General features: G+C 36.9%; 1 protein-coding gene and 1 long non-coding RNA gene across 3 annotated transcripts; one reads left to right on the forward strand and one right to left on the reverse strand.

Moving 5' to 3' along the window:
• Window positions 1-22,190: 22,190 nt before the first annotated feature.
• On the reverse strand, window positions 22,191-32,941 carry LOC144446641 (hematopoietically-expressed homeobox protein hhex-like). The gene is made up of 4 exons (XM_078136453.1): window positions 32,560-32,941; window positions 27,895-28,079; window positions 27,143-27,193; window positions 22,191-23,105 (listed from the first exon to the last, which is right to left on the reverse strand). The coding sequence occupies exons 1-4, from the start codon at window positions 32,939-32,941 to the stop codon at window positions 22,887-22,889; spliced, it is 837 nt and encodes a 278-aa protein (XP_077992579.1). The 3' UTR covers window positions 22,191-22,886.
• On the forward strand, window positions 28,845-58,544 carry LOC144446642 (uncharacterized). 2 transcript variants are annotated; one of them, XR_013481968.1, is made up of 4 exons: window positions 28,845-29,421; window positions 29,763-29,920; window positions 55,884-56,033; window positions 57,797-58,544. It is a non-coding gene; the product is annotated as an uncharacterized LOC144446642 (long non-coding RNA). The 2 variants fall into 2 exon arrangements; XR_013481969.1 differs by lacking the exons at window positions 28,845-29,421; window positions 29,763-29,920 and adding an exon at window positions 40,990-41,111.
• Window positions 58,545-72,089: the final 13,545 nt, after the last annotated feature.

A 72,089-nucleotide genomic window follows, 5' to 3' on the forward strand; every position in this document is an offset into this window, starting at 1 on the left:
TAATATAAAAGTTGCTCTATCCCCAACAGTCACTTATTTCGATAACGTGCAGTCAATATCAAAAAATGTATTTGTACTACAGAAGCCATATAATATCGACTTATTGAAGGATATTGACACAGAGTTTATGTTAATATCGTGTTTACATTTCAGATCATCCATATTTTGCAGCTCGATAAAACAAGAAGTCGATTTTATTAACTTAGTAGAATTGACTCTTATTGACTTTGTTGGTATGGACGCAAATCGTTAGTTCCTAACTGTGCGATATATTGTATTACCATTTGACTCAGAATCTTTGAAAATGATTACAGTTGTTGAGCAAATTGATATATTGATGTTAATTTGCTTCCGTGCTCACATTAATTTTCAATCTTGGAGTTTTCACATTGATAACGAAGGTTGTTATGTTGTTAGTGGTGGGTGTTTCTTGCCAAAAAGGGCAGGTGTTAGCTAGTATTATCATCATTATTATCGGGCTAATCTGTTAATACGTCTGCAAGCTACGTATTTTCTTCTTCACAGATTGAAAATGCTGACCCAAAAACTGTTCAAATAAAATAATGCAGTAGTTAGTTTTGAGGCTTGTTAGTGTGTTATCATTCGTCAGCAATGACTGTAGCTTTCTTTGAGTTCCTCTAAGAAACACTAACAAACTCAAAAAAGAAAATACAGTAAGATAAGGATATTTGGAAATACTGTTACGTAACTTGAAACCAAGACTATGGAATATTGTAAACAGCATCATTGCAAATTTGCCTAATTAGTCGTCCGGACGAGGACTTATGGATTGGGTTCCGTGTGTCCGTGCGTCCGTGTGTCCGTGCATCCGTCCGTCCGTGCGTCCGTCCGTCCGCAGCCGTTTCTTGGAAATGCCTGGACCGATTTTTTTCAAACTTGGTACAGGGGCAACATACTATGGCATACATATGCATGTCAATTTGTTTTATGATACAATCCAATATAGCCACCTGGCAGCCATTTTGTTTGCGAATTTTCCCTGTCCAAAGCCATAACATAACATGCGTGAACAGATCTCATTCAAAGTTGCTATTAGGACAGTGTTATATGACATACATGTGCATATTCATTGTTGTTGTGATACGATCCAATATGGCTGCCTGGCAGCCATTATCTTTGAGAATTTTCCATGTCCAAAGCCATAACTCAGACATGCTTGAACAGATCTCATTCAAACTTGGGATTAGCACTGTGTTCTGTGACATACATGTGCCTATCCATTTTCCATTTTTGTCGTGATACAATCCGATATGGCTGCCTGGCAGCCTTGTTGTTGGCGCAGTTTTCATGCCCAAAGCCATAACTGCGGACATGCTTGAACAGAGTAGTGATATCAAAAACAACCATATTAGGCCAAACAACATTAACCAGGTTTGAAAATGACAACATAAACTGCCAGTTCCTTAAAACCCAATCATAGCGGGGAGTATGTCATTTTCAATGACTTGTATTACCATTACTCGGATCGTACATGTGTATTAATTAAGTCTAACGTTTTTAAAGGCATACAGACTGATTGCGAACAACAATTCAAGGCTGTGAAGACTATCCCCATGTGCAGCTTAAAGACATTGGTGGTGTAAAAGATGGCATAGCACCTCGAGCTCCTAACAATGTAACGTTGAAAGTGTAGAGGATGTGGCGTATTCATTACTGTATCACGGCCAAATTCTAAATCAAACAGTCATTCTGAAGACTGCGAGATTCATGTACTTGAGGCAAAATCTAATCTGGAGTGATATGCTAGTCTCAGCTACCCAGAACCTCTAGCATGGATCACCTTCTAATCACTTCGGATTAGGCAAGTTCAGGTTGACTTTGCGAGTTTTCTATTATCATACATACGATATATTACGTTAATTGTTGGGACGCATAATGCAATTTTGCTGACAGTGTAGTAAAGATACGAGAGTTGCCTAAAAGTAGTCTGTATAGCAAAAAATAGTTAATTTGCAGTTACATGTACTGGTATGATTATTGTTAAAAATCTGACTAATTATTGTAGAAAGTGAATATTTATGATTATTGGTGGAACTTGACTGCAACTCTCTTAATGCACTATTAAGGGTTCGCAAATCGTCCCTATCGGAGGGGGGGGGGGGCATTTATAACACATGATGTATGGTGGCATCATATACGTAAGCATGTTGAAACACAGTAATCGCAATAAGAGTGATGCAAACCTTCAAATTCTTCACCAGCGTATTTGTTTATGCACATCTAATTTTGGCTTTATGTTAGTTTTGCTTTGCCTTGATTGCATGCATGCACGCACAAAAGGTTCGCTCATTAACGAACTTACTCAGTTTTGGCTATCGCATTTCACTTCTGTCATCGCGGCAGACACGAAGGTGATAACCTATTCAAAGTGATAGATTGGAGTTTACAGAACACCCTGTAAGTCAATTGACATGAGGCTTTTTCAACTTCTTTGCACCTTCAAACAATCTATGTGTGGTCGTCTGTGACAGACATACCAATTATTCGAACTGTCAGGGAAAAACTAGATTATTGCTAGCAATAAGATTTATTTTGAAGCGAGGGTAATGATGTCATGTATGAAGCATTCAGCGGTACAGTATTCAATCTACGAATGTCAATTCTACGACCTCTCAGATATTGTCTGAGGACCGGTATACACATATGCAATATGTCTTGAAACATCGAAGCTGATTCTGCTTTTCAAACCATTGAATAAATATACTTCGAAATTTTAATTTTTCAAATGATCAATGTAATCAAAATGTGTGAATATGGCTCTAAGAAGCTCTCATTTAAAGACTGCCTTTTCTTTTCAATTGAAGGTGAACGGAGGTGTCGAGGAATTGCCACGTTCCTATAATTAATATGTAGGAAGTGTGATTCACGTGCTGTAATTTTTGGAATATAATTACAAAACGAGACATCAATACAGATTTATCCATACGTTGTTGAAACTCAGATAAAAAGAGTAGATAAAGGCAATTTTCTCACAGATGTAGGTAAATATTATTTAAGAAACACGAAGTTGACTTTACTTCCGTATGCGTAGGGAATGTAAGTTCCGGTACTGCAGTAAATAATTATACCATTGTAAAGGCTAATTGAACTTTGCCATTCAACTGATTATAGTTACAGAAGAAGTGGTATTCAGTAGTATCCATAATGTGTAAAAAAAATCAAAAACTACCGTGTCATCAATTTTTTCCTTCAAAGCTCTGCTGTCCGGGTCCTATTCAAGTCCTATAATTGATCTGCATCGTATTTTCCAAAAAACTGTCAATTCATCATTCTTGTTCATCGTAACAGTTTACAGTTGCCTAGCAACCCTCGCCAATCATCATCTTTACGTAGTACAGTCCCATGTTCACACTACACTTCACAAATGAAAATATTTTTTAAAAAAATGAATATGGGAAAAGTCTGTCTCTGATTCATCATAGCTAATCAGACGAGAATATCCAACTAATATTTAAAACCATGTTGTGTGGTGTGCCATACGAGGAGTCGATATGTTACTAGTATAACTGTCACCAAGAACACCTTAGTTTTTAGTTTGTTTCCAAATATACTGCTGTGAGGTTTGTCGCTTGACATTTAGAATGCATTTTGTCTGTTCGATGACATATATAACAAGACAGGCTGATTTATTTGGTATTTCTGTCAGGTTAAGAATTACAAAGAGTTTGAACGGAAATGTCATCATTACAACTTTCGTTTCTTGACATTTAGGAAATTTAAAGATTACATGACACATGTCAGGATGGCTTGGGGTGTCACAAGCTTATAACCAGTACTGATAGCATACAACGTGACACTGATCACACACCGAGTAAGATATTGACTTTTATACTTAGAGATTTCGAAACATCTGTTTGATTTTTTTTCCAAGCTCAAACCTTCCGTATACCAGGTTTATACTCAGAACGACATATTTCAATTTCCACTAACTTAAGAAACACAGTGTGTTTGATAAAGCATTGTTGGTTACATTATTCTAAAAAAAGTTTATGTCCCTTAAGTAAACATTTGCCATAGCCAATATAGATGTCAAAACTGATACACCTCCAAGGTTTTATAATCTACAGTTTTGGCAAATAACATGGTTTTCTTATCTAGCATATCTACTCTAGGAGATCGATAACCATTCTCCGCGGAGTGCTGATCAAATCCATCAATGTAAAGCAAACAGAATAGACTTTGTCGGCATACACCCGAATAATTATAATCTAAGAACCTGTGTAGTTTTTTTTAGGTATGCAATAATGTTTTTTTAGTATTACACTGCAGCAGTGAAAATACCACTGACTAATCTATGAGTGTACACCAGTGTAAGTAATCACTGACATGTAATAATGGCTCTCATCGTAAACTTTTTGTTGATGGTGATTCAAATCTTGCCCAAGTACTTTAGCAATTCAGAAACAGGCGGGAGTGGTGACGCTTGCATCGACAACTTGTCGATTCCGAAGCAGCCATGTCAACAGTTCGCCCATCATGATTCCCCTGTCATTTTATTTTCTCTCTTTTCGACTAGTTACCCACTGAAAGCCTGAATACTTAGATTAGATACTGCAATTTACGCTAAAATTATGTTCAAGTCACTGTGGTTTCGTGTGCATGTATACTGTCCACTGGTTATACGAGTACTAATAAAAAAAAGAATAACATTTTTGCTCGCTATGCATTCTTTTCTGTACCACTTTGGTCTATATTTGTCGCAATGCAATCAAAGTTCAGATTGATTTCCCAGCAGGATATACAGTACAGCAAAATCATTTCTCGGGTGAAGGTCAAGTTTAAAAGGTAACGAATTCACTTGATCTCTTATTTTTCTGACAAAGCCGAAACCATGTGAAAATAAATCGATCGTTTTCAGAATTATAACTAGGCTGGATCAAACCCGAAATATAACCAGCATGCCTAGCAGTGCAAGTGAAATCTCTAAAACGTTCAACATGGCACGCATTCCTAGTATTATGAAATTGGTTTAATACACAGTTTGGTACCTTTTGTAGATCACATTACTTCAATTCGTCAAACATATTAAATTTTGTATCTTTTAAGAGTACAAAGTGTATGTTGTAGCAAATATAACAAAGGTACTCAGACGGCACGTGCACTGTACAACATTTTACCCACAACTCTCTCTGATTTGTAGTGTTGGACATCATCTCCTTGAAGTCAGACAAATCTCCCCAGTGTATAGGGTTTTGTAAAAAAATATTTTTTTCCATTTGGCAAACGTAGAATTGCCACTGATGAGTTTCTAACATCGGTTCTGGTATCAATGATTTATTGTAGAAGGAGAAGCAATTTTAGGAATTTGTCAGCAGATTTTCTTGATAGACATGCAGAATGATTTGCAACGAAACTAAGGAAAATATATGCACCTGTTATGACTTTGCCCATGATATAGATTTATTGAAATAGGTATGACAAAAGACATTTACATACTAAAACTCATCATACACACTGACTACCCAAGTTATTGACACTTTGACATTGAAAAGTGTTTTATTCACAGCACATGCTTAATTTAGTTGTTAGTACATTTTTATACAAAATTTAGAACTTTATTTTTGGTTCCTAAGCGTTCTTTTGCTACATATTAATTAAACTTAATTACTATGCTTAAAATGTTGAAAAGTATGGAACATTGAAGACGTTATTAAATAAGGAACCTCCAAGCATACCAATCAGAGAGAGTTGTGGGTAAGATATTGTATAGTGGATGGTGAGATATTGCTACAAGATATTTTTTAAAGCATTATACTTGTATTGCTGTGGAAAGCAAGACTGTAAACCATTTTGTTTCCTAATGATGAATATTCTACATGAAACAGATACTTACAAAGGTTCAGGTACGATGTGAAACTCTTTCCAACGTCGATGGTTTAAACATCGACCAATCACATCAATCAGCTCATTCAATTTCAGTGACATAGTACCCCCCCCCCCTTCACCAGTAATTTGAAATGTTACCATCCCGTCAGCTATAGACTTCGAAAAAACAAAAACAACAGGGTGCAGCGAGCATGTAATTGATCCATAGATCGATCGATTGGTCGATTGATTTTATTATTTGGTTGAATGATTGATCGATTGAATGATTAATTTTTGTGGAGAAAAAAAACTTATTTTGTGTGTGATATTGATCAATTGACTCATTGATTTTTGTGGTGATGGAAAACTTTTTTCCCCTTCTTTCCCTGGCTACATTTCTCTCTTTCAGCTGTATATAATTCTCTCTTTATTGGCTAAGTAAAGACATCGTGTCCATTGTTCTCCTCTTATCTAAATTAAAACACCCCTAATCTCATAATTTTGAAGGATAGATTACCACCCCAATTTGCTTTATCGCTTATCTACTGGGTCATTATCACACAGGACAAACACTCAACGATGTGTAAATAGAAGATCTATACTCGTTTATGCATGAATTAGTATGATAATCTCCCAGAAGAAAGAGATAAAGCAAAGTGTTAATGTAACTGGTCTTGTGGCAATTATAAGATTGTGGGTGTTTTAATCTAGATAAGAGGAGAAGAATGGACAGGATGTCTTTATTCAGTCAATAAATAAGGAATTACAGTGAGAAAACTAGCCAGGGAAGGAAGAAGAAAGTTATAAATTACCACAAAAATCAATGAGTAAATTGATCATTATCACACACACAATAAGTTTTATTTCACCACAAAAATTAATCATTAAATCGATCAATCATTCAACCAAATAATAAATCAATCGATCAATCAATCAATTACATGCTCGCTGCACCCTGTGCAAAAACCAACAGCGCTAGATATTCATTCATTCCGACAGCAATTTCTTTACTGAACCGTGTGATGATTAGTAACTTATTGTTTCATTGTTTTAATGTATCTGCCCATGGATGTATTAGTGAGACATCCACGATCTGCCTTTGTTTTGTCTCTTACTTTTTAACTGCATTTATTGTTCGCATTTTTGCGACCTTGTTTTAAATATTTTTTTCATTTATTGTTTTATTCTCTACTGTTACACAACGAATTGTCTATGTTGGGATAAGAAAGTTTGTTGAACTGTTGTACTGTATAGGAAAGATATGACAGATGGTGACAGTTTGGAGCAAAAAAATCAAATCTATATAATTGCATGTGGTAAGTCAAAATAACAATGGTATGATACCTTTAAATGGCACCTTCATGTCTATTCCAGCAGGCTAAAGGCAGCTTGAATGTAATTGCAACAAAAGTACATGTATCTTTTTTGTATATACCTGACGTCGTGTACGTACCCCGCAAGGAAAGTACTTGCCCCTTGGTACATTAGAAGTGTAATATATCCTGTTGTTTTAGCCTTAGTGACATTTTCTATGGCGTCGTAAAGTCGGATCATTGCTTTTGTGCATACATCCATGTGTCTTTGATTCGTAGGATTAAAATTAAAACGATCACACTGACGCATAAACTAAAGCATCCAAAGTTGTTTCCTTGTTTCGTTCAATGGTAATTGTGACTAATTTTCGAATATTGTGTTCGATGTCTATAGCGGCAGGTCCTTATGGAATATACTGAAACCAAGATAACCAAAGCCAAAATTTAACACTAAATGTAAAGATTCTATAAAACTCTATGCATGTTCTTGCATTTTACTTACCCAATGAAAGACAAAGTTGGTAATATACCTACAGTCGATTTTTTAAAAGGGTCTACATTATTTCAAGCAAACAAACAAACAAACAAACAAACAAACAGATGGTCAGATGGCCAGCCGGAAGGACGGACAGACAGACAGACAGACAGACAGACAGACGGACGGACGGACGGACGGACGGACGGACGGACGGACGGACGGACGGACGGACGGACGGACGGACGGACGGACGGACAGACAGACAGACAGACAGACAGACAGACAGACAGACAGACAGACAGACAGACAGACAGACAGACAGACAGACAGACAGACAGACAGACAGACAGACAGACAGACAGATGCAATCGCCCATTTTGGAGTAGTGATAGTTTTTTATTTAACGCATCATAGAGGTTTGTATGATGAGGAATATATATTTCAGTTCGTATGATTTTCACTCATTAAATTGAGATTATCATACAAAAGTTACAATTTTCATAGAGGCACTATTACGCAATGTTTCCTGATTCGTACAAAGACAAAGATAAAGACGTCTTGTTTGTTAGATCATCAAAGGATTAAATAAATACGCGATGTGCAAACATTTATGCTTTTAAAATGGAGTTTTCGTGGCTGAAGGTGATGATTACACGATTTCAAGTGATTAACTGACCAATCCATGCCAGCAAACAAAGTAGTCAAAGCACCGACTAGTAAGTACAAGGACGAAAGTGTCGAAGTATAACAATTTATTTATAAACTGGCCCAGGGATAAAGAGATAAAATTAAGTGCATCATCAAAACATTCGGTGCTTTCTATCAAAAGTTTGTTGAACGCGATTCTTTTCAATACCAACCATTAAACGCGTTTAGCTTTTAGCGTTTTTACCATCGTTAGCTCATGAGATGACACCAGGTGTACATTCACGGGCTTTGCGCATGACAGGACAAACCTGTAAGATTACCAGTGTGTCGCATTCTGTTATCTTTCTAAATGCTAGCATTCATGAACCAGTCACGGATCGAGTGATTGAGTCCATTAATTAGTGTCCTTGATACCTGTAATATCCATCCATAGGTTATATTACAACTGCAGAGTGAATAGCGGTAAATGCCAACCATAAAATACCGGCTTTGTCAGCTAAACGGATTCTAGTAATTTTGAAATAGACTGTGCAGTGTTTTGAACCGAAGTACTTCGTTTTGTTGCAAAGCTGGTCATCGACGGCACTTGATGATAGTTCTTTATATACCCCTAACAATGCAAAGACTTGTCCGCATTACTTAATGACGTCATTACTAAAACTTGTTCCTTTAAACAGGACAACAACTTTAAACAAATGACGAACTGTTAAAATTGAATGTTCATTTACGCTTTGTCTGACATTGTGTAAATTAGCACAACTGTTTTGAAGTATGAAGGGATAAAGAAGACGCCCTCTACATTTGTTGATAGAGCCTGAAGCTGTCTCTCATAATTAAAATTGAAGCAGATATGCAAATGTATGTCATTAATATTCATTGTACGCCAGTCTCAGTACTGCATAAACAGATTAGTTTGAAATTGTATCGGCTCCAAGTAACAAACCTGGCCGGTGATATGTCACTTGATTTCAAAAAAGTTTAATTAAATTCTGATCTAACCTTGACGTCGTATCTCCTAAGTATCAGTTATCATCAATTATGCTAATTAATATGTAAACAATGCCTATCATTATTCATAAGACGAATCAGTCATCAGGCTTTTATGGGTTTTTCAATTTCAGTGGATGACGTGGTAAAACCACATACATGTACCTCTTTACGGCACCGTCCTAGACGTGACAGAGTTTATGTTCTTTTCGTTTTGCTCTGGAAAATGAGTCAATGGGAGCCAAATAAATTATAATACCGAGTAAGATATGCCTGAAGAACTCCTTGAACTATAGCAACACTACGTACCTGACACCCCTGCCTACTGGCAAAACTGGTAACATGTCATATTAGTCATGTAGCATCGACGATATTATTGCTTGTTTTGACTGCTTTTGTTGAGAATCATCTTGATTTTCGGTATATGAGGCTTTATGAGGCACGCATACATACATACATACATACATACATACATACATACATACATACATACATACATACATACATAGATACATACATACATACATACATACATACATACATACATACATACATACATACATACATAGATACATACATACATACATACATACATACATACATACATACATACATACATACATACATACATACATACATACATACATACATAGATACATAGATACATACATACATACATACATACATAGATACATACATGCATACATAGATACATACATGCATACATACATACATACATACATACATACATACATACATACATACATACATACATACATACATACATACATACATACATACATACATACAAACATACATACATACATACATACATACATACATACATACATACATACATACATACATACATAGATACATACATACATACATACATACATACATACATAGATACATACATGCATACATAGATACATACATGCATACATACATACATACATACATACATACATACATACATACATACATACATACATACATACATACATACATACATACAAACATACATACATACATACATACATACATACATACATACATACATACATACATACATACATACATACATACATACATACATTCATGCAGGTTAGACTGGTCCATGAGCGCCACATATACAATACCATGTGTCACAATGGTACCAAATGTTACATTTAATAGAACGAACAAAAATAACATTATTAGTATGATTGTACTGTCTTTTTTTCATTTTAGGTTATTGTATACATCATGCTTAGGTGATGTAATGCCGTACTTTTTATGAATATATTCATGAATTTAATTTTAAGTTCTGTAGATTTGGATATAGTAATGACCCGATCGTGACTTCTCGGACTGATCAAATTAGGGATGTATTTAAAATCCTGATTCTGTTTACACTTACCTGCGTATCTTCCACAGTTTGAGTAATTTCACAGTGTACGAATTCCACCGCTTCTTCGAGTGAAGTTGAATGAAAGTGCTGACACAATCTTCATTTGGCCACCCCTCAATCTTCTTAGAAAACACTTGTAGAGTATAGATAACCTTACTGACCTAAATAACATTTGCCTATCAGTTACCCTAATCTCATGTTACCAGTGCTCATCATAGTCATTTGATAAATAGTGTTGTGTAGGTTATCTGAACATATGTGACACATTTATTGCAGTTTGCTGTCTGCAACATGAATATATACACAGTGGTATTTTAGTTGATGGCGCTAGAGCATTTTTTTGGTTTAAGACGTACTTTTTAGCTTTAAAGTGGCCATATGGATGAGGATTGCATATTTATTTTGGATTTTTAATTTATAAAACATTTTTATGATGGCTTTTACTTGAAAAATCAATGTGAAACAACAATGACAAAGTATGTTATTTTAACTGTGTTAAAGATTTGTTATTGTACATACAATTAATAACAAAGATTTTTACATATTTATTAATCTTTTGCAGTGTACTGAGCTACAAACAAGGACTTGGTCTATGTTGTTTCACATTGCAGTAGGAAGCCATGCCATGATAAAATAGTTTTATAAATTAAAAAATCCAAAATAAATACTCAATCCTCATCCATATGGCCACTTTAATATTTACAGATTCTTTGGAAAATACTGAACGGTTGTTTCAACTGACAAAACTCTCATTCGTAAATAATTCCTTCATTTTACAGTAAATTTCCTTTAAAGTTGTAATCAAATGATTATAATGCATGTTTAATGACGATTTCGAGTTGAACGCTTTGCTATGATACATTATGTATGTTTAGTAAGTTTTTTTTGTTTTTTTCGGACGCCTTTCATAGGAAATCAAAATAATGGAGTAAGGTGTTTAGTTTTGGATCGTTTTTCTTCTCCTTGAACAGACAGAAGAACTCGTAGGTCTGTTTTAGACATAATTGTATTGTAAAAATTAAATCAACGTTCGTTTCTGTAAAAACTTATTATCATTGTATACGTTATATACGGAACTTCAGCTGCCGTAACGGTTCTGCTTTATTACTATGGGACGAGATGTGTTGTCAGATGTCACGCAATCTCTATTATATACTGTGGTAGAAAACATGTGCTGTCATAAATTCAGCGTTTGCTACATACGTTATGAGTGAAATGTTTTTCTGTTGAGTATTTGTGAATTTAGCGAGGATCTCCGTGGACTGTCTTGATTGGTGTTTAAAAAAGAAATAATAAAATCTACTTATTTCGTGTATTGTCGTCTGTTTTCTATTTTATAGGCGCTCACACTAGGAACAAAAACCAAAAGCAAACGACTTAATATAGGAATGATAAAGAGGAAAATTAAAGCAATCGAGCCAAATTCCTCCGTAAATTTCTATCATATTGATGCCATTCAAAGTGAAAACGAAGTAACATATCAAAGCAGGTTTTACAGTATGAGGGCGTTATCACTCAGAAATGTTTATTGGTTTTCAAGTTTTGCCATCAGAACAAATGCCTATATGGGATTACCTGTTCGTATTCCTTCACAAATTGAATGAAAATGTTTCCCTGAGCTTCATCTGTCCGTATTTCTCTTGGTCCTGGATAGCACAAGTTTTTATTGTCTGTCTGTCTGTCTGTCTATCTGTCTGTCTGTCTGTCTGTCTGTCTGTCTGTCTGTCTGTCTGTCTGTCTGTCTGTCTGTCTGTCTGTCTGTCTGCTCGCGCGTGCGTGTGTGTTTTGTTTGTTTGTTTGTTTGTTTGTTGTTGTTGTTTTTAAATGAATTCAATTTCATCGCAATATAGTCTCATTCTGGAAAAAATCCAAATGACATTGATTCAGTCACACTTGAAAAAATTAATGTTTTACACTAAAGATATAATTTAAAAGAAAATCACAGCTCATTCACATGATTTCACCTTGTGATAGCGCCCCCTGGCGTACAAAGACAAATATGGACATCATTTGCAACAGAAATTTGTTTTCAACAACTCGCAGGTAACCAAGTGCAGAGTGTACAGATGTGTCAAGAGATGTCGGGACAGTGCTGACTGACTGACGCCGCGCTGTCGCAAGCTTACAAACAATGCTATATAACCTTTGGTAGATGGCGGATACGATAAGTCTTGCCCGCTACTCGAAGGGTTGAGATATCAACAAGCTAAAAAGTAACCAAGTACTCTCGGTATTGACAAAAAGACAGCAACTTCAAGATATTAACTTTAGCCGAGAGAGGTTTTTGACAAATAAGTAATGATGCCAAAGTTTGTAACATTTATTTTTTGAAACTTGGCGAAATCCCAGAGTGCTGTCTACATTGTTATGAGTATGCGAATAATACTGTTAGCATAACTGTGCAGACATTGTAGGAGTGCGTGTGTGTACGTGTGTGAGGGGGAACAAGTTATCCGATCAAATTATACATTCCTTCATATAAACTAAGACCACTATAAGAACCACTGAATTATACCAAACTGTCTAAATCAAACACAAAATCAGCTAACAGCTGTTTTCTTGCCATTTGATCAGGTAAATACAGAAGGAACCGGAAGAAGTATTCAAACCACCTCTTCAGAAATTACTACATTTTCAAAATATTTTCTCCTTTTACAATGTATATATTTATTACGTGATACTTGACATGTGTAATTCAATGCTCATGAGGTCTGCATTGAGTGACAGATTTACACATTTCCAGAAGTTGTGGGAGTAAAAAAATGGATGCAAATCCAAACAGCATATACGTACGTCAGGGTAACAGAGGAATTGACCTCCTGGCGCCGAGATTATCCCTAGCCTATACGTCAGTCGATGTGAAGACGAGATCAGATACTGACATCAGATACAACTTTGGTGTAGCCACAGTAAGCACAGAGGTTCATACGAATTAACAAGCACTAGACTGTAGAAGTGTCCTCTAATCAGCTACAGACTGCTTATACATGTTTGATTATTTGTCATAAATAATCCATAAACTAGCATTGTTGTTAGACTGTTCGCATCAACGCGACAGGTTGTCAAGAATTTTTTCGCTCGATCACATCGTACCATTCATCGTAAGTGATTCACAAAATGCAATGCCCCCACTCATCTCGTTAAATAGATTTTTAAATTTGTGAACTTATAGTAAACCCATGAATTCGACCCCACCCATGATAATGATCCAACCACATTCTTTCAATAGAACATAACTGCTAATTTTGTTGTAATACGCTGGTTCTAAACTTACCTGTCGGGCTTACATATGTCTATAGCGTATACATTTAAATAGTATCGAACTGGATCCCACGATGTCTCAAAATGGTACTGAAGTCTTTCCAAAGTGGCGAAAAAAAAACTTTTTAAAAAAGAATGCTAACATATCTGGCATATTCTCGATGAAACTATATGAATTCATACATGTATCATTATTGTTTACAGTTCCTTCAAAACGGCGTGTTATATTGGAAAGTTAAAAAGGTACAGTTGTCTGTCCCTAGCCCTTTTCGGCCAACATCAGAGCACAAGATCCACATACATGCTAATACATCAGACCACTTTTAGTGGTCTAATACACATTGAATCGTAACGAGAAATGTGCCTCGGAAATAAAGTGTTTAATCTTTTGCTGTTATTTTATTTAGGAAAGCTCCAACACCCAGTTTAAATCAAGAAACAAAATCATGGATCACCGCAGAAATATTTGAAATATAATTAACTCTATGGGAAAATGAAAGAAATTTACCGATTTCACTGAAGACTTTTCTAACTTGGTTCTTGAGAGTCACTTCGTGGTTTCACTTTGCGTTACTCGCAATTTCAAAGAAACACCAATTTAACTTTGAGGATTTTGCTATGTGTCTTCTTCTGGCGTTGTTAGTAACAGTTGGCGGCTTAGAAATACGAGTTTCCCTCATTTTTTTGTTCGCATTATAAATCATATCAGAATACCAAATTGAGTTTTGCCAATGGCAAGTGATGGTTGAATATGCTTCAATATAAGGAAGACGAAGTCGAATGTTACGGATACTTTATAGGTTGTAGCAAACCTTACCTCAAATGTGCGTATGAACTCAGATTTTTGCCCCTTTAATTTGGGATCATGGTTATTTTGAAAAGTGAGTAGACAATGGATAATGTATATAGAGGTGGTGATATTAAAGTTAACGTAGTATACCCTCGGACATAAACTGTTTAGACTTCATTACTTTAGATGTACAAAGAAAATCAAACCCATTTCTTAGTTCAAATCAATAAAAAAAAACAAGGAGTCACAATACAAAAATATTTATATGGAGGTCAAGATGATCAAAATTAAGCCATTTTAGAATCCAATTTGACCGCTATTAACTGTGTTAATGCCATAGGAAATTCTTTTTAAAAAATGACGATTTTCCTGAAACCAAGATGGCGGAGCCAATTATTTCAAAGGGATCAGGAATAATCTCTCATATGGCAAAGTTTGAAAACATATCTGAAACATTTATTTAGATCAAGTTTTGCGATATATTGTAGTTGTGTAATATTCCACGTCTTTTCTTCTCTGATGCATCTAGTAGGTTTATTTTGATGAATCTCATATTTTCCATTCGCAGTGCGATATTCTAAAACCTGTTGTTGAATTCGTAACACTGATATTTATCAGAGAACGCTATCTTTTGATTCAACCAAAACAACAGTAAGTCTTCGGTCCTTCCGTAGAATGATATGTTGACATAGTATATTTACAGAGGACATTATGCAATGTAAATTGTCTTGTACACTGAAACTTAAAGAAGTGACGAGAACTTGGACGCCAGTTTGCCGGCTTATTTTGACCTGCGGATTATTTTAAAACTTTAGAGCACTCGTCCATAATTCTTCACAAAATCATTTTTTTTTAAAGACATGAAAAATGATATAGCTATAAGCTCTTCATGAAGACAATGTTTATGTCATGTTCTTTTTAAAAACTTTGAAATAATTTAGATCCATCCCTGAAATTTGAATTGTAAACATGAATCTTCACGGAATAGGAATCGGGTGGGGCTAGTATGCTGACATACCCGAGTGCCCACTAGTGTTGCCATCATCATTGATAAAGTAAAAAAAATGGCTGAAACTTTAGTTATTAAAGACACTACAGTATTCCTCTGAGTTCAGTTAATTAAAAAAGTGAGTCTTTTGTTTGATATATTACCATGTATTATGCGAACTATCAAAAGTGATTTATTTCCGTTTCTGTGATCATCTTCGTTAAAATAGTTATGCCTGACTCAATTATTGCTTAGGATGATCACAAACACCATGTGACAGTCTTGCATAGAGCAGACAGCCCGAAGATTATGTGTTTGGATTAATTCAAACTAATATCTTAATACCTTATGTAGATAGTTTTACAAACTATGCCTTTAACCTTTGCGGTTGTTTTCGATTCCTGACAAATTAAAAAGAAACCACTTTTCACCTTTCGGGGTATATCTTGAAGAAAATTAAAACCTAACAACAACCAAAGTTTAATAGAATTTTACTTTGATGCGTATGCTATGAAAAACACAATCTTCCTGTTTTATTTATTTATTTATTTATTTATTTATTTATTTATTTATTTATTTATTTTATTTTATTTATTTATTATTTTATTTGTCTTTCATATACAGAGAAAAAATTCAGTGCAAAAGTACTGTTCTTCTAATGATCCAGTTTATCAATCAAAACTATGTCTTGTTGTTCAATTTTAACAAATAGTAAACCTAGGCCTTCTATTGATATCCGATACAATTTGTAGGTGATTAACATATCACGTTTATATCATTGTGATATGAAATGGACACAAAAATGAGAAAATATTAAGATATACATGTAGGTTAGTACTTGTTCAAGGTCTGGGAGAGATAGGGCAATGTCTAGGCAAGCCTTCAGTTGTTTCTAACATTCTTCAAAGTAGTATTTTTTCACACAACTTTAAACGAGGAAGCGGAAATCTGCTTACTTGGCGGTGATTTCCCGGTGATTTTCCATTAAATATCCACTGGAAATCCGGGAAACAGACTCTGATTCTAAAAAAACCCCATTAAATTGTGGCGCGTCACTCATCTTTTGAATCCAAATGGTGCCAGAAGTCCGCCAGATTTACCTTCGCTATCGCTACTTTAGATTCGACTTTTTTTTAAAGTTGTGTGGCAGATGCCAACAAACTGTTTGAAATGGATTTAACTCTTCTGGTGAGGATTTACCCACTGTTCAGAGTCACTCTGGAGCTAAAGTAAAGCTTTATTGTTTCGTCACGGTGTTAATTGACAGCGTGATTGAGTACTTTATGTTGTCAATTTCACTATCTTACAACACTAAGAGGGGGGCACGTCACTGCCATCACTTAACACTTCAAAATGGAGTGCAAAATCAATAGATAAAAATGGACTTCAGCTAAACTTTGTTAATGCTGAGGGTACTTGACTGACTTCAGTGTGTACAGCTTCCCGCTTAATTGCGACTTAATTCGCAGTGACAGAAAGATAGACAGGGCCGAAGACTAATCAAACGAAAATTGTCTCGGAATACAGAAGGCTTTTTTGGACTGCACAGTAAACAATTACTTGGGACGACCTATACTACTACATAGGAAGAGGGCAAAGAGAAGGCACCCATCACAACTAACACTGCAATTCGGCAAATGTCATGGAAATGATAAACGTATTGTTAATTTAGAGAATCTGATGCTTTACATTAATTTGTCTTGTAAATAAGTCAAAATTACATGACTTGTCTATTAATTTTGTGTTTCTCGATACTGAGATTAGATTTTCTATTATGATCATAGAATAAGACTTTCCCATCCACTGTTCCATATGCTTATCAGTTAATACCTAAAACCTCTGAGTTGTGTTTAGAAATACGAAAAACTTATGGGAGGATTTCGGCATTATATTGAAATGTGACGATGAGTAATTCACCTTCTGAATCCATCCTTGGGTATAGAAATCAAGACGTCCGTGTAAACACATATATGTTCAGAGACTATTTTTTACTTCGGACACCTTCAAAACGTCTTCTAAAACTCCTCAGGAAGTGTTCCGAACTTATTGCATTGTTTGGACCCCGTGGCCATTATACAGGGCCTTCTAATGTGACGTATAGATTGAAATGTTAATACCGGAAACCAGAGAATTTTCAGTTCCCACAAAAACCTATGGAATGAAGAGGGGGGGGGGGGGGTCTTTGTTTTGGCACTACCGCAAGGTGACTTAGTGATTTTAAAATGATGGCAAATACACTCTACAGACTTTGGTGCGCCTCTGACTGGGCGCCTACAGGTAAATACGGATGCAATACAGTGTAGATTGACACCTAATCAACCAATCTTCAGGTCCATATGAGGTACTTTTACCATGGGTTATAGTTTACTAGCAAAACGTGGTTGAGTTTGGATTATAAACCCGTTATTGATCATAAAAAATGAAACACAATCTTATGCATGAAGAAGACGAGGAAGAGGTTGGAGAAATGGTATGACACACACACACAAACAAACAAACACACACACAGAGACTCAGCTGTGGTTCTCAAATCGAACAGTAATGAGTAAGACAGATAGTCATGTGATGTGAACTTTCATTTCATAGCAAATCACATCAATACCGCACCTTTACTGTTTTACCTGATAGTTATAAAATCTACCAATATCTTAGTTTACATAGTATCATATAGCTGGTTGTGATTCACTGTAGCTATCGTTCAGTGACATCATTTTGATATACGAGGTCCCGGATGTCAGAAGTTCAGATAACACCAAACATCCCTAGTCATTGGCAAATTTGCAGTATTCTGCTTACCTGTGTTCCTCTCATCATAACATATTTGCAATAACAAAGTAAGTTAGTAATTTCATAGGCAACCCACAACCGGATATTATAGTGTTTTTAGGTACTGACGTAAAATTAAATCTTATTAAAGGGGCACAACCCACAACTTATATTAGGTTATTCTAACCACAGTTACGTATTGATTGAGACAGACATTGTCAGACAAACTAACGATTTGATGGCATAAATCATGTTTATAATAATCAAATTCTTAGTGAGAACCCGGAAGCTGATACAGTCACGTGATTCGAGATGTAATCTTAGGACAAAAGTAAGGCCCAAAAATATGAAATTCCACATTTTTGCTCATCACTTTCTGAACTTATGCAAACAGTTTTTGACGTTCCTTTAGAGTGACTGGAACTATTGCGTAGTACTGTTAATGTATGCATTTTTAAAATTATAATACTTCAGCTGAAACAACGTTTGCACCAGCATGAACATGGCCTCACTTTCACTGGTAAATTCTGGGTAACTACGAGTAATTTCAAGGTAAATTTGTACTGATTTGTGTGAATTGATTAACAAAGTTTTAAAAAGTGATATGACTTGAAGTACACTGACTGTGGTATTAATCCACCATAGTAGAATACAGCCAAAGTGTGAAGAAATGTCTTTTGACTTTTCTGTTAATTTTTTTGAGCGCCAAAATAAATGTTTACAGTACCACTTATTTGGTGGTATAAGACAACATCCCCACCACCATCACCACCGCCGCCACCTCCACCACCACCACCACCACCACCACCACCACCGCCGCCGCCGCCGCCGCCGCCGCCGCCATCACCACCACCACCACCACCACCACCACCAATCGTCATCCTGATTAGTCACTCTTGATTGGTTTGTGTTATTTTGTTTACTGTTACGGTAATTCGACGGCATCCATTTCCATAACATCTTAACCACCTAGTCCATCAAATTTGATTTACATAATGAAGTATGATATGCCCGCAAATGTTATCAGTACATTCCATCATTGTACTGGTGTCAATTAATATGTCACTGATATCACAAACTATACAGTGTTGAAATCATCTGTTTCTCACTGGATATAGGACATTGCATTGACACAGAGTCACGGTAAAACGTCTATGCTAGTGTACAGGGTAGAGTATACTGTCAATGTGTGTACTGGTCATTCCTTTCAGCTAAGATGGATGTTCAGTATGAGGAACGCAATGCCAAAACCTTCTTCATCCATTTACAATACGGCTCCCTACCACCAGATGAACCATCATCTAAGCATACAAATGTCATACGCATGGCATATGATTTTATGTAATGATTGTTACCATCCTGACAAGCTTAAGGTACTCAACATTACCCCCCCCCCCCCCACCTCCTTCAAAAGGTGTAAAACTTGTAGTGGTGGTGGTGTAATCAAAAATTGAGGAAATTCGTCGATGATAAATTTCAAACAATTAAACACTATTTTCCATACATCATGCAAGATGAACATGACAAACGTCACTCAAGCCAATCACACACAATAGGTGACTAATGATTTGGCTAAAAGTGCCCAATTTGTGTCAAATTTCTGTCAAAAAACGCGAATATATCTCCTCCTCGACGCATATCAGGCAATCCAACCCAAATAGCGTATACATTGCGTCACTGAATGAGTTGCTCGTAAATTATGTTCTTGCCAAAGTTCAAGAGAGGCAGGGGTGACGACGCCCTTCGTTGGCCATAGCAAACCTCCACCGGTTAGATACTTTACCCGCCATTGATATGCAACGTCTGTGTCAGTGAAGGTCGAGCCATTGGAGTTATTAATGGCTCATTATAGGCCAAGGGTTATCTCTCGACTCAATCCGTTACTACCAATAAGGCTTGTTCGTATGCCATATTGTGAATACAACTCATATATTTTGTCAAGTGAAATACCTGCCTCACCCCCTGACACGGACTTACTGGACATGGTGGCGCCGAAAGCAACAACACAAGCCGATTTTAACTAATTGATAACCCAGTTATCTTTTGTCAAACATTTGTGGCTGTCATTATCAAACAGGTAGGCTGTCACTGACGAGTTTTTGATGGATATTGACTGGTGTGTCATTCACGATTGCTGTACTGTAACACCGGACTTTCTTCGATAAGACCATAGTAACTGTAGAGGTGTCGCCAAATGGGAAATACAGGTTTTTACGCTCGCGGATATTGCAACAGACATTGTTGCTATGGACTGGTTTAATACCCAGCTCGCACTGTATGGTAGTTGTTTGCTGTTTATTACAAGTCTCTATAACTTGCACTTGTGCGTTCAAACACCTCCTTGTGACACAATAGAAGTCAGTTTACCTGAAACATGACGTCGTCTGATTTGACAAAAATCATACTAACATTGCTACATTTCATCGTCTGGTGCTACACAAATGTTACCAACTGTTGCTACATTTCATACTCTGGCGCCACAAACATATTACCAACATTGCTATATTATCTATGTGACTTGCGCTATCTTTAGGTGACCCCACACCCTTAAAAAGATTAAAATGTATCAACTGAACCCTTTTTACTAAGCCAGACTAAAATATGTAGCAATTTAAAATTTCTGTGGAGCCAGACAATAAAATGTAGCAATGTTAGTAAGATTTTTGAGCCGTATGACGTTGCTACCTGTTTCGGGTTAACTAACTTATCTTGTATCAGTAAAGTCAAAAGACAATAACTCAGATATTGTTGTGTACTAGGTATACGCGGCGGTCTATTTGCAGGGTTCCAAAAATTGAAGTGATGGTTTGTCAAAAAGAGTGTGAATAACAATGTTATCTTAGTCATGGATGTATTTGTGACATCCATGTCTTAGCGAAGCAAATATGCACTGATAAACATATTGAACGTTAGAACTAGATACTATTTTTTGAAAGTCCAGTTCTGATTAGGATTGAGGTGTGAGGTGTGAAAACGCAGTTGTCTGACAGAGTCAGAGTTGTTAAAATCTGGTCCAGGAACAAACAAAATGACCCTAAGTAATACTTATGACTCTTCTGATAAGATACCAGTAAAAACAAGAACCTGTAATTGAAGCCTTGGCCTTTACAATAAACTTGCGAACCGATGTAGAAATACACTTGGAAGATTTTACATGTATTATGGAGACCGTTCTCTTCAAGTTAACACCCCTTTCTGCAGTCCAGTCTGTACTGTTGTTATCTTGATAATGTGTCAATATTTCCATCATATTGCTATGAATACATGTAGAACCTGGATGAAGTATGATAACTCAGTGAATTTCACTAGCAAACTGTATACAGTTTCAGCCCAAATATTGTACCCATCGATGTTTTCAGTGACATAACTGTTTTCCCTTTATCAAGTCCTCCAACGACACAATTGTTTTGCTCTAATTAATTACGTCACCAAATTATTCTTGCAATGGTGTAATTCTTTTGCGATAAATATGTATAGAACTTTGAAATTATTCACCAATTCTTCCGACGACATAATTGTTTTGCGTGAAATAATTATATCACCTTCAAATAATTCACCACTTCTTCCAATGACGTATTTATTTTGCGCTAAATAATTACATCTTTGAACCATTCATCCAGTGCTTTGTATGTAGAATATAAGACATGCAGAAAAATATCGTTTATTTGTATTTCGTTTATTGATATTGGAAATAGTTGAAAACAATCCTTGTGATCATTTTACAGCGTGTGTAACGAAAATTGCACAATATGAATATCCACGATTAATTATTTTAGTATTTAAAAAAAAAACTATTCTAAATTCTGGTCACTTGAAATAAAACATCTATCAAATATTCAATATGTACAAAAAAACAAAATCCACCACTCTCGAATAGTGAGACCTATCTGTGAGTTCGCTTCATAAAAAATCCCCAATAAATACATCAGTAGTGGGGGATATGCACCGTAGAATAAAAATGCAAAATGTGTGAAGGTCGTCTGCGTCACAATTTGTTACTGTAGTGTGGATTTTCTTGTACATTTTGTAAACAAATCATATACACTTTGAGTGGGGAAGATGCCAAACCTTGTTGGTGGATTTTAAGTACTTCATTTTAGTCGAATTCGTAGTTTCACTACATCTGGGAATGTACTCGTAAGAGTCGTAGTTCTTTTCTTCAAAACTCGTGTGGCAGTAGTGCAACGCCCCCATACTGTCCGTATGTTCAGGGTATCACTGAGTCGTCGTCATCGCAGACAACGCGAAAAGACTAAACAGTTATCCGACCCAGCTCTACCAACCAACCAAGTTTATTTTAAAATCTACGACGTCCGTCGTAACGTTTCCTTCAGACCGCCACTTATGGTCCGTGGTTTTTTGGGTCTATGTACAGTACGATCCTTTACAACTGGATCATCTTGCTCGTCTTTCTTATAAATCTATATTTCACGGTGTCAATCATGTGTCAATTTTCTCCCGTTTCCATGGATACTTGACATTTGAGCACTGTTGCTAAGAGACGTGTTTGATTCGACGTCTATTAAGTCTCTTTCGTCATCACTTGAATCTTCACTTTGATCACTTCGTATGTCCACGACATTGTCGTTAGTAGAGTCTTTGCTGGCCGTGCTGTCCCGCTCTTTACCGTCATCTGATTTCCCGTTTGGTAATTCCTGCACAGAAAACAAAATGAATCTATAGTTAAGAATCGTCCAAAACTTGACTACAGAATGACTACAGAAGTTAGGGTGTTCGTCATATTGTTGTCAAGGAAATCGTCAAACTATTAGTTTCTTATTAATTATTATTTATCACAGCAGCAGTCATGGATTCTAAAATGGCTTAGTTCTGAGATAATTTTGACCCATTTTTCAAAAATTCTGTATAATGACCCTTGGTAGTTTTTTTTAAACTTTAACTGAGAGTGGGGTTTTATGTATTACAAAATTACAGTAAGGAGTTTAAAGACTTGAATTTGTGAGACACACAGTCACTACATCAATTCAAAACAGTGCAACACAACGTCTGTTTAGTTTTCGTACCTGGAAGTAAATTTTTTTTGCGCTAGAAAGAAAATATTAAAATCATAGAAGCCCAATACAAAGGATTATTCGATGATAGGTATAAGACAGTCAAATAGTAAAAAGAAACTTTATACAACGGAAAGCCAGTACACAACGGAAAGCCACTACACAACGGAAGGCCACTATATATATATATAAATTAGTAAGACCATATCAAACTAAATATTCAGAAAAAGTTAACGATCGGCTGGTTTTGTGTACTTTTTATATATAATTATTTCATGCGATGGGTTAAAAAAAATCAATACATTTTATCAAATTAGAATTGCGACAGTTTTATGAATAGATTGCTTGGATGTCAAACGTTGAATTGTGTATCTGTGAGTGTGTATGTTTGTAGGTGTGTATAGGATGTGTCTATACATGTGTGTATGTGTATATGTACGTGCGTGTGTGATGTTCAGTACCCAGAGAAATCAAAGTTTATCAATTCGGCCGACATATCCTCATGAACAAATCAGAACGTGTGTCAGAATTAGATGTAGCCTGAATATTGTATTAATAAATCACTGTTATTTGTCATAAATTATTAGTGGAGCAGACTGACGGAAACTAGAAAATGTGATAGTCATTGCCCGACAATTAAAAAGGCCTTTCAATTATTAATATTCAGTGATTTTTATGAACCCTGTTAAACAAGTACTAAACTTAAGTGACAATCTCGTCACAACATTACTGCATTGATTTGTGATTTTTCTAATACCTTGATTCGGCAAAGAGGTGTAAAAAGTAACTTATTTTCAAATTTGAATTGATTTTTCACCTATCAGTACATTCAATTAGTTGACATATTTGACCCGCCAAATTTTGCGGGTTTTTTTATTGTAAGACAAAACATGACACATAAGGCTATTGTAAATCGGTCTGTTTGCATTTCGTGGAAAAGTAACATCGGTTTTCCATGTGTTATTGTTGCTTTAATGAATTTATCAACTTTGTTGTATAAAATGGTGGTTGAACTTGAATTTAATGCGATCTAATATGCGGGAGATCGATTGTAAGTTTTCTTGACAGGAAGAGCCTAAAAATTATACATTTTCGCGGGATTTCGAACATGTATGTACAGCATGTGGGTATACACTAAATGTAATATCAAATACAAAGTTTACAAGAGGAAAATACAACATACGTCACAAAGATAGGTAAATCATGAAAATTTCGATTTCGCATTAGTTAATAATAATAACATCCATGATAGTAAAATAAAACATTAAAACATTGCTCGAGACCTAAGAAGAGCCAGTGTGGGTAAATATTACAGATAAAGCCCTAAACTATTCCGCATTGTAGGGAATATCACAAATGCAACCACTGAAGTGGCCACCCAGACTTTATAATAATAGAACAATCAAATCAAATCGCTAAAGAACAGGGGTTCTTTTTTTAAAATGAAAAACGAAAAAGTTACTGCTATGCGTGTGCAAACCTGCGTCGAGTACTCGTTCCTGCTTTATTGTTAAATTGATATTCCCTATACTTTAATATGCTATTTTTCAAGTATTACCTGAGTGCATATCGGTACACGATTGGGGTATTTATTACCGGCATCGTGATTTGGGATCGCAAGCCTGGCAATATTCATAAATACTTCATTTAAACCTTTTAAAGGCTTCCTCAATATTTTACACACAAAATTACTCCGGTAGTAAATTACTGTTTTATGGGCATATGTGAGAATTTCAGCTATGAGTTTAACTAAAACAGTTGTCACTTTACGATCCTGTGAATATGAACCGAATATTTCTTGATGAAATCGAAGGCAGGCGCGTCAGATTGTTAGCCCCACTAAACTGACATGCTCGCTACTGTGAGCCCGTCTCAAGTAGACACTCGTTTTGAAGAGCTCCCAAAATTTTCGCTAGCTTTTTCATCTACTTGTCTTGTATGACTGTCGTCAAAATTTGAGAGTTTTTTGTGTTGTGAGTACACAAATAGTCGCTCCGATCGAGCGAATATGTTTCGCTTCACGGCTACATTGGTCATTAATTTTCAACAAACTTTTTTTTTCGGTTCGTGATTAAATTTATGACGAGATTGAACAGCAAATAACATTCGAATTCATAATCATTCCACAAGGGTTATTAAAGTCTGGAACTCGAAGTGTGTGACATTACCGAGTTGTCGTAAATTGGAATGTTTGAGAGACCTTTCTCATAAACGTGTGTTTACACACAAGCTCTCCATAGTTAGTGCATGTAACATTTATATAAGCAATAAAAAACCGCAAAAAATATGAAAATGCGATAGTTTTAAAGAAAAGAGCTTGCATTGGAGAACCAAAACTTTGACACGTTCGCTATAATGAAGAGTAATTAATAAGCTAACAGTTAGACGATAAGTTAGTGAACTGTGGGGCAACCATAGCAGGAGTCAAACCCGTGAAGCCAAACGTCGACTCGTCAAAGCGAATTTAGTGACACTAAAGGCGACACGGTGACTGGTTTACTGATTCGTCATAACTCTTTTTGGGTTCCGACAACTTTGGTCTATGTAACGGCCACTTGAAAATGTCTACATTCCTCCAATCAAAGCAGTTGTACTCAATAAACTACATAATACAGACTATGGCAAGTAGAACGAAGCATCGCTGTTGTTATGAGTATATGTGTTATTAGTTGACAAAGCATTCGCTATTTGAAATAATTGAGGCTCTTTTAACACGGCGTTTATGATCAATAATTTATCAGAGCTGGCGCCACCAGGTGCGATAAGTAAGATAGCGTAGTCTTCGTACATACAAACACAAACTCTGTACAGTGTTGTTGGAACTGTTTTGACGTACTCTACACCACATGATGTACATAGCCACGGTGTATGAGTCAGTCTCATTTCTAGAACTAAATCTTATCCCAACAAAGCAATGTATTCGGAATATCATTTTTCGATCGTAAAACTAAAATGTATGGATGCTGAAAAACTACAACGGATTCGAGAAAATGTTGGTAGGGTAATTTCGCTGTGTTTTTTAAACGAAATCAGGCGAACCAACAACGAAAAAGTGACAAAGATAGTCTGAGTTCAAAGCTAAAGACAACCCTCACTCGTGTGTGTCTGCACTGGTTTTGTCACACCACTGTGTTGACATGGGAAAATATATTTGTTTGTCGCACCTTATGATGCCATATGGTATCGGATTCCTGAATGTCAAACTTAAATAAATTGCGAATTATTTCGTAATTCGAAAATGCACTGATCCGAGTCGTATGGGGGTGTATGACTGTGAAGGGGGTTCCGAAGACTAAAACACACGTTCCAATTTCTAAGGTAGATTGGGGAGGTATTCCTTTAGCAGACTGCAATGTTACATAAGTTGTTCCCTAATGCCAGCAAACTGTCATGTTATTCGTGATTGGCATTGATAATAATCGAACGATGACACAATATTGGGGTTATCTACATATGTTTCATGGAATAATTGAGGGTAATTAATGTCAGAATAATATCAAATATGTCAACAATACGACTACTTTGAGTGATGTAGTTGCCAATATATTGCCACGTCATGATAAGTCTGACAGACAAACAGACAGACGGACTGACAGACAGACAGACTGACTGACAGGACAGTATGGTGACACTGATTTGGTGGAGTAGTCTAACTAACAAACAATCAGGCGAGTCCTTACCTGTTTGAGACGACGCCATTTTGCTCGCCTGTTTTGGAACCATGTTTTGACCTACGGGGATAAAACAACATGTGTGAAAGACCAACTCTGAGGTTTATCAATTATACTAACATCAGACATATAATATATATATAACTATTGCGCTCTGCCACTGCGGTATAGAGCACTGTCTTAGCAGATTGATACTCACCGAGTTATATATATATATATATATATATATATATATATATATATATATATATATATATATATATATATATATATATATATATATATATATATATATATATATATATATATATATATATATATATATATATATATATATATATATATATATATATATATATATATATATATATATATATATATATATATAATTAGGATGCGAATTCTCGTGTAAAAAACTTGGTTTTGACTGAGGGATCTGATTCATGACTCGATATTTCGTGGGACGAAAGCATGCATATTTTAATCATTGCAGGTAGATACACAATATCAACGGATGAAAATTGTAGCGAAAATAGTCTAGTAGTATAAATTATGGCCGATGAATATAGTGTCAGCAATTTGGTATTAAAGTGCCTGATACAATGGAAAAAGAACCACACTATATTTACAGCAATGAATAAACCCCAGTCCTTCCCAAATCCCTGTCTATCCCTGTCCTATAGTGCATGTTGGGGTGCATGTGCTAACCCCATTTGTCCAAACTATCACACAGACACACACTGTTCTTAAGTCAAACTAACCTGTCTTTCTGTAAGCTGTAGTGACTTCGCAAGTTTCTTCCTCTCAGGTGGCGAAAGATATTTTTGACTTTCAAATTTCTTTTCTAGTTCAACAGTTTGGTCGTTTGAAAACCGGACTTGACCTCCCTTGCGTTTATGAAGCGGACGTTGAAGGAACGGGTTCCATATCATAGGTTTGCCAGTTACTACAGGCGGAAAACAGATAAGTCGAAAATAAGATATTGAAGAACTCTAGTTTCCTTCATGTTGACACTGTATCCTTCAGTAGTCACATTTTATGATTGACATCCGGTAGTTGATATTCGTCTAGTAATAATAGCGTGAATATGGGCATATGATTGCAACAAATGTTGGCCAGGAGGATCAACTCCATTGATGTAATTTTTGTTCGAGTTCTGGGACTTCCAGAATAACGTAACGTTAATTCAATTTGCAATGAGAAGAGTTTAATTCGAGAAAAGTTATTTTTTATCAAAATCGATTAATTTCTTGTGAATAGTGTCTATTTATAAGTGTTGTCTTGAAATATGGAGAAGGGTCCCAATTCATTCTAACCAAAGTCAGTTTGTGTTTGAAAACTTTCGAATTCCACAAATCTATACGTCTGCCATGTTACCATTCTGTAGTGTTCAACAATGTTTGGCATTGGAAAACACTTGGGGCTAGTACACTCGATATTCTGTTCCGAGCAATTGAATTCAAAACTTTGTGCACTAACGTGTGGACTCCTTATCCAATACAACGTATGCACCTATTAATTTCACGTGTGATAACATTCCTTAGACTGTGTGGTTTAAGACATTTTCTGAGTAGCCTACTAGTGTACACCGCAAACCAGGAACATTCTTTCTAAAAGGGGTGAAATCATCTCGAAACCATCTCGCGGTAACCTCTGTTCCAGAATACGTGTTTTCATTGTGGATTTGGCGTTCTTAAATCAAACGATAGCTAACTATGTATTTCCACACACGGTCGTTCTGTTAGTGTCTGATTTACTCTCTGATAAAGGAAGAGCAACAAGTTACTAGAGTGTATACGATAGACGCTTTACTCCTCCGAAGAAATAACGCTTCCATTTAGAACATTCAGAAACAGCTGAGGGCAGTGAAATAATGTACATCGCAGTGTTTGTATTATTAATCAAATATTGTCGGTATGGAAGAGCTAATCAAATGGAAAACGAATACAGGGACTTGTTAAAAATCTACTAAGTAAAGATTATACAGGTTAGCTTGGTTTTTGTTTGCAAAATACTACTCGTCTGGATGCTATGGTTTTGACAGTTGAATATGTGGTATTGGGTTTCATTTGTATGCAAAGTGTTAGATATGGCCTACTCGCGACAAGGGAAACTTTCAAGAGGAATTCAAATAAATTATGATAGATTTAATATTGAATTTTCAGCGAATTCCATTCAGTTTTACGCCCAGTTGTCGCGTTGTTGTATTTGCGCTTTTTAGCAATTGACGCCTGCCTTCTCGTCGCTGTGTTTGAACTGCAGCTTAAAAGGAAAAGAAACAATACTAGGTGAGTAGGTATTGGCTCTGTAGCCGTCCATTACGCTAACCGGATTATTGTATAAAGGTCTGCCTTTTCAATAAGACACAGGAACTTGTCCAGAACCAGCTAAATTGCGTACAACAGCATTGCGCTATAACCGGTGACGATGTTAATTGACATGCCTGATATGCACAGGCTTTTTCGTATTGCTTGCTTTGTGTTTATTATGGTGTGGCGTGAAATCGTTCTTTTGTTGGTTGTCAAAAGGGTGAAACTCCCCCTAATCGTCACAGACTAATTCGCCGAAACGCTTTCATTGTAACTATTGTGTGTTAATTAACGGTAGTTCACTTTGATTTCCTCCGAAGTGATCGGGGTCAGAAAGTATGATTTATTTCATACGAAGTGTGTAGGATATCGACATGGCCGTGTCATGTTTGTACATTTCAACATTGATTTCTGTGAGTTTCTACTATAGTCGGATGCTGGGATCAAGCCGAATAGGTGCATCATGATCGAGCTGTGAGTAAGTTTGAGATTTCGATGACTCATTTATCTATGCCTGTAAAGGGGTGCGTGTGTAGTTGTTTCAAGTTAACACAAATATCGACGCCTTGCATGGTTTCAATTATTACATTTTATATGACGTTTCTTCGCAACAAAACATTCGAACAACCGACATCTTCCAGTTCTCGCGGTTAGTAGTATAAATGTAACGAAGCACTAATGACTGGAATCTGTATAAAACGTGGTAGCTTTATCATTAACCCCCCACCCCCCCCCCCCCCCACACACACACACAGAACCATACGTACATATATTGTGTCGACCGCCGGTAAAGCTACCGTTGTTTGATATATTCCTAAATTGAGTAAATGGGCGTAATGTTTTCTTTTAGTAATGAGCCCATCTGTCTATATTCTACCAGTATCATCATCGCAAACCACGGTCTCTTTTACGGCACTGTCCGAAACGCGCCGTCCGTTATTTCGCAGTATGGCGGAAGAAATAGCAGCTCTGGTTTGCGTGAATGATCAGTAATTGTTAAGTCGTCATTCATAGTTCCTCGCCAACGTAGTCTAGCTGAATCATTATTGTTTTGCAAAGTTTTGTTTTGAAAGGTAAACTGATCGAGAGTGTCTAAACATACAGACGTGTAACCATTACGATGTTAGGTTTTAAAATACCTGCCATATACTCCGTTACAAATGTACTCATAGAAACAACAGGCCAATGATCCGTCTTAAAAAAGACCTCTCTCTCTCTCCACCGCCCATGGTCTTACAAAGCCTGTGTGTAAAATCATTCATACATCAACGATCGAGCACAAGCACTTATAAAGCATAACCGAACTCTGTCTCTCAATGAAAACGTTTGAACATAGTTTGAATGAGGGATACTTTTTCTTATTATACTTTCCTAGTGTGTCATATCGGTAAGCATGGAGTTGAATCACGTTTTGAGTCCAGCAGTACAAATGTGTGGTCTGCAATTACTTTGCATTTCTAGCTTTAAATCCTACTGTTCGACCAGGTTATTGCACCGTCTAAGTGATCTGACTACGTGTATTTATATAACCAAAAACGCATACTTCCTTCGGTCGATTTTATTTTTCGCTAAGAAAAGTTCCATGATTAGCCGTCGATAAAGTCAAAATGAATCAGATTAAAGAGAATTTGTGTGATCCAGAATACATACTAGTATTGTTCCGCTCTCACAAAAACAGATGCTCTCTTAGGATGGAAAATGCTCTACTGTATTACCGCTAGGAGGCCACGGAGTCGTTGTTTCACGAAGCCGGTAAGTTAATAGTTTGTGTAACTTTAAAAAAAATATATGTGTATTTCATATTGCTACTGAAACGAAACAAACATATATTGTCATGAATTGAAATTATGTAAACGCGTGTTGTTAATTAGGTAACTACAAGCGTAAACTATATTCATCTATGCACCACGCGCCACTATTATGACCGGGAATTGTCCCGACAACTGCCTTATCTATCTGTGAACAGAGTTCCGCTAAAGTGAATGTTACCAACACGCAAACAATAGAACAGGAAGTGATTCGATCACAAGTTAGTGAAGTAATGGGAAAGCTAAGAAATATATAGCTTTCACTCCCAAGAACGTTAGCCGGACTTCCTAACAACTGGACAACCATCAGTCATTTCCCACCTCTATTACTATTTTTGCTCGTTTCCTTTTGTTGTGCATTTCGTTGATAAGCCCATGTGTTTATCACTTGTTGCCTACCCATAATGTCCCTATTATCAACAAATTAAACCGCTATCATCAGCGAATAATCGCAGGCATATCGCACCGAGACAGGAAGCAAACAAGCGACTTGTGATTATCTCTCCAAACACTCGTTTTATTTCAATTTTCTCTAAACTAATATACTGTTGAGTTGCAAACATTAAAAATAGATTGTCTTCGAGTATTTCTCTGACATACATTTTAAAGACCGCGGTTAGTCGGTTTTTTTCCGTCGGGTACATATCAACCATCGTTGGAGCCACCTTAATGCGCTTATCAGTCTAATGGGCTAAGAAAAGCATATTAGAACAATGATTTGTGATAAGGACGGTAGTTCGTGTCCACAGCAACCAAAAACTGCAGCATCGTCTTTTGCTTCGACCATGGATCTATTACATGTGAAGATACCCATAAACCTATCATTTGACTAGCTTCAAATTCTGCCGGTAGCTTTAGTTTTCCGTCGCCGGACAACGGTCGCCTGATTGTCTAACAGATGTGTGAACTCGTGAAATTTGATGTCATGTATAGCGCATTCATGGTGGAAATATGAACGATTGTATTAATATTTGTCGCTGTCCGTTGCGAAACTACGCGTACGGTGTCGCTTTCGACTATGATAAATGAGTAACTGTGCAATACTGCCATATACAATGAGCGATACAAAGTCAATTGCGGACATATCGGCGATAGGGGGCTCCTGATAGCCTAGCAATGGGATAGCGATGTAAGCACACTCAAAGAATGTTCAAGTGAGTTTCACGTGAAAATCATAAAGATCACGTAAATGTGTTAAAGAATGGTCTTGATTTATCAATACAACCAGTGGCTCTGGTAAACATTGTACGTTCCATTGGTAGTGAACGGGTAAACAACAACTTCAACAAGTGGTTTAGAGGTACATTACCTAAAGCTTCGTGTCGATCCAATAAACTTGGCGAGTAGTCCGGCCTCGGGTAGTACAACGGTGAACTGAAAGCACTCCCCGTATATGTCAGATGAGGTGTGGGAGCCAGTGCAGCAGCGACCTGCAACGAGTGATGGTCATAAAGTCCTGTTCTGTATGATGTTGCGAGACCAGGTGTTGGTATGGTTGGTGTTGGTCTTGCTGGCGATAACGTTGTATGATTGTGATGTCCAAGTATATTATCGATAAAGAACGGTGTTGGATGATGCAGCGGTGCTGGCTGGACCGCTTGCATGGGTTGAAGTGCGGAGGGTGCGTATATGGGCATGCTTAGTCCGCTGAGTCCACTAGTTTGAATGGAAGGATACTGCATAGCAGACATCTGAAAGAAAGAGAGAGAGTGGGCTCAGTTCTCGGCGCTTCACTCACTAATTGCACACACACACAAATAGATCCAAGTTACACTACTCAACGATCTTCAGTCTGAACTAGTAGCTGCTCATCATTCCATCTACATGAGGTAGGCGGAACTGAACAAATCCAGCTATTTGCATACGATTGATTAATCAATCATTGAAGGCTTACGTCGCTCAGTGATTGGCCCTGAGGCTTGGGACAGCAGTCACAATATTTTATCAACAAATACACGGGAACCCCTCCCCCTTTAACACGTGTTAGTGAATTGTTAAATGCAAACAAAGGTTTCAATCATGATGGATTACACGCAATTGAGAGAGCTGATCACAAAACTGTTATCACCCCTGCTAAAAATTTATTTATTGGACGTGAAAGCTTTGACTTTTGTCAGCAAGGTTGCATTTTTTTCAACCCACGACAAGCTGGTTATTTAACTGAACATATTGCATTTTAACGGAATCAAATAGTTGCCTTCTATCGCATGAAATGGGAGAACATTTCCCCGGCAGATAGGGAGGGTGACAATTTAAATTCACAATGAAAGAGGCTTATAGTTCGTTCATCAAGGTTTAATGTGTGTACCTAACTTTTTATACTTTTCAAACTAAGAATATGCTCTTAGTACTGATTATGGCAATATAAGATACTGTTCAGTTGGCCAATAGTCTTAGCAGTTCGGTTGAAACCACATTTATTTAGCGATTATTCAACTAACGGCGCCAGTCCTCTTCACCACTATAAGCCGCTCTGTACTGTCTCTGTTTATTTAGCTTGCGTTACCACACTATTCTTCGGCAGAACATCGTCTACGGCGATAGTGAATCTTTTGCAGCTTTTTCAAAAGACCGAAGTGCTAACCGTGGAAAAAAATGAAGAAAGAAAATGTGGCCGAACAATACTGTAAACCACGCTTTCTTAGCTTACACGTGCATCAAACCACACACACTCTTCTCGGAACGCAATGATCGGAGAACACCTATAAAACGCCGTAAAGAAGTAACCGTTATAGGTGACGTTTGCAGACTTTGCGTTCAAGCATTTAGCATAGCATGTAGGACTTACCTCCGAGCATTGAGAAGAATAATGATCGCATATAAAATGATCGCATATATTCAGCGTTATTATTAGGTTGTATATTGGTTCCTCTGACAGGTATGATTAAACATGAAAGTATACTTCCATGGAATAAACTAATACATTCATTATACCGTGTTTGCCGTGCACTTGCGTGATTCATATGAAGTTATGACAGTTAGAAAGAAAACATTGTACAATTGTTCGCGTCACGCTAGAGTACTACATCACGACAAAAAGACCCCTATTCTAATCCTGAAAGGACGTCTTCTCGATCTGGCGCCGGAGGGTAGTGTCTCTGTTCTCCTCAGTTTACTCAGTCATCTCTCTATTATCTTAACACATTGTGGCTAATTATTGAGGTGTGTAGTGTTAGAGCTCTAGTGGCATTTCTCAGGTGTGTGAAAATAGCCCTCGAGAGTGGAAATAGTCAACAAAAGACGCGGTGGTCTTTACCGGACCAAACAAGTGTACCTTTGAAAATTAGATATGGGTAATTAAAGGAAAACAATGGGTCCTGCTAGGAAAATTGGCAGGTGGATGTCAAACGGTTTTGTACAATACAGGTGACTGTAACGTGTTGTAGCAACGTCAAAACCAACACCGTAGGCGCCTGTGACAGTGCTTTTTTCTGTTTACACAAGGACAGAGAATTTTAGATATAATGACAGTACACAGAGGACGTTATAGCGATTGCCTATCTCCCATCAAAACAGAAAAAAATGCCCTTCCTTACGTTGTGATAGGAATTACGGTTACATGTATTCGTTGGTGAAATTCAATTCCAATATTTTCAACTAGACATTGAAATGACCGTGACATTACATTTCCTTGCATAAACTAATACCTGAGTCATAAAGCTGTTCAATGTGCTATCATTATCACACCTTGCAAGTTGATCAAGTAACATATATTACTAACTGACGAGATATTGTCTTCATGTTGACGTCCAGTTGGAGAGCGTGATGACCATCTTAAAGACTAGTATGATCCGTTATAAACAGATTAAAGCATCCTACGCTTTGTGCGATTGTACCGATTTTGACACTTTCCTAGCGCAGTACGGCTTGATCCATGAATGTCACTTATAAATCCATACTTCATCACTATTCTATGGAACCATGTCAATTTTAATGAAAATGTCCAATATTTGTGAGATAATGTAAGACATTGAACTTGAAATGACGTCATGTTGCGTGCGCGTACGATGACCCAAATCACCCTAAGGTGAGATGATGCGACTATATTCCATTTCTTCCTTATTGTGATTCCTGAAAACTAACGCGATGTCATATTTTGAAAACCTCGACATACTGTCAGTGGAAGATCACAAAATATTTTATGTTACTAACTGCAAGATATAAGCTTGAAAATTGATAATTTCAATTCCTCAATTCTTGAATCTGAAATTTTAAGAATTTTTTTTACTGTCATATCATTTCACGACCCATGGAGACTCAGTGGATAGCTTTCGATTGTTGTAGTCGATATACAAATAAGCTATACAGTATAAATGCACACCTTTCTTATTGTTTTCATTTGAAGGTGTTGAATGATTGAAGGACAGTAACAGTCGTTACGCTCCAAGCATAATAACTGGAGATTAAAAAAATAGGAAATCCTTATGTCTCCCTATATCAAATAACTATAATCCGTCTAACACGGGTTTTGCACATTAATTACTCACAATATTGTAGCCCCCATGTCGAAAGCAGAAAATCTAACATGCAAATTCAAATGATTCTTAGAGGTATCATTGACGTTGTTCTTGATGGCTTAAATAGGTAAAAGCATAGACAGTGTCTATGGTAAAAGTTTGTTGTGAGAAATCAGGAGTAAACAAATTTATTCAATAATAATAATAATAATAATAATAATAATAATTTATTTCTTATAAAAAGAGCGCACTACACTGCGTCTCAGTGCGCTTTCCATAACAATACAATAGGTTTCCATCATCATTGTTTAGTACCCGTTCTTTGGTTATTTGCTGGGTTTTTTACCAGTTTGGTTATTTGCTTTTGCTGCATGTTGTTGTTGTTGATGGTGATTTGAAAACAGACTAGCCTGTCTACCACGCTGATCTGTGTCTACGATACTAGCTTTCACTTACAGTTCAGTTTAGTCGAGTGACATAGATCAGAGACGTAGACAAAAGCTACAAATGTGACTATTTCACATCTATATTCGAATAATCCAAGCTTCTCATTTCGTAATACCGATCGTGAAAATGCCGCCGTTGATGACATGAGTTGCTCACACCCACCATTACTGTCATCTTACCGAATCTGTCGAATGATAAATAGCGAAACTAAAGCGGATTTATTGGGTATCTGGTCTTTTAGATAAACTCAGCACTGTATTGGATAGTTTTAGTACTTTCAATATATACACTGACATGATACTAAGCAGTGCATTTGCTTCGATCGTTACATCTCAGAGGTTATATGTATATCTTGTTTGAGATACTGATTTATACCGAAAGTCGAAGTTTACTTAACTCTATCTAGCAGTAAAAAAATGAATGCAGAGAGTTGGCGCAACTTTGTGTTTTACCTCATAAATGCAAGGTATGCCATACCATCGCATTTTCTAGTTTACCGATGACACTTTGTGTGGTAGACATCGGAATGTATACATAAAGAAAAACTACCGTCTATTTCAACAGATCTAGATGTCTACTCTGTAACTGTAAAGCTGGTATCAAGTCTTGGTGATGACTGTAGTACATTGTACAATATAACTACTTCTATGGTAGTAGCTATACGTTGCAATTCTAACAATATCCATTATTCGCTTCTTCACTACACAAAGTATCCAAACAAGGTACAGGCATGCATATTGTTGCTTTCATAGTTTTTTTTCTGGGACGCATTTTTTGTCCAAATTAAGTTAAAGTTAGTATTGTAGTAGGTAGTACAGAGACTTGGCTATTTGACGCAACATACAGGTTTACAGTTCTGGCTAGCGACATCAAGTCAGATAGTCAAGTCTCTCTTGGCTACCCAAGTATCCTAACAAATTAACGCTGGCCTTGAAGTCTCAAGAATAATACAGTAAATATATCCATACACTTTCAAATCTCAAGGTTAATTATAGTTCTAATATCGACGGTGCTTCCAACCATCTTGCGGCTGGAGCTTCTAAAATCAATGAAAGTGATCGGACTCAAAGTGGCGTAGGAAAATAGAGTGACTGGCAGAAAAGGCGAAATTTCTTTAGAATACGATAATACTGTATTATCGTTACATAGCAATCGCCGTCGCTGTATTTCTTTCTATTGTAAAACTAAAACACTTTCATATATCTCTAAAAACAACTGTGCACCAGTATTGTTTTTAACCGGTATATGTATAAAAATGATATGCAAATTCCGCTAAGTCCATTATAGACCAAATCTTGAGATTGGTATTTTATAAAATCTGCACGCTTGTGACAATGGCCACGCAACAAAGAAAGTATTCTTCGAATGCAGTTCTTTGCATTTCGCTCAGCGCGGTCTATATTCGTGACAACGCTTAAACTGGGACCGACAGAAAAAAAATTGTGGCTTCCAGTCAGTGATCGAAATAAAAACCTGCATCTTATCTTCGAGGTTACAGACAACAGGTATTTCCTGTTCCCGTTGAGCCTTGAGGTTTAACAGCGACATATACTTGAAACTTTCCCTGAAAAATGACCTTGGTCTGAAGTGGACTAGTGGTATCAATTCCAGTCGTAGACGTGTTCGATCATGAATCTCGACCAGTGAACTTTATCGATTATACCGGCATCGCCAGCTTCCCCTTTGTGACGTGACTTAGGTTTCCCACAACTTCCACATTAGTACTGACTGTATATGATATAGTTGTACACGAATGAAGATGGAAGTGTGAACAACCACGTGCTAACTCAAAAAATTGACACAATGAGGTCTTTTTTATTGACGTTCCATGGCATTCCATCATCTCTCTGTATCCAAGTCAACTTACCTTCACTATCGATTTTGGATCAAGCAATTCTTATTATAGTAATTAACGACTTCTTATAATTCTAAGACTTATACTCCAATCCAATATTTTACATACTTTTCATATCATAAAAAAACAGTTGCTAGTTTATCATGAATTGTATATTGGCTGATTTACTTTCTTTATATAAACTTTAGAAATTTTCACCAGACATCTCTTCACATGCATTAGTTTATGAATTTGAGTTTTGCTATCAATTACTAGCGTTCAATGTAAATGTTTGTATTATTTTTTTGAAGTGTGAACAAAACAAATTAATATCGCAATAACTCAGCCTGTAAATGTGCACATTGCCTTCATTACATGCAATCTTTCTTGTCTAGTCTGGGCCTTCACGACTCGTCTACGCATATGCGTTGGATAACAGACAAGTAAAACTTGTCAGTGGTTGGATCAATATGTAAAATGTTTTCGTTTTGCCTGTTGCTCTCGAAAGCTTTTCATGCTCACAAAATTGCACATTGTCCCTTGTAGTCAAAGTCATTCTACCTCAGACCATTTTATTAGTAGTCCGAGATTCTACATAACTTGAGTGGTCCGGATAATTTTTGTTGTCATGAGTATATGCAGCGCCATACAGTGTCCAAATGACCAAATATCACTTAGCTGTCAAGTGGGTGATTGAATAAATATCTGAGCTGATGTGACCTTTGAACCTCCCTATCATTTTGCCCCATAACTGTTACAGGAAACTATCGGAACAGCAGCGGCGAGCAAGTTACTTCTAATTTAAATGCTAACGACTCCTTCACCTTGGATTTTTAAACTTCACCTTGGAATTTGAAGATGAGGTCTAAAACCTAACACAAATATTCAATGAACCGAAAATTTTACTCTAGGTTGCGTCAGGTTTTGTCAACGATGCTGTTCTTACAAAAAGCTGTCTGTGTGTGCCTTATTTCAAAGCAATCGTTGTCAGCATAAAATTGTTCAATTGGCGACGATATACCAAATTCATATTAATTTTAAGAAACTCTTTATCCCCCCCCCCCCCAACACGTTTTTTTGTTGTTGACTTTGTAGTGTCGGACATTTTTCTTATGTACATTGGTGACATAGAGACTCGATATTTAAAGTCACGAACCGGGGGTTCAGATGAATTTGTTTATGTTTAAAAATATATCAACAAAAGGTGTAAACAGTCATTGTTTTTTACTGCAAAATTGTGAATGTCAACTTTTGATTCCAATAAGAAAATGCATATCACGTGACTTTTGCACGCCTTGATCCCGCGTTGATAACATACTATCAGATCATGACGTCACGTGTAAAACTTGGTGACCTTTGAGAGCCTAAAAACGAGCTGAAAAAAAATGGCGACAACTGGATATAGGAGTTATCCATGGTATTTTAATACGTACTTATATCGCAATTTATCCTTGCTTAGGGTTATTGTTTATGTCTAGTTTGTTTACATGCATTTGTTTGTTTACTTAGATATGTTTCACTTCAAAGGGACCAATATCGGAGTTATTTGTTTTTTGAATAAATGCTTCGAAAATGATGATTGACGATATTTTTATCATTTAATGAGCCCGTATAGCCGCTAAAGACTGACCGGTGATTCTAGTCAATGCCGGGTATAATTTTGTGATGATGGATGTGGGATATAGATTTTATTATCCTTTAAATATTCGATCACAACGCTGAAGTAGCAATTAAAACCTTCTTGCCAGATAATTCGACTACGCGAACTTTTGCATATATCTAAACTATAGACCATACACGAAGTGTATGGGGTGGGGTCCTACGTCTAAACCTGCTATTGTCGGTATTGAAATCGCCCACATTTGTCTGGTTATTATCTGACGTGGAACTTTCGCTAGGCCGATCTTGTGTTTCTCCTGTCGATCAACCCAAACAATTGTCACGATCGGTCTCTTGTACACAGCTAGCTATTATCAGGTGGTGTACATGATCATTATATTAAAATGTAACGTTTCTCACTTGTCGAACTCATTCACTGCCAGTTAAAATTCATTCATGTAAAAATTGGTGATTTACACAACTGAATATTTACAAATATTGTAAAATCAAATAACAGTGGACAATACTGCATCAACTACAAAAACATATAGCGCCAAGACGTTTTCACAACTATCAAATACAAGTCCAGTCATGTATTGGTCACGTGTAAATATGTCACGATTCCAAGTCGCCAATTGTCGCCTTCGTCAATCGCGTCATTTCCTAACTTCGCAAACTGATTTCTTTTAATTAGTTCATATCGCGAAGACGTCGATGTAAATTTGAAGTGTGTACAAATGTCTGTATCAGGCGATGAATTTAAACATAGTTGCCACGTCCGTGGTAGGTAACTAAGAAAGAATGGAGCCAGGAGTCTGATAGGAAGCATTATAGAGACACAACGTGCATACAGGCGCACCCATCGAGTCTAAAGACTTCTACTGTTAAAACAGAGATGGGATTAGTATAGATTGGTAGTGGACGGGAAAACTTGGTGTTGGGTCACTTCACTTGAAAGAACCCGGTCAAAAGGAACTATTTTTGCAGACAACGAATTATTAGCATGAAGGCAACTGGTTGTGAATAGTTTTGGCCAAAGTTGTTCGTCAGAAACAAAATGGAGCTGCTGAATACTAATAAGGTGGTTTACAGAAAGCTCGCGTTTTGCCGTAGCTTTGATCAGAATGTCACTCTAGGCGACTCTTCGACGTCGTTGCTATCAAAGCTGATGGGATTTACTGCAATCTGCCCACCTCCTGTAGGAAGTTATTTGGGCTTAGCGGTTTCAAAGTCGCCGTCAAGTAGATGTGCAAAAATAACCAGAGATGGAGTTATTGATCAACGGCCATTGCGTTCCTTTCCACACCCTTTCGCTGAAGTGATGAGATATATACTACAATGCCTAAAATAGGCATATCCTTCAAACCCTTCCTTCAATAAGTCCTTTCTTTACACTGCTAATCCGTGGACGCGATGTCGATTGTGACGAAAAAGGTCAACAAGTGAGTTGTCATGAGGTTTAAAATCCGCCAATCTAAACACGGACTTGGGAAAAATGGAGAACAGAGAGGGGAGCGTCATCAGGTTGGTATTATAAATCAGTGTAGACTTTAGCTTAACTAGTTTCACTCTAAAGAAGACATGAGCCGTTAATTGTTACTTTTGGGAAGAAGGCCAACATAACTTGCCGCCAATTTGATTGGCAGATGACGCATAATTCACCGTACCAATAGATCTCGCTAGTAAAGTAACTTGGACGCCTTACATTACATTGCAACTAACTTTGTGCATCAGAATTCACTTTTTGCCTTCAAGTTGTCGCAAACCTTTTCGCAAGCGGATAGGTTACTAAACCTGAGTCATCAGACAAGCCCCGTGTAAACAAAGTCAGTTTTTAGACGCCAAAAACTACTACTTAAAAAGTTTATCCACTGCAAGTAGCGAACAAAATTCACATCCAGTATGGTTCCATACGGGTGATAATTCGAGTAGGTTATGCCATCACTGGGACCTGTGTTTAGTTCTATTGGCCAGGTTCTATGCATGGAACAAAGGTCAATTTGAAAAGTGTTTTTAAAATTTCATCATACACAAGTATCACCTTGTAAAAACTCTCTTAGTCATGTTAGTAAAATGGCAATTTGTGACCAGCTTCGTTTTTCGTAGAAATTTACTAGTCAAATGTAAATTTACGGTACGGTAAAAACAATATATATGTGCAACAATTCGAAAAATTCTGTATTCGTTATGGGCAATTTCAAAAGCAAAGTTCTGGGTGCTACAGAGTCATTAGTAGACTCAGAGCCCCAATTCGTTCATGCTATGACTGTGAACAAATTTCAACATACTTACAACTCGTCTTCTAGTTATGACTTGTTACACGGAGTACACGACGTCATCTTTTATTACTATCGAAAATATTTCGAAAGTTATCGAAATAAATATCGATATCATCGAACATACTTTGAAAGTACTTTTTGAGTTACAGTTTTTGCAAAGTCCTGACTCAGTCATTAGTAGTCGACCAACGAATTTACGAGTGAAGTCTTTTTTTAGAGACATGTAATTGGCGATTCTGCAGAATCAAATTTAGCGAATGTCATGTGTTTCATGTTCTCGATTAAATATTTAGCAGTGGTGTAAATTAAACCAAAATTGACGGTGTATGTAGTAGTTAAGTGAAAAATCTAGGTTTTCCTTTTAAGGTGTTTAAGAAAATCGGAAAGGAATAACGCCTAAACTTGACTGTGACTTATAAACTAAATACTATAATCAGCCGTCGTTCTTGTCTTGTGAGTCACTCGTCCATTTGTCATTGTCACCAAATCAATAACTCTAAACGGCAGTTACGAAGTATTCATACCAAATCCCAAGTCACTTAGTTGTTCGTTTCATGACAAGTTTTCAATTCAAATTTTTCATGAATAGCGACTTGTTGATTTCCTTCATGGCTATGACTGGTTCTATAAATATGAATGAAACTGTCTCTGTTTTTTCTAACTATAAAGTCAAGAACTGTAGAATTCTAACAAACTGATCAAAATATATATTATTTTTTTCAAAACTTTGGGGAAATGGACAATCAAGTGTTTTGGAGGTTTGCTGTTACATCAGCGATTTCATCCTCTGCAGTTTTCGTCTTTTGTAACTTCAGTGCAATCAAATCTTGTCCACTGCATATTATTGCCAATTTGATGTGCTGGTTTGCAGAAATAAAAATGAGAAATTGGGCTGGATACAACCATTGCCATTTTGAAATTGAAATAGATCATCATTCTAACATGGGAATTTAATATTATACTGCATGGGTTCAGATGAGATGATCTGATGCTAGAGTCGCAGGTTGAAATAATGGTAAAACGTGGAAAGTCTAAAAGCAATCGAATTTGACTATTGCTGCGAAGTTGAAGACACGAATTAATCAATACTGTATGAATTATCTGCCAGTGGTTTTAGGATAAAGCACTTGTATTTGTTCCTTTTATATCGAATTTATACATCATTCAAAATCTAGCGAAATTACGCAGTTCGGGGTATGGTACGGCAGAAATGAGATTGCTGCAAAAGTCAATGTGACATCAAAATGAATTTTGTTTGTAACGCTGTACATAGATAAATGTTGTTCTCCTTCGGTGTTTTGACCGTTCAGGCAAAAATTGTAAATAGATAAAGGGAAATTAGCCATTCGAAATGAACTTAGTTTCAATAGCTAAATGCCTTTCTATATTATTCCCTGAGCATGCATGTGTAAGAAATCTGCTTTGGAAAGAAGAATTTTCTGTCGGTCGGACGTCGGAAGCCATTGAAGTTCGGTTTACCGGATGGAAAGAGGTCATAGAGAAAATGAACGAGTTCGCCATCTTAATTTGTTAACTGATTTCCGAACAGGTTAAAAACGGCACGAGCGCTCTTTTCAAAGACTTTATCGACTGAAACTTACAGAGGCATGAAATGTGCGCTAAAGAAGCATGAAATCAACAGTCGTTGCATGAAATGTACACTAGATTGGCAACATACACGGTACAAACTTAGACAGATAGAATGATACTGACGGTACAAATCACAACGTTGAGTTGCGTTCCATCTTTTGTCTCGCTGACTCCTAAAAAGAGCATTAAAACAATATTTGATGAATGGAGTCGTGTCGCTTGACGAAATGCTTTGATACTTACATACGTGCAGGAGACCGTGAAACGTTACTAAACGTCCACTTAAAACATTAGATGCTCTATTACGTCGAGTTAAAACCAACCGTCATGTTACTATCTGATGGATATACCTAGAGGCTGGGGTGATCTAGACGACAATGAATAGTGAAATGTGGTTCTCTGGGTCATAATAGGATTGTATAATGATAATCAATTAATAAAAAACACGAAAATATTGTTTTCTCAATTGAAATTGGAACGTCATAGTGTTCAAACTAAAAGAGGCTGTGAACTCGATTTCAGCTGAGGCAATGCTTAGTCTGAAACTTGTAAGATTTTGTAATGATTTGCTAAGTCAAAGTCTCTCCCGCAGTGTCTCTAGTCCTCCCCCTTTTCTCTCTCTCTCTCTCTCTCTCTCTCTCTCTCTCTCTCTCTCTCTCTCTCTCTCTCTCTCTCTCTCTCTCTCTCTCTCTCTCTCTCTCTCTCTCTCTCTCTCTCTCTCTCTCTCTCTCTCTCTCTCTCTCTCTCTCTCTCTCTCTCAAGACTGATTTACAAGCAAGACACCAGTATTATTGGCAGTTGTTAACGGTTATAGTAATAGTGTTATAATTGAAAATTAAGTACACGTCTGCTCCTGGCAACTGAGAACATTCACAGGCATCAAATTTAACAACAGTCAATGCAATAGCTGGTAACCTATTCCATACAATCCTCCCGTGTGAGGATATTTGGCTTAAAGTCACCAGGGGAAAGGCAAAAACCAGAAATCCCCACACGACCGGATCCTAGGCTAGTGTTCGCCATGTCGCCATGCTTTATTCAAGAGTTGTAATGCTTTAGAAGTTGCTACTGGCAAAAGCAGTTCAAGTGCATACCACCATATATATATATATATATAGCGAGAGAGAGAGAGAGAATTATAGACTTATAGACTTATAGACTGAATCCAAAGAATAAAGGATGTTGTAAGTCATTACTCGGAGTTTCATGTTTCTCAGAGATCATCAGACACCGAGCACAGTGAAACACTTACATGAGTGTGTGTGTGTGTGTGTGTGTGTGTGTGTGTGTGTGTGTGTGTGTGTGTGTGTGTGTGCGTGTGTGTGTGTATGTATGTATGTATATATATATATATGTATATATATATATATATATATATATATATATATATATATATATATATATATATATATATATATATATATATATATATATATATATATATTGGTATGTATTAGTATATAAAATCTATGACAAACTATTATTCATTGTAGGGTTGGCCACATTCAAATTCCACGTACTTCGGAACGACTTTTTATGCGTTTATGATGTTTGCATTTGATAGATGAATCACCAATTAAAATGTTAAAATCACACATTTCGTATTCTTGCCTGAAACAAAATTTTCTGAGTTTGAAGTAGAAAAGTGAACGTACACGTAACCGATGTTGTATTTCTTGACGATGCTGTCAGCGTGATATTTATATGCTTGCGGCAAATGCCGTATGATATATATTGCAGGTTGCATGGTTCATGACAAAAATACAGTAAACAGTCACGTAAACCGTTCTCATGATCGTTCCTCTGTTATTGTAATTTTGTCGACGTCAAAAGGGACCATTTTTTTAACCTCAAATAATTACACCGAGCTATTACAGTGACACAGAATAAACCAGAATGACAGAGTTTAGAAATCTTAAAGTTAAGGGTTACGAAATGTTGTGAGAAATTTTCTAATCACGCAGAAAGCGTTGCCAATTTTGATTTGATAGAATAGTGATCACGCATTTATTCAAAAGGAAGTGTTTCTCCTAAAGCGTGTGCAGGTGTCGAAATCCTATAATTGGTATGACAATTTATATCAAGTGGCCATCATTAGAGTCTCGTACGTGTTTTTCCTGACGTTAACAACGCTTTAGGTTGGTGATTTCGTCATTGTTCAAACCAGTGCCGTAAAAGTCAATTGAAATTAGATACAACACCATCCATTCAGAAGTTTCATGAGACGCACGCGATATTCGAAAGAGGGTTCTTGTACTTGGCGCTACAATTAACTCTAGGGTGAAGGGCTGAAAATTGAAATATGTCCCCCGTCAATATCCATAACTGAGATGTCGAGTCGTTGTTAATGAAACATACCGGATGACCCTAAGTTGAATGTGAGTACATTTCAAGAGTTGTTGCTCATTTCTAAACTCTATGATATTGTATTGTTAACGAATAGGATGCCAAATAATTTGAAATCAGAGCAAATCATTTCATGCTTATAAATTGACAGTTTTATACACTTGTCTTCAAAATGATGTATACGTTTATTCTTAAGTCACCTTTCTAAACAACAGTAGAGTGTGGAGTAAAACTCCTCTGGCGCCATATTGTTAATATCATGATAACTTTCACACTTGTATATGTGTCCGGCGTAAGCGCGGATTACAACTTTATCCCCTTTAAATAATTAGACATTGTTCATTCTTGTTCAAATTTTATGAAGAAAATTAACGCCAACAACTTCTAGATGCGTAGAGAACGAAGAACTGAAGTGTGAAGATTCCCCTACGTAACGTTCGATTCTTATTTTCACGCTACATTCACACGTCCAAATCTATACGCTCCTAAAATCGAGGTTGAATCGACGTATCATCGTAAAGTTGTTTATGTATGAATACTGGATGAACACCCTAATATAGGGTAGTTAAACATTTGTAATTCGTTATTATTATGCCTTCATAAATGTTGTATATAATTTGTATACGGTAAAGTACAAACATTTTCAAAATGGCGACTTCAAAAAGAAAAAAAAAACACGAATGGTACAACGAATACAGACAACTACGGAGTGCCGAACGCTTTGCTCAATACTTGAGAATGATGTGAAGTAATTTCACGTTTAAAAATTGGAATGTTCCGCTGCACGCAAAGATGTTTGTTGTCTCTCAAAATCCATATAATTTGTCCCAATTAGTGCTAAGTATACAGGTATAGAAAGAGTAGTGCCGTCTCGAATCGCTAGTCTTTTCAAAGACAGCAATTATCGGGGTACAGGTTACCTCTAGAGCAGAGTCGAAACCATGGAACTGGCTACAAAGAAAAAACTAGAGTAATTACAATAGAGACTGTCCTAGTATCTATCAGTGACTGGGGAAAAAGGGATACTCTAACTTAAGACTCTTGACACCTTGTTACGAAGTCAACCATTTTGTTTGTACCAGAAGATGTGTCTTAAATTGGTGATTTGGGTCATGACAATGCATAAAAACGATTTTGTCAATTGGACAAATTCACCAAGCGTAAAATATTAATTGCTAGACAGGCAGAAGTTTGTGAGGGTGCTTGTGTTTGTGGTTTCTATTCTGTGCTGTCGCTGCTATTAGTTTTCTGTAAATACGTTCCAATTAGTATGTATCTGAGACTGAATAAGAACGATTGGGTGGCGACGGTCCGCCGACCTGTCCACGTGTTCTTTCTTTGCCGTATCGAAAAGTACGTACTTTCTCGCTTCTTTAACTAGTTTGGAGTTTGTAACGCACGTTCGTTTTATATCTGGACTGGTGTCGTTGCATAAATTAGCGAGCATTAGACACAGTTATGGGAGACATGATTTTTCTTTCGAAAATCATACGGGGAATTCATCAACTCACGTCGTAGTCCGTCTGCGATCATCAACATTTTGGTTAGACCAATTTATTCTGTGTATACGTAAACACTTTCATTTCTAGTTTAAATTCGTACAAAAATAACATGTTTTCACAAATTTGACAAAATTTTCGTTTTTATTCGTTCAAACTCTCAAAAAGTTTAAACCAAATTCAATATGGCGCCCGAAGCTATAACACGTGGCGATAAGCAAACAAACAGACCCGAGGCGTTTTAAGTCGAAACAAAATTATTATCAGCTAGTTTTGCTCTTTTCGCTTTTTTTAGTCGAGCTGCAGCCGTTTGAGGCAAGGAAACTAGTAGCTGAAATTGATTGCTTCATTTTTGTTTCTAAATTCGCCAACTTCTTAATTTCGTTGATTCCGAAATAATTTTATGGTCTTGATTGCTCTCTTAATTTTCTATTTGTTGTTGGACTGTGCTGATAAAATATACCATTTCTATCGAAATTAGCAACGCTGTAAGTGCTACCTAATTGTCTTCGTATATGAATTTATAATTTCACAATTTGCAAAGTGGGCAACGTGAAGATGTACAAATCGGATTACACGTCAAATTTCTGGAAGCCATATTGAACAACGTGATTGAAACGTGGTGTTCTTGGCTTCAATTTGGTCTTACAATAGGTTATTTTTATAGAAATATGTTCTTTTCAATACACTATAAATGAAAGTTTGTTTTCAGATTGACTTTACTTTATGAAAAAAAAGAACAAGACTATATTGTTATATACATTCTCAATATTTTGCCCTACATGTCACTATCATGGTAATGTATATATATCACACAATTAACAAACTTTACTTTGTCATGTCCATTTCAGACATTCTTAGTACTAGTAGAAGAGAAAACCAAGTGACTGGGAAATTTAGCTTTGTATGCGATTTCCTCATATATACGTAACAACTAGTATTATAGAAGAGAACTCCCGCGCAAAAGATTAATGATTGACTGTTACAATCTAGACATGTGCCATGGTAGGCTTCAAGACGATCCATAATGCTAACTTGTAAGACACGTGGCTAGGTGTTCCCAATACTTACAACAAAACTGATCTCATCTCAATAATATACCGCAGTAATATAAAACACGAATGAAGTGAACAAGTGCTCTTTGACAACAAAAAAGTTTGTTTTATTCCTTTACATAAAAAATAAATGGTCGTTGTAAAAACGAGTGAACGATATACTGGGTTATGGCCAGAGTGGCGCCAAAACCTCCCAAAAAGTAAACAATTGGGCGCAGAATATCGGCAGTCAAGCAATCACAGACCCTTACATGATTATTCCCAAATTGTTTAGGATAAAAGATATTTGTTCGGTAGTTGTTATTTAAATCTCACCGTCTGCATGGATGTTTATTTAGTATGAGAAATTGAATCTTTTTGCATGTTTTTTCGGATTGTCTGCTAATATACCCAGGATAGTAACACAGGTCATTAAATACGAATTACAACATCTTTGTCTCTTTGTCTCCTTGTCTTGTTGAGAGATGTTGCAGATGAAACCATCTCTCAAGTACTACTATAAATAAGGTAATGTACATAAATGATATTAATATTTTGAATGCTAAGTCTACATAAATATTCAATGACTATCAAAATTCCAATCTACTTCAGTGTTCCCTTTTTTTTTAAGATTTCAAAATTATTGTTCTACCAAGCCTGAAAAATAAAACAATTTGAATGAAGAAAAAAACAATTAAAAAAAGTATATTGAATTACAGGAAAATATTCACTACGTTTACTGCAAGGAAAAACACAAAGATTAACTTGAAATCGCTTGCATGACACTTTTAGATATTTGACGATGCCATGTGCTTCAAATGGCGGGAAAATAGCCTCGCCATATTCTTGGTCACAAATCTGATAATCTACAAGCTATTTTTTTTTTAATGCAATAAAATATTTCTGATAATTTATCAGTACATGTTTATCAAAATCGGGTTGCATTATTATTAGATACGTACCTTTTTTCCTTTTTAGCGTTTTACTTTTAAAACGTGTACACCAGCAGCTGGGAGACCGTAGAAGAGAAATCTCAGTGAGTCGTGACTGAAGATGTCAATTTTATGCTCAAAAGGTGCAAAGTATAGATGAGATACATATAAAAAAACCATCTGATAAACAAGTCCTTCAGCGACTTCCTGTGACCGATAGCTTCGAGCCTCCCAATTGGGTTTTCCGTAAACTTCACCAGCCAATAGGATGGCCTGTTTTGTTGTAGGGCAAATTGGATCTTGTCGCTGTGGTACTAGAACTTAGAGGTCGCTCCAAAGATCTGGTTATTGAGTTCTAATCTGTTATGGCGCCATGTTTTACTTCGATTCAATACGGTCATGTTTCAGTGGTCGTCTATGGTTTGATGTCTATTTAACTCGTTTGTCGTGTAAAAGGGATGCTTGTCAGTAACCATCACTTCTTATTCCGACATCACTTTCGCTGACTATTAAAAAATATATTATTTTGATGTTTGTTGTTGTTACGTATATACCAAGTCGAATAATGACACTGGCTATCCCCCGCACCTACTTTACCCCTAATAACAACAACACGGCACGCTAAATTGGACCATTTCTGGTTCAATTTGAGACATGTTCCGTACTATTAGACATACTTCTGATCATAGCAATCATTGGTCGGAAACCGCCGTCTTGCGGCTTGCTTTCATCAATTAAAGCAACAAACGTAAATACTCAGCCGCCGTCTCCGTCTCTCTGTTTTCTTTTCTTGAGTTTTTCTCCATTTTACTCTTCATATCCTATCACTTTTAGGCCCAAATAAGTTAAGAGAGTCTGTTAATTTTATATAAGGAAGCCTCCGTGGCGGCAACTTTTCGGCTGCCTTTTGTCTCTCGTCTTCTGAATAACACTACTATTTCCTACGACGAATCTAACCGTTATGTAAACACTGTATGATTTTAGGACTAATTTGGAGATAGTTATCACCGCGTGACCAAAAACGTATGCGTGCGTGTTCGGCATTTATATATATTTTAAGAGTATCTAAGATACTACTTCGGAGACGAGTGGACCAGGTGCAGTCATTAAGACCGGTGAAATTTTCTAAAATGTACGTGTCTACCACGTCCGAAAACCATTTAGCTATACTCGGAACTCGGCAAGTAACATCGTCAATTGTGCTGCGATAGACAAATGGGCTACATTGCCGAATTTGAGTGGCACTCCACTTCGACGAGCGTACCTCTTGTACTTGCGGAATGCATAAATAAGAAGTCTGAACGCCCTATTGATAAGGCCTATCGCACAGGGTGCCCTTGTACAAACTGTCGGTTATTATCCGGGCTTAATACACTAATAGCCAAACGAGGCCTACTAGAAGGCTCCAACGAGACCTAGCGATAAATTTAGAGGAATAATGGACCGATTTATTTCTTTTCTATCCCAATTAAGCCTGCCTCACGTAAAGCGTAGCGCTATTTAAAATCCACTAAAAAGACTATTACTAGTGAGTATACCTCGTCATACAACGTTTACTCATGTGTTGAACACGGAAGGTTGCGAGTTATGACTAGGTGAGTGCATTCAAACAAAATCGTTAGTAATGTTAAATTGTCAATAAAAGAGAATGTGTCTATAGTTGATGTCGTGTGTGTGTGTTTGTCTGGCTGTGTGTTTCTGTGTGTAAGTTTGAGTAATTGATTTTTTAATATTGCTCATATTGATTTTTTAATATCGCTCATATTGATTTCAAAAGTGTTACATTCATAATTGTTAACGTAATGCACATCAATCAACTATGCAAAGAATCAGAACAACTCAAAGGTTTTCAAAACCAGCCCCTCCACCCCCGCCTCACCCGCATACAACAGACACATACATACATACATACATACATACATACATACATACATACATACACGCACGCACACACGCACACACGCACGCACGCACGCACGCAAGCAGACAGACATAGACAACACACACCACACGACACATGCACACACGCACAAATGATGTGTATACAATGAAAAGTCCTTTGTTGCTCGTTGATTTGAAAGCAGTGCTTCAACATCTCAAATAGTGTACTCATTTTAATCAAAATAATTCATTCTCATTCGTATTAAAATATTGAGTTGAAAGTTGTACGATATATATTCCATCATGACTTTAAATACCCATGGCATGAAAGAAATAATGACAAAATCATATCTGCTTCCAGAATGTGTGATTTATTATCAACTTTGAAACCCAACGAAGACCTTTTTTACGTGATAAAAATGACAGACATAATTCTTGAAATCGTGACCGTAAATCACAAGAAATTTTAGACGATTATAAGTTATATTGATAACGGATACTGTAAATTAAATGCTTCATCTTAAGTTTCAAATAAGTAAGGCACATAATTTCTTTAAAATGACAAATACTAGAAACTAGTGACACTTGAGCTTACGACTTTGAAGTGACTATCGCATGATGTGATTTAAAAACTAATTAATTACACAATGTAACTAAATTAGTTTGTCTTACGTGAAGATTTGCTAACACTTCATCATATGTCAAAGGCTGAGAACTATTCCATAGATTACGAGCAAATAATCAGAGGATACGTGTGGTGTGTGTTTGTCTTTGTGTTTGTTTGTTTGTTGTTTGTTTGTTTGTTTGTTTGTTTGTTTGTTTGTTTGTTTGTGTTTGTTTTTAATTAATTGTCTTTAGTAGTTTGGTGATAATAGCCAATGCCATGGATCTAAACGTTGTCAGTTTGTCATTTAGCACACAACTTTATTCTGAAAGTCTCAGCAAAATAATGGATTTGAGACGCAAACAAAAGCAGAATTTCCCTCCAAAGCCTTTAAGGAGATCACCATGAAAAACATATCATACAAAGTACTGTAACTCCCGAATTTATGAGAGAACAATAGCCATTTTCTAGACGCTGAGAAAACTGCGGAATGGGAAAGTGGACAAATGCTTTCACGTTTATTTTTCGCAAAAAATATATTTGGAACAAAATAGCATGTTCCTTGGAAGCAATATTGAGTAAATATTCTGGTTTGTCTGTACTTGTGTTTTTACTTACAATAGAAGCAAGTTCATCTGAAACAACATCATCTGGTTCTTCAACTGGTCATCATAGCGAACCTGTCAATCATCAAAGGGGTAGTTAACACATGATGGCAGGAATGACAGTGACCCTGAAGTGCATGTCGAAAGAGTTATTCATTAGGATTTGAAAGTCAGGTTCAATTTTGTTATCCTCAAGAACTGACAGACAAATACTGAACTGGCAGTTTGACTGTCACGCCTCATGATCAGGACATATCGGCTAGAAACCAATTCGATTGCTACAGCTACGGTCAAGTTTATTTGCTCTACTGATGAAAAAAAAACAACAACAATATTTTGATTGATAGACATAATTGTATTGAGTCCTCTGATGTGCTATGTCACTTGTAAATGCAAGAAATCACCGTGTAACAATGCCATGGGTGCACTAACAAATATTCTACACAGTCATTATCACTCATTTGTTGTTAATTCACTTCTGATTGGATCTAACACATGTGACGTCATTGTGCAATTTGCATTATGAAGGAACATGAAATTAAGACATAGTTCACAGAAAATGTAACAAATTAACGGCTTCTATTCCAACGTTAGGTTCTGAATGGATGAAGTCCTGTACCGGCAAAGTCAGATTTCAGTTTCAAATAGGATAGATTTCGCATCGTTGTCTCGAATTAATTCCACACTATAGTTCAGAATCGCTTATAACAACCTCAGAGACAGGGACTGGGGTTTGTTGAATACACTCGAGTTTGGTGGTAACAAACTATTTTCCCCATACGGCTACAGCTTTTATGTTTACACTGAAAACCATTTCACCTGTAACTGGTTTGACAAAAATTATATTACCATTGCTACATTTCATCTCAGGCTCAAAACAAACTTGCTAAATATATTGTTACATTGTCTTTACGACGGTCGTGTGGTATAGCTATTTTAACCTTTTGTTACATTGGGAACGATTTGGCGACGACATGGTATTAAAATAAAATGTAGCTGCAATGTTAGTCGGATTTTTTGTTGAGCCAGACCATGAAATGTAGCAATGTTAGTAAAAAGAATTGTTGAGCCAGCCAATGAAATGTTAGCAACTTAGACGTTTTGCTGAGCCATACGTTGACATGAAGCAACGCTAGTACGATATTTTGTCATCATACATGAATTGTAGCAATGTTAAATATCTTTGTTGAACCAGACAATGAAATGTAACCATATTTATAAGTTGGTTTTCTGACCCATACAATGAAATGTGGGTAGAAGTATATTTGTATAACGTTTTGCTGATCCATACAATGAAATGCAGCTAGAGATGTTAGTAACATTTGTCAGGTCACACGTGAAATGTAGCAAATTGAATGTTTAGTAAGATTGAACAAAGAATGGACCGTGGCAATAATAGTAAGATTTTTGTCAAGCCAGACAGTGAAATGTAGCAATGTTAGAAAGATTTCTGTTAGGCCAAACGTAGCAATGCTAGTAACGTTTTGTCAAGCCTGGCGACGCTTTGGCTATTTCAGGTGAAATTGTTTTTTAACTGCATATATATTATAACGTACATTGATATATTTTCTATGGCACACCCATTGGTTCCTTCCAGTAACTGGCCGTTTGGTGGTGTATGTGTAAAGTCCACGATACACATTCATTACAAACTGTATCAGCCGACAAGTCGAGATTATATGTCATTTATAGTACATACCGCTTCGATCAAAATCGACTGAGTGTTGGATTATGGATTCAAGACACTTTTTAGTTTAAGCATTGAGTTGTTGGCGACACTTTGATTTCTCTTTACTATAAAAAAGGTTATTATCTTTAATTGCCCCTATTGCTGCTTTAATTAATGGGAAGCATAAACTACAGGTATTAGTTTCTACTGCAGAGAGGTTAATCAGTTGATCCATTTGTGGCCAGACGTTCCTGCTGTCGCCTCACTGGTATCTAGTCAAAAAAAAACCAACAAAACGTCTACGGAATTTTGATCTAAATTTCCGTGTCCTGTCTCCATCTCGCCCGATAAGGTTACTCTCACAAAGACGGTATTGTTCTGGATTTAAACATGGAAATTGAGAAATGAATACTTGATAAAGTGGGAAATGCCTACAAACATCGACATTAAGAATCGTGGGGATCATTTTAGTCGTGATCATGAGAACATGATAATCGAAGCTGACACGATAAAGTCTTGGCGTATGATAATAGTTTTAAGTGCGTACATATTTGTTATAGCATGTAAGGGGAGTAATCACTTCGATTCTATCTGAAGAGTTCCTGATTCATTACAAAACTTACGCTTGGGAGACAAAAACTAAACAATATCATACCCAAAAGAAATAAAGAACCAGTAATTCCGCCAAAAGGAAGAAAATCTTCTGATATATCAATAAAGAGTTCCTTGTATTTTGCCTTAATAATATTATCATGTTTATTGACAACGTACCTTGCTTACGGTCTCCCCAGGACTGATCATTCAGATCGGAATCGCGATCGCTAGATTTTCAAATATAGAATTGCGTACCTTATTCATTTCTCTGGATTAGATAGTACGAACCATCGCACCATACCATATATTCCGAAAATAAGATGCGTCTTTGTGTTCATAGTCGGCTTTGGGGCTATAATTGTTACTTCAATAACGATGCCGTCAAAATTATTGTAAAAGTCACGTTTTTAAAACTACAAGAGTTCTACTCGATACAAAAATCCCACTCACTCTAAAATAACATTTCCCCATACCCGCCTTGAGCAGTTCGCTAACTGTTGACGACGTTCAAAGTGTAATTTCCGAATCCTTCTCGAAACTAAAACATCCGGGGCATGCAATTTCATAGCTATAAGTATGTTCAAAATATGAGTTACGTCTCCCATATCATCTTTGTTTAATAAAACATTTTTCTTGTGCAGGTTAAAGAGTACTATGGCAGTCATGTAATTTTGTACACTGAATAAATACATTCAAATAAATGAATTGATGCATTGATGAACCACATACTTTGACCATATTTTACTAAATTTAATTACAACAAAATCGTCAGATAATACCTCTTGCATATTTTCTTTAATTTATTTCCTGATGTTCTCAGCCTTTCTACATTTTTTTGTTTAGTTGGTAGGTTTTGTTTGTTTGTTTTTTGGTTGGTTGGTTGGTTGGTTGGTTGGTTGGTTGGTTGGTTGGTTGGTTGACTGGTATGATGGTGAGTTAGTACAGGGAAATCTTTGCTGTACAGATGGGTTTCTGGTGTACACACATTTTAATGTATGAGTTCTTGTTTACTTGTTTATTTCTCGATGTGGGGGGGGGGGTGTTTGCTGCTTGGATACTTTTCCTGTTTACATAAAATTCTTAATACATTTCTTTTCTTTTCTTGGGAGCTGTTATTTTCCCGTAAATTCAGCTTTACCTCTCCGTATGTTGCCCTGTTGTATGTTATTGATAAACACATTGATGACTGAAATTCATGATAAATATTGCTCTGCACCCTGGTTCGCAGTTATACCAACGAGAAAATTTCTCACTTTTTTTCAGGAAAACTGTACTTTTAGTTACTGGCTGTGAAATCCACGGGCTTTGGAACGGACTTGACACTCATCCATGCTTACCGAAAACCAAACATATAATGTCAACTTAAAAGGATACTAGTATCATCTTTACATACGCTTTTTTTTGGGGGGAAAGGTACGTCTGAATTTCAATAACTATTTTTGACGGATAGAGACTAAAGCGTCGATATATTGAAGTGTTTATGCAGAGTTTATTGGCAATGTGTGTAGCTCAAGTTGGCGCCCTTGATTATAGCGTGCGTCAAAGCTATCAACATAGTGTACTATGAACTCGACCGCTACCTTTCATTGCGTCAAGTACGTCGTACATCGAAATATCGAACACTTCACTTCATCGACTCATTGTCTATACTTTATTAATGTTACGATTCACATTGGATATTCAAACTAAACTTTTCTATTTTACATGTATGGTCAATGTAAAACCAGGTAAAAACATAACAGCTGTATCTAATAACTAATCTAACAGCGCTGCAGTGTGTACATTTTTTGTAAACCGTTGCCAGACAAGATGGTGATAGTGATCATGGCCCTGTCTCCGTGGTCATATCACCAATAAGAGTATCAACACCGTGACGTGTTCGAAAGCAACTGACCAATCATATTTAAGAGTCTGGATTCTGAAAATACCATTATGGTATGAATTACGATGTACATTTTAATTACCATATAAATACGTATATATTATCCATATAAATACATTTATTACAATGACTTTTATTGTGTTATTCTCAAATTGAGTCTTGATCTAGTTGTTGCTGTGCTGTCCGACGTCGTGTATTCTTGGCAAGATTGAAAATGTTTACCTGCGGTCTTGGTGGAAACATTTCAGTGTGAAATTCATTTCAGGCGAGTTTCAGAAATGTTTCACTATCTCTAGTTACCATGCCATGGTTTGTATACTGTGTCCTGCTTGTAAACAGAGTAAGTTGTGACTCGATTCTGACATTCTCCCGTTTTCCTCTCTGCACAAAGGACAATGTAAGAACCGAGTCTCGACTTTAATACTCCGTCTGCAAACATGATAATGGTTTGCAAAGCTAAGAGCACGACAAGTCGCCTGGCTATGCTGCTACACCTTTCGACAACTCCGACGAATTTACTCGTTGTCTCTCACAATTGTAAGATAGCCTGCTTACAACCACCTGTTCATTTTGCGTTGAAAGTCACTGTACTTTCCTACAGGTGTCTCCCTTACATACTTATACATATCACAAAGTACAAAGTTGTGATACCTGCTCATTGTACAAAGTCATGAAATTTGACGTTGTCTTCAAATAAAGGCCAGGCCCTATAACATTCCATTGACCCAGAGCCGTCCTCACCAACTGTTCTCAAAGTCGCCGCACCCACATCCACCCACCCCGTCTACATGTACAATACAAATTACAATCACAGTCCCTCTATCACAGTCCCTATATCACAGTCCCTACATCACAGTCCCTATATCACAGTCCCTATATCACAGTCCGTACATCACAGTCCCTCTTTGTGATAGAGGGACTGTGTTACAATGTATATCTACAAATAGAGAGGAACTGTTTTGTTGTTACTTGTCTGTGATTTGGCCATAAGAAATAAATCGCTTACGATTTTATGATGCTCCTATGAGCCTTCGACTGAAAATCAGTGGTGATTTCACATGGTGAACCAGCCGATACATTTACATGCATTTTTCATCGATAAACGCAATCGAAGCGTCTGAACTGTTTATGTAACAGTATTACATACAGTGATTTACTCTAATGGTTCACCATTGCATGCATCGTATCGTTCTAGGAGTCCAGGACGCTTTAGAGCATGCGCATCCTGTCCTATGAATAATAATTCTACAGCGTATAAGGTACTTACCAGAATTTCATCGTTTATGTCTTCCAGGGGAATATAGCTGTTTGAAAACGACCACATGACTGGAACTACGGTGTGTGTTCTACCAGTTGAGCAGACTGTGTGGGGAAGCCAAGCCGACAAGACGACGGTGTATCAAAAGTCACTGTATTATAAATATTAGCCTCGTAGTGACTGACCACTTACTTCTGGGTAGATACTAATCACAGAATGATGACAAAGTTGTTTATTTCTCTTTGACATATGTAAATTATTTTGTAAAACGCTCTAAATTGATTGACGCTAGGGATATTGTGATCTAATATATGAAATCAAAGCCTCATTATTAGCAGATAACCGGGCACTAAAGTGGGGCCTATTACTGACACTGCCACGTATTGGGACTTATTGGTGCCTCTGATTGCGATAGCAGGTACACACGACTGGCGCCAGCGTCATCGCAAGCCTAGAAACCACTAAGCAGTTGAAATGATTGACTGTGGATACAACCCCAAAGCCATCCTGTTTGTAAGCTTGTTGCTTTTGTTTGTAACTACCAACAAATTACTAAACAGCGCAAGCGTTTGCTTCTTAAAAACAGTGCCTCGCACAGATCCAGTCGTTTTTAAGAAGTCAACTTCGTTTTTTCTGCTCTCATTATTAGCACACTTCCAGCCTCGATGGCGATGTAAGCTTGGAAACAACTTACGCTTAACTGATGTGCCTACATGTATATAAGAAATATATGGTTACATTCTGAATTAAGTAGTCTCCATAATGTTCAAATAACTTGGCTGATTGAATTTTAAATATCAGAAGTTAGCAGTATTTTGTCAGATTGATTCTTTCGAAATGAAATAATAAACCCATGGCAGCCATTCACTTCTTTTGTCGTACTTGCTTTTAATAACATGAAACCATTCACCTAATGACACCGAATCAGAGGTATAAGGCAATTAATGAATGTACTCACTGGATCCATAAAAAAATAATCTACCGTATATATATACTTCATGTTGGGGACATATACCCTAACCCCAAACGATTTGGGGTTAGGGTATATGTCGAAATGGCGGAATTTGAATGTAACATTTGTGGCTGTTGTGTTTTAAAGATTTTAGTTTCTGTGCTTGAAGTATCAATAATAAAACTGTCGTATATTTTAAAAGGTTGATAGCAGAAATCAATAAACGTACGTATACTGAAGACATAAATACTAATGAACCTAACTTGACTTTCCCTTTAACCTAAAGAAGACCACTGTCAAGACGCTATAGTCTATACAATTGGGGCAGAGAAGTATTAATTTAGCAACGAGAAGAATTATACCAAGAATGTTTTCAACAATCACAGGTTGTATTTTACGTCACGTGATCATTTGACTGGGTATATTACAATGTATGCAAATGAAATATTACAATGAACCACAGCATGTTACGTTAAGCCGTGCATCATCAATAATTCACACAGCATTATAGTATAATTGTTGAAATACGATCGATGTGGAAACTTATGCCAATCCTTGTATATAATAAACTGACAGGGATTTATCAGCTCATACTCAGTCTAGACTGTCACAAAATAAACCATGTCTGTGATCTAATAAAAAAGTCCCATGATAACCTCGATTAAACAAGTGATGAATTTCAAATACGTCCTTGCCATCCATGTGACCATTTCCTTTCCTCCTATGTCCCCCAACTAACTGGACACGCAATAAGTTTAGTAATTTTTATCAAGTTTATTATAATTTGTCTACAGTTCTGGCTCCGATTTGGCATACCACACATATGAATTCTAAAATCGAATTTATGCTGTTGTCTGTAAACATGATAAATACATGTATATCAAAGTATAGAACAACCATATTGTCAGTTCTAGTGCTAATTAATTGGTTCATTTAATCAAATCAACCATTAAAATTAAAATTATTTCTAAGCTTAAATTTCCTTGAAAATACTGTGCATATGTATGTATTTTTCATTCAAATTGATATTGTTTGCCATCACTATTTATATCATATACTTGGAGAACAACAACTAGTGTTCGGCACTAGTAATTACGTTTATTATATAATGTACCAGTGATCATGATTTTTGGCGTCGTTGTGCGCGTATACTATTAGCATTTGCACAGGTGCGATACCGAAAAACTCCATCAGCAGCAAATGAAAATAAGTATACAGAATCCAGTGCACTCAAAGTTGTATTCTTTCGTGACTTACTGTTTCGGATAAACGTGTAATAATAACCCCGTCAATGTGGATGCTTCGGGTGTGTACACTGGCTTGACGTCCGTGTGTAAATAGCACAGATAAACAGATCGAGTCACTTCGTTTCAATGATTGTGTAAATTTGTCGGATACTGGTTGGCTTGATCACCGAGTTATCATAAATATTTCAGGATTCCATCGACCAAAATACATCACGTAAAAATATTCCATTTACCAGCAAACGAGACGTTTAGTGAGGGTACGGTGTCGGTAGAGTCTGCTTCTCGGTATGCACTCAATATATATTTCGGAGACCTCGTCTGAGTTACTGTGGTAATACCAAATTCGGCAACTTCAACAGCAATACTTGGAAGGTGTATAGGGTCGATTACAACTCACTTTTGTGAATATTCTCTATCATTTAGGACCAGGTCAAGAGTCAACGAGATGATCGCGAGAAAACAAATTGTTATACTTTGCACACCAATGCATAACTTACCGTACTGTGTACCGTCATTATGAACTGGAGAATTTTTTCTCAACTCGTGGATACATTATTTGAATCTAATTATTCACATACAGACACAAAACTCGTCTAGTAGTGTATCCATGCCAATATAATTCCTTGAAACGAGTAGTAAAACAACAACAACAGCTCCTCGTCGTTTTATAGTATAAATTTTGTTTCTCTACGGTCCCAAGCACACAGCTGATTTTTTAATGTCAGTTTACGGGTGCACTAAGATATCATTTCATTGCGGCATCGCTCAACTAATTGATCTAAATCCGTTATTAGTGATAATTGAATATGTTTCAGTAAAACAGAGTAACATAAGTACGTGTGATTCTTCATATAGAACAAAAATAGTGCAGATGTGGACTGTGCACCTTTTAAAGGGGGCAAAGGTGGTGGCCGGTTTTATCTTAGCTGAACATGTATTCATGGTGTTCGAAGTTAGTAGCTTCACACCTATTTAATCCTTGCCCAAACAATGCTCTTTCCCAGAATGCCTCGTACCAGTGTCCATCAGGCCTCTTCTAGGCCAGATTTGCCCATTTTTATAACCCTCCAATACAGAGATTAGGTGAATATTATTTACTTTTCCTGGTACCCTAAGGTAAAACAAGACCGGCCTTTGTTCTGTAAAGTAACTAACCGTGCATTCGGCACGTTTGATAAATTTTAATACCAGATAGACATGAATAGAACAGTCAATCATTACTGTGTCTATGGTTTCATCGGCTTGAACTGGTGAAAAAGGCTCAAAATCGTTACAGTGCACTAGCGCCACTAGCGGTATATTATTTTATCTGTTCGTTTGTTCAAGGTTGGTCATGAGTAAAAAAAAATGCATGTTTGACGATGGGGGCGCTATTTGTAAAGCGGGTTTGGTCTTTTCCCGAATTACTTGAGCAGACTGCAGATATGTAAACATACGTACACATGGTTATTCAATAAAAACGTTGATTTCATGGGGTACTTGGTATACGGTGAAGACTCGTCCATTTTGAAAGAATAACAATACAGATGACTTAAAAGTTTGCATGTATGTCGAAGGCAATGCCTCGATGAACTGGGAAGTCTGTGGCAACTGTAACTGACGATAGAGTCATGCCAACAAAATATGCACTTGACCCATACTCAAGTCAGGACTAAACACCGAGACTACATCATCAAACGTAACATACACGACAGGGTTCTTTTGACACCCATTCGCCATAGATACGCTACTTGCGTGTTCTATTTTTCCGCTTATATAATTATACTACATTCATACATTCTATAGTTACGTCAGTAAAAGTATTCTATTTCAATATTTGGGGGCTACTTGTCCACTATAACTCATTTCAGCTGTGGGTTTGAAAGTAGAGTCACTGAAATCCACCTAAACGCTATGACCATAAGCTTGTTGTAAAGTGTAAGTTCTCATCATATATTGTAAAACCTAACCCACGACGTTGGTTATGATTGAACAAATATCAATCCAAAAAAATACCGTAATTCTATCATAAATCTATTTTTTAATGTAATTGCTTACACCTAATTAGACAACAATTCTTTCTGTCTTTGAAGTTACTCAAAATTGGCCTAAATGCCTGTTTATGGCATCTGAACAGCTTGTAAGAATACATATACGTCATACACAACTTTACCTATATTTGAAACCCACATTAGCTATATTTATATCGTGAAGCATTTTGTTTAATACGCTTTCCTTTGTGACTTATTTACGTTGTTGTACTCGGTGAAACTTGCTTGAGTGATCAAATCTATCAGTGTTCCACTAAGTCTAGACTATCATGTACCTATTATTTACACACGGACGCCAGGAAAGTATACACCTCCTTACCATCAGTGACTAGTAGACAGGTACATTCCGCCATGATTACTATCGTCGTTCGGCTTTGTTCGGCAAACTTCGGATGCACAGTCCGAGGTCTTGTACAGTACTGCTGAATAGAAGGATTTGCACTGTTTCCAGTAAAACTTTAGTGTACATAAAGTTCAAAGAACTGGTCAAAATTAGAAGAAGGAAAATCAAATGAACGATTGCCGTAAGACACTTATCTCAGGGGATTTGGTAAGTGTTTCGGTATACATTGGACATCGTCGATGGATAAATCGATCAATCGATCACTTACATGATCGTCTTGTGATCTATACCTGTCAACACCCTTAACTTTACACTTTGTTGACAACTGTGTGTTTACATTTCAAAGACCTGGATCTGGATTTTTTCATCCTGTTTACACAGTATACGCCACATAGTACAGTGCGGTCGTCAACGAATCACAAACAACAACTAATTAAAACGTTTCTAGTGAAGATGATTGAGTGGGTTTTCGTAAGAGCAATATTTACCGGAAAGTAGCAAAATTTACTGGACAATAGCGAAAATTAAACAGTTACTTCAATTTTGATGAAAAGTGTTATTTCAATTTTTGCAATTTTAATGTTAAGTGTGGCTTGATTTCTTTATTTACCTCTTTATCTTTCGTTTATTGTCGTCTGTTTCGAGAGCAGAAGGCGCCCACTCCAGGAACAACAACACGAAAACAAACGAATGAATTGGAATCAGAGGGAAGTAAAGAAATCGAGCCGAATTCATCTCATCAGATTTTAATCATAGTGGCCGGGTAGAGGGTTCTATACCTGAGGATAGCGTGGGTAGTTTGTAGGATAAAATTATTATTCGAGGAAGGGTGAGAGGTTCGTAGAAAGGATGATTCAAAGGACATCAAACATGGCATGAAAGTTGCCACAATTGTAAAACAGTTTTAACGCATTTACGAACCTCCTCACCCTATGTATAGCGAATCTCCCAATGTATCCTCAGAATACTGTAGTTATTTCCATATGATGTATATGGTGGTCAGAGTCCAATCCTACAAATCTCTCATCCTAAACTACCAACATACTAATACGATTCTGGTTTTAATTTGGCCTTATTAATGATCCATACTACAGTCTTTTGTTATTACGTTGTGGTACGTTGGCTTCCTGCTATTATTCTGAATGTCAGTTGACATTAACACACAAAAGCGATGATGATTAATGTGACCTTAGGCCTCGGATGTCAATGTCTGATATACCAATATTTTTTTTAATGTCATTGAACTTTGGCACTATACTGCCATATCCCGTGAAAGACCTCCATTGCCCTAATAGCGTTTTCACTTTTTTGCCTTCGACCAAGACGTAGGGCCTAATATTGTATTGCGAAGGGTATCACGGAGCTAATGACCACGTAGCGAGAGGGCGCGCTATCGACAATGATTTTGCAAAACTGGCTATCTGACGGAGTGGCAAACTGCACAGTGATAGTGCATACCTCCTATACGTACAGCGGTGACAGTCGTCCAAAAGATGGCGTATCAGTGTTCCATGTTTACATTCTATGTTTTATTCACTGTACTGAAAAATATAAGGGGCAATTTCTTGTTGAAACCATAAACCCTACACGAAAGTGGGGTACGTTTATGTTTAAACAGCAGTTTTTGTCAACTTAAGGCAATTAAAGCCGCAAGAGCTACAATTGGATTTTTTTTTTCAAAAAATGTTTTTGTAACATTATGTACAATTTCTTACCCGTAATATTGTACACACCACACAATATTGAATCACCTGTGATTAGACATTTGTGTAGCAGTACACATAGTGTGGTGCAATCATAGACCTTACACGTAGGATCTATGGTGCAACATATCCAATCAAATTGAATTTTGGGTCCGTACCCAAAAATCAGCGCCCCTGTGAATTGTGATTTCAACTTATTACTACACTACTTATAAATAAAACAGACCGCTATTAGTAATTTTCAGCGAATGTATTGTTGTTTTAATCTGATCGAAAAAATAATACCTCGGATACAGTTATTGTACTGTTTGTATATGATGTACAACGTACGTCCGTGATGTAATGATTCGCATGGCCATACACCTATGTTTATCAACCTTGAGGTTCTAGAAAACATGCTATTGACACGAATTGTCGTTTACAAATACCACCTTCGTGTGAAAACTGACATTAAATGTGTTTTCTCCCCAAGAGAGAGTGTCAGCTTGCAGATATCCTTTTGTAAAAATGCACCGAGACTTGTAGATCATTGAAAACTTGAAGTGCTGGATGTAGATACAATCGCCATTACTCCACTTTTACATATACAGTTCAATGATGTCTGTCATTGGTATAAAACGCAAAATGAACGACTGTTGTAAACAGGTTAGCTACAACAGCGAGGAGAAAGTTCTGCCATATATAATCCCTACGAATGTTGTCACCGATTGAATAGAGATGGTAATTTGTTGTCAGGTGTGCAAATATGCATTTGAACGACCATGCGGCCCCATTTGGCACGAGGCCAATGGACAAAAACTGTGCCATGAGTATACTTGTCAAATAATTGATCATGTCAAGAAACTGTTCAAGGTTTTGCAAGCGTACACATGGTGCCTTGGTCACGCATTTGCAAAGCTGGCGTGGTTTTCCTTATCTAAAAAGTTACGGTAACATATGACTAGCCGGGTCTCTTTGGTAATCTGCTTTCAAGTTCAAAGATGAAAATATTCTCTCTAACTTGAATAGTGTATTACATGAGCCTTGTTAACGTGTATATACGTATATGTGTTTGTTTTTTTCGAGTGTATTCAAAGTTTGTGTACGTGAAATGTTGAACTTCTTAAAAGGATGGGATTAGGAATATGAATCAAACGGATTTCAGGTTGCTATGGTGACAATCCAGATTTACATCTTGTTTCCATAAATTATTTTGACTATTATGAAATAATGTTATAATGAATTCTAGTGAAAATAAAATAACGCTTTCCCCACTTTATGGTGCAAAAAGACAACAAAAAATGCATTTATCTCAATTTCACATAATCAACGATTCCACTGAAAGAAACTGAAATATGTACCGATTCCTCCCTGTTTTTTAATTATGGATACTCAATAGTTTTCAGGGTCGATGGGTGAATTTGGGACGTCTGTCACATGTCTATCGTTAGAATGAAAAGTAACTTTTAACAGAAATACGTGTTTTACTCTTGATGAAAGGAACATAACCATGTAATACATGTATATATTTTTTTATAATTATGATAAAGAGCTAACATTCATTTCGTCAAAGTCTCACACCTGTCTTTCAACGTCTGTCGATATTTTCATGTCAGCACGATGGAAGTCACAGACAAAAACTTATTCCATGTTTAAAGTGTTTTGGTTTGTTTAACGTAAGTTTATTCCGAGTAAACCTCTGACCAAATGCAAACGAATGCACTCAAACTGAAAGATATGTGGGGGGGGGGGGGGGGGTTCATACATTATACTTAAAGAAAGATCATTTTACCGTCATCATTATTTAAAGAGTTATGAATCGTGGAGACTTGGCGAACTCGAACTCAGGGGTATCTCTTTGCAATTTGAAGCCAACGGATAGAAAGCAGGCGACGCAGCGTCGACACTTTGACAGCTGAGGTTAAAGAAAAATTGTCACTCTTGGGTTATTATACATGGGCGTGTGAAATGTCGGTGACCTGGGGACGGCACGACAGTGTGACAGTATGTAGTGGTAAACAACCTTTAAGAATGTACTCTGTGGAGTGATTTTCTAAAAGGGTGAAAAGGCGAACACAACAACATGAGAGGACCGCCACCAAAATTCATATTCATGAGAAAGACCTATCAACATAACAAAAGGTCGGTCGCAATCAAAATATTTTCTCAGCAATTAATTTTGGGGCATTATTTTCTTTGGGGACTGCTTGTGTGCGCTTTTAGTTCGCCATTTTGGGCTAACAAAGGGTCGTAAACGGGCGAAATTGCTGCGCTTTTGTGAGTCTATTCTCCAAAGGCGTACAGTGAGTCTGTAACTTACGTAACGAGACCTCAGGACAGCTAGTAACGTTTGGAACGACTGCTCAGAAGTGAACTTCAAAACTCCGCTCCAAAATTACTGTTTCGCGACGTATCTATCAACGTTACGTGTCGGGAGAGTGGTGGACACTTTACTCTGTGTGTATGTATGTAAGGGAGGTTAAGTGCCCTGTGTTGTTGACTTCCCGAGCATCTCTATACTCAGTACCCGTATTTGACCTGTATCGATAGGACAGGTGGTCCACAGTCTACACAACCACGGTTCACGTGAAGGTTCGCCAGCTGTATTATTGAGGTATGTCTGTACGACCAAGCGGTAATTTCAGGTTACACACACAACAACATACAACCATTCATTGAAAACCAACACATAAAGAATAATACATACGTGACTCTTGTCAAAGATTTTGAGGCTGTTTGATCGGTATGGGGAGGGAGGGGTCATGTAAATTCAGCTCATTTTCTTTGCAAACTCAAACGATGCGTTATTCAGCATTACACAGCGCTATTCCTACTTACATTTCAGTGATGCAGCGTTTTGAGTTGCACTGACACGTTTGTTCGTAATACAACTCCGGCTCGACGACCACGAACGTTGAAGAAGTTCGTGACTCGTGTCCTAACCGTGTTGTATGTTGTTGTGTTGTGTTGTGATGTGATGTCAGAGCCCGCTATAACACTGCATTAAAATGGAGACGGTGCTCTATGATTGGTACGTAATTGGAGTTACTGATTGGCAAAGACCAGAGATAATATCTATCCTTTGAAAGCTGAGAACGGACATTTTCAATATATGCTAAGACCTAAATTCCAAACAGACTTAATTTCCGAGTAGGATATCAATGAATTAATCTTAACTTTGTACTATAAAATTACACCCACGTTTTTATATGTTTTGCTTATTTTATCATAACTAGAAAAAAAGACAATTTCAAAACATACGAACGTTAAGAGGTAAAGCGAAAGAATGGGGACAATTTCAATAAAACGAGAGACATTTTTTTGGAAATATTTTCCGAGTTGACTCGAATCATCGTATAACTGGTGTTGCACAAAGGAATTTGTATACAGTGAACACAGTTAGCTTTCTCTGTCGCCTTTGTACCGTGATTACCACTCTTTGTGCTGTTAGAAATCCTATAATCTCTAAGCCATTAAATTGTATACCAATCTCACTGTTATTTTGGCCATAAAATTTCCTTTCAGGCAGACCTTTTCAGATTTGAAAATTCGATCATCGATATTTTTTCGGGTCTGTGTACTTTCAAATTTCACTTTAAAAAGTGCACACAGATCAAGGAACGTCCCACATTCGGTTGTATATCACAAGATGGCGAGTTTTCTCGTGGCCTGGTTTTTTTTTTTGCCTTTTGCAAGTACGAGTTAAATCTAGCGTATTTCTGTGATTAAAAATAACTTGTTTGTTAGCCTCGTTTTTTCAGCGTTGTTTTTTTAAGTCTGGGTCTGTCCGTCGTGCACTGAATCGAGGACAAGCTGGAAGGGGGTAATCGATGGAGGGAATGTCGTAACTACCCAGTGTTGCGCAACACCCAAACACTTTTACTTTGAAGTTGAATGGGACTTATGCATACTACCACTATCTTTTGTTCCCCGGGGGCTTGTTTTTCTCGATCCGATTGACGCCAAATCATTCGGGATTTATTGACTTCTGAAGGTTATTATCTCGCCGTAAATCTCGCGAGAACAAACCCTAATCTCGGGCAAATTCGCAGGTGAAGTTCGAGACATCGTCCCAGAGATGTTATTTTAGCGCTTAAAATGCGCCTATTTAACCTGGCCAACGGAGAGTGGATAGTTTTCCTCTGTTTACCGCGTTGATAGAGGAACGGTATTGATTGTATTCAACCACACCTGTACAGACAGTCCGATTTGATCTTGCTCTCACGGTTCTCTACATTATGTCCATGCATTAATATCATGCAGTGGAGCCACAGTAGTCGTATTTATCAGCGGTTGTCAATAAACAAGATTTTTTTTTATTTGATCTAGTTAGGTCTAGTGCGATCCTAAATATAGTAACGTAACGGGCCGGGGGTTTAATTGGTACCTGAATTAGCTTTGTCAACCTGGCAAGATTTCATAGACTAAGTTCCCTTTCCCTGGATATTCTCAAAGGTAGGGTCTGGTAGAATGATGATACGTAATCATTTGATCAATTTAATTAACTTGTAATTATTTGGTAAATTTAATTAACTTTTTTTTGTAAAGTTTACATCTAGCTCTAACTTGAAAGAAAGGAAATCTGATGTACATATTTCTTTCATCAATTCTGTTCATTTGTTTTGTTGCGCTGCGTCTTGTTGTATGTAGTGTCGTGTGCTGTTATGTGTCGCATTATGTGGGGTATATACTGCATTTAATTGTCTGCTTACTGGTACCTAGCTTCTTGAATTTTAGATTTTAACGATGACAAAATTCAATCATAAGAGCATGTTTGTTTGAAATACCTTTCCTACTACTAGGACTTATTCTTTAGTTTTGGGTTCTCTTGTCGACTGCATCACCCAACAGCCAATTTATGTTTGTCAGGGCCACCCTGTCGATATTCTTCTCAGATAAATTAACCAAACGAGAACATTTTCTGATTTGCCTACTCATATTTTTCATCACTGACATCTGGTAACCAAACTTCAACTTGAATTTACTTGTACCTGGCACGTCGGCCATCACGTGACTCCAGGCACCATCGATTGCGGGGAGTCTCTTTCATCTTAAGTCAAGGTAGAGGAAGAAACCAGTGTGTTAGTGAAATATTTCCAACCAGCTAGAACACACTACTGCTAGCTTGATTTGGATAACGTGTATTGCAGTTCATTTGCAGCCTGCAAGTCCTGCAGATGGAGTACTTTTAGTCAATATTTGGCGGGATATCCAAGTTAGGTAGTAGCCGAGCTATCTATGTGTTATGGTACGGCCTATATCGTACGGAGTGTCAGAAGATATATATACACCAATATTCTTTTTAAAGTCGTACATAAACATATGCCACAATTTATTTCACGTGACTATTCCCATTTGTGCCATGATAATTTTAACTGACCATAAATGTTACCTGGGCTTCACAAAGTTTTCTGATTACGTAACATTAATTGACTATTTCAGGACGTTCTCACACAGTAAAACAACGACCAGAAGATTACTATGACGTCAGCAAAGCTAGGGCATTGTGAGTATCAACACGCTACCAAAAATTTACTTTGTTACTGCTCTTTAGTTGACAAAGAATCTACCACCTTCTATTGTCTCCCAGGACTTTATTACCTCAATAAACGTTTACAAGAAATCTGTCTGGATGTGTACTAACCTGTCGTTTATTTCTCATCCAACCCTCGATTACGTAACGTGCATGACTGTAAGAGTTTCCATTGAATTTATAATTTAGAAAGTTTATCATCAAAAACGAAGTCTCATTGTTTGGTATAGGTTTAGATATGTATGACAGTCTGACTCGTAAGTACATGACATAATGTATGATGGTGTTTCACCCCACAAGAAACGAGAATATAAAAGCCAGAAATCAGAGATATGGATTTAAGAGCTGTGTCACTAACCCTTAACCATATTGATTTTAGTGGGGTGTGTTTGCACTAGTGAAAACGAAATGTCGGCATAATTTGCATGACTGGTAGTAGAAGGCAGACTGTGTTGATATACGGTACCAGCTTTCACGACACCTAATATACATTGGCGCCCTGCATATGCACTTCTAATTATAATCCCCCGACAACTTACAAGTGCAGTGTATTAGTAACACCTATACATCAATCCGGTAGGAAATCCGTTCCTTCCTTTCAAAAGACTAAGCAGTTATTATAGTCCGATTTCCTTTCCATAAAGAAGATTTCAATGATGACAATTCTCTTGTTTTTGTCCAATGACAGATCGGCATTTAGACAAACCTTATTGTGCAACCGATTTTGTTTCTTTCCTCAGTAGACCCATACATCATGTCACAAGCTCCACCAACACTATGTTTTCGTAGTGACTTGATTGCGTATCGGGTTACTGCCACAGGTAAATGCATTATTAATTGCTTTGTCTGAAAGGCAAGCAATCTTTATCGGCATCCCGATCTTATTTAGGCAGTGTGTTTTTTACTGTCTTCGCAGCTTTCAGTGGGAATTAAGCCAGAATAGCCAACGACACTTCGAGTGTGAAGAGTAGGGCAACAACATCGGCTTCGAACCCCGTGCAGGTGTAGAGTGGTGTGTGTAGACTGGCCCGCAGCATTGAAGACTTTTCATGGCGGTAGCCACTTAAGACACGAAGAGCAATTAATTAGGGTAAGAGTTTTCTATTCTGTCCACATCATCAACCTTCACTTGCATCCCTCTCTTCTCCATTATATTAGCCATACACATAAATCGAACGAGACCTCAACAAACTTTTAGTAAGTATAAAATGAGCAAATAATTTGAAGATCGTGTCATATCTTTACATACATACAATGATACATACATATTAGTGTCGATGCAAGACATTGGGAAAACTGTACACGTGGACGATTTGTTTAAAATTTATAAACAAACATCTTTAAAACACAGACTAGGTAATGATGTAGATCAGACAAATCGCCCCTCGTTCGGGACATAACTGTAACCATCGTCTTTACGAGCATATTAATGTCCACTTCGAGGCCAAACACCAAACTAAAGCCAGGCTAGAATGTTCCGACAACTGTTCATAAAAAACAATTGTTATTTTTTTTTGTTAAGTGATTTTTATTCCATAGTGTATTGTGTTCGACAATTACCTAACTCGAGAGTCTGGGAAATCGCGTCATCTCTCAGTCTGTTCGCGGCCTCCATTACCCGCGCCCTGCTGGTGAGGAAACGTTTTTTTTTTACCCTGACCACTCAGACTTTATTATACCGGACTGATTAACCAACTGTCATCATCATCACATCATGCTGGTACCGTGGTAAGTTGGATGATGCATGAAACCACCACGTTACTAGTAATTGTGAATTATTTCCAGCAACCCAACCAACATGTAATACGTAGGCGTTTTACGAGCCTTGACGGAGCCACTGTACGTCGGTTTCGTCTCTAAAAAATATCACTCGGTATAAACATTGTGAGACCGTTATTGAATCGTTATTGCACGGGTTTTTTTCACCATGGCCACTTTTAAATCATTTCATGAAACATTTTACCAAAAAGTTTGACATTTTAACCAAAACATATTCCGAAATCATTTCCCCCGATTATTGTTGTTCGTAGTTACCATGGCAACAACGCTAGTTTTGTAATATTTTTTGAAAACCTTTTGATTCGGACTACGTTTCATAAACTGTACCCGTATGGATGTTCGATATCACACTAATACAGCCCAAACGTCTACGCACGGCCTCTGTTTCGTTAGGTTTCTTGTCGTATTAAGTGAGATGGTAGGGTCAGGATTCGCACTATGTGAATTCGAACATTGGTCGAGTTGGGTGTATGGTTACCAGGCTTCGCATCGAAACCAGGGCTAACAGCATCAGTTATAATATATTGCAGACATTTAATAAAAGGTTGTGAGAAAAAAACCGAACATAATATTGCCACATGTTATGGTCACATGTCGTAATTATCGTTTTCCATGTCGTCCCGTTGTCGTCCCGTTGTTATCGTGATTGTTACGTCATCACACAGTTATCGTTATTGTCGTCATCACCGTAATCATCGTCACCACTACCGTCGTCGTCGTCGTCATTTCCATTATCGGACAGTCGCATCTTCGAAGTCGTTAT

This window comes from Glandiceps talaboti, chromosome 15 (genome assembly GCF_964340395.1).
Source record: "Glandiceps talaboti chromosome 15, keGlaTala1.1, whole genome shotgun sequence".
Taxonomy (NCBI): domain Eukaryota; kingdom Metazoa; phylum Hemichordata; class Enteropneusta; family Spengelidae; genus Glandiceps; species Glandiceps talaboti.

Excerpts from the sequence above, each read along its gene's own strand:
- LOC144446641 (XM_078136453.1), bottom strand. The coding sequence starts at position 32,941 with ATGTCTGCTATGCAGTATCCTTCCATTCAAACTAGTGGACTCAGCGGA. Across the intron at positions 27,194-27,894 it reads TACAGCTTACAGAAAGACAG|GTCAAAACATGGTTCCAAAA; the intron begins GTTAGTTTGACT and ends TTATCCCCGTAG. Across the intron at positions 23,106-27,142 it reads AATGGCGTCGTCTCAAACAG|GAATTACCAAACGGGAAATC; the intron begins GTAAGGACTCGC and ends TTTTCTGTGCAG.